The 72,089-nt window shown below is 39.6% G+C and overlaps 1 protein-coding gene and 1 pseudogene across 2 annotated transcripts; both read left to right on the forward strand.

Annotated features, from left to right (window-relative positions):
- Positions 1-21,522: 21,522 nt before the first annotated feature.
- LOC150064228 (large ribosomal subunit protein uL22 pseudogene) lies at positions 21,523-22,087 on the forward strand (annotated as a pseudogene).
- A 6,047-nt stretch (positions 22,088-28,134) lies between these two features.
- On the forward strand, positions 28,135-41,983 carry Arrdc3 (arrestin domain containing 3). 2 transcript variants are annotated; one of them, XM_090331645.1, is made up of 8 exons: positions 28,135-28,701; positions 32,853-32,934; positions 34,742-34,889; positions 35,860-35,962; positions 36,338-36,594; positions 36,870-37,032; positions 37,520-37,674; positions 40,547-41,983. In XM_090331645.1, the coding sequence occupies exons 1-8, from the start codon at positions 28,422-28,424 to the stop codon at positions 40,601-40,603; spliced, it is 1,245 nt and encodes a 414-aa protein (XP_090187771.1). In that variant the 5' UTR covers positions 28,135-28,421; the 3' UTR covers positions 40,604-41,983. The 2 variants fall into 2 exon arrangements, with proteins under 2 accessions (XP_090187771.1, XP_090187772.1); XM_090331646.1 differs by lacking the exons at positions 28,135-28,701; positions 34,742-34,889 and having other exon boundaries at positions 32,851-32,934.
- The last annotated feature ends 30,106 nt before the right edge of the window (positions 41,984-72,089 follow it).

A 72,089-nucleotide genomic window follows, 5' to 3' on the forward strand; every position in this document is an offset into this window, starting at 1 on the left:
TATCTGGCAAATATCATGTAACCCTTTTATTAATTACAATAAAAATATATTAAAAAATAGTTTCAGAGCCCATTTTTATGTCCTTGCCAAATCTAGGATTTCTAGTCATTGTAGGGTAAAACACTCGAGGAAACACAAAGCATTCTTCCTTTTACAAGCATTCAAGATGGTTGAAGAAAAGAATATATGTGTATATAAATTTGAAAGAAAAAAGCAAAATCATTGTGACAAGCAATATAAGAGGTTTTGAGAAATATTCTAACAAGTGCTGAGAAGAATAAAGGAAGAAGCACAAGTATCAAATTGATTTACTGAAGAGGAAATTTGATTGGTGTAACAGGAAGTACGGAATTTATATGGAAGTTACAAAATGTTAGAGACAGTAGAAATGACTGTGAAAAAGCAGAGTTGGAAAGAAGATTGTTAAATACAAATTATGTGAAACACTTTACAGACATCTTTAAGTATCTCTGATGTGCAAAGGTGTATGTGCGTGCACAGGTGCTGAAAATCAACAGAAGTAAGCAAAAAGCTATTACCATCACATAAGAAAAGACACTTTTTCCAAGAAATATCTTTTATTTATTTTTCAAATTCTTCCATTAAATAGCAATATTTTTCTGAAGAAGGAACATTTAATCACAAAAGTCAAGAAAACTATCTCAAAATTTAAGACTTGATTAATTTGAGCTTATATCCATAATATTTATTACTTTGGGCCAGCAAAAACTTTCTATAAATAAGCTTTGAGAAGATCTAAACTTCAAAATTTAAGTTTTTAATAGCAAGAAAATTAGAAAAGGCTTCAACGGAAATCAATATAATTTCATACAGTTAGCACCCAATAACTACTGTACATGTCTAAGTAGAAAGTTGACAAGAACTGGGTAGGTGGGAGTGGATGGAGAAAGCTAGAAAAAGAGTACTTTCAAGATGACCCCATGCTAACCTAGCCAGATACAGGAATCTGGATTAAGGGAAAAGGAGTGATTTTTATAAGGAAAAACAAAAGGAGACATTAAAATATAAGCCTATTTTTCCATTAAGAGGATAATTCTTTTCTTTTCATTATTTGTATAACAAACAAAGTTCTTAAATATCTAACACATGAAAATGTCCCCTAGGTCTTGAAAAAGAAATTCTGGATAAACAAAGTCATAATTTGGCAATGGACGGAGTATTTTGACATTCTACCCAGTTGACTGCGATCACTTAACCCTTCATCTGGTAGACTTGTCCCCTGGGAAAATCAAAACTGGTCTTGTTGGTTTTACTTTTGTTAGGACTCAATCATCCACATAGTTATATGAAAATGATATAGCTGAAATGCTAAATGATTGGTTATTTGTATTTGTTTGGCTCTGGAATAGAAGAGCATGTTAGACTAGAAGTATTTAGCAAGAGTTAGTGAACTATAGGCTGTATTTTAGTTTTCATTAGTTTTAAGTAATGTAATAATGTATTTTTCTGGTGGGAAAAATTTATTGTTAATTTGTTATTTTTTGGCTTGAACACAGGGTGTGAGCACTATCCCTGCAATTTTGTCCTGAAGGCTAGTGCTCAATATTTGAGCTACAGCTCCACTTCTGGTGTTTAACTGGAGCTAAGAGTCTCACAGACTTTTCTGCCGAGGCTGACTTCAAATCCTCATCCTCAGATCTCAGCTCCTGTGTAACTAGGATTACAGGCAGGAGCCACTACTATTCACCTGTATTAATAAAAAGTTTAAAACCTGTGTCTTTATACATGCTTGTTTCTTTACTACAAATAAATCAAAAGATTACTTGATATGGCTCCTCTCCAATATTAAGGATTGAACTCAAACTCAGGGCTAAGAACTTGGCAGAGGGCCAGGAGTGTGGCCTAGTGGTAGAGTGCTTGCCTAGCATGCACGAAGACCCGAGTTCGATTCCTTGGTACCACATACTTAGAAAAAGCGAGAAGTGGTGCTGAGGCTCAAGTGGTAGAGTTTAGCCTTGAGAAAAATCCAAGGACAGTGCTCAGGCCCTGAGCTTAAGTCCAGGACTGGCAAAAAAAAAAAAAAACCTTGGCATACAAGCCTTTTACCTTTCCAGTAATGAATCCAGCTGTTTTGTTTTTGTTGTTATTGTTATTTTGATTTTAGTTTGTTTTTCTTATTGGGTCCTGGGGTAACTTTTAACCTGGCCCTGGACTTGACTCATCCTTTCTCCACCTAGTGAGTAACCCAGCTTACAAGCATGTATTACTATACTTGTTAGTATAACTTTTGTGTCTTTTTTTTTTTCTGAAGCTTCAGCAAGGACTTATCTTGGGATAACAGGATAGTGGAGGGAGTGATAAGGAGAAATATACTGCTATCCAAGCTTGGGAATAAAGGATTCACAGTTGTAGCTCTTATCTGTATGTAACCTTTTTTTTGCTTTTGGAACTGAGAGAATATACCCTCTCCATCAAAACAATGGTTTCAGATGGGTCACTTACAGGTGTAAAGCAGGGAGATGGGATTTAGATAACCCTAGACTCAGGAACAGTAGGTGATTTTATGACTTCTCTTTGCAAGACATTTCTTCCAGTTGCCTGACAATGTGCCCGTAGTAGAGAATTTACATCTGTTTAATATCTCAAAGAAGAAAGAAGAAATAGACCACTCCAATAAAGATAATGCTTTCTTTTGGTCTTTTAACATCTAAAAATAGGTGTGGTTGGAGGAGAGTTTTTCCAGTATTTGTTTCCTGGTTTTAATTTCTGGTCTGGCTCTTTTAATATTAATGTTAATTTCTCTTCTCAACATCTGTTCTGCCTCATTCTTCTCCCACCCTTCCCCCCCCCCAATAACTTTAGCTCCCTTTAATCATAAAGGAGATGAAAAAATGTCTATGGCCCATTTTCTGTCATTACTTCTGAGTTAAAATTGAGTGTTAATCCTATCTTGCCAAGAGAACCAAATAGTGATAGCATAGCTTTTTTTTTTTAATGTATAGAGGGGTTACAGTTATATTTGCCAGATAGAAGGTACATTATTTCTCACACATTGATATCCCTTCTCATATTTTTGTCCCCATTTCCTTCCCCCTAACCCCTCCCCTCATTTTCCCCTCCTATTTCAAATAAGCAATTAAGCATATATATAGTACACCAGGTAACAAAGTCAGATACTGTAACAATATGAGATTAACCAAAGGGCAACACAAGAGAAGGGAGAAAAACATAATACATAAAAAGTAACAGTCACTTATAATTAAGCTCTTGTTTCCATGTCCTGAAGGTCCATTAATTTGGCCTCATCCTATATGGCCTTATGTATCTAGGGTTTCAGCTGTTGTAATCCTCTAGCGTAGCTTTTTTTTTTTTGCCAGTCTTGGGCCTTGAACTCAGGGCCTGGGCACTGTCCTTGGGTTTTCTCAAGGCTAGAGCTCTACCACTTGAGCCACAGCACCATTTCTGGCTTTTTTTCTATGTATGTGGCCCCGAGGAATCGAACCCAGGTCCTCGTGCATGCTAGTCAATCACTCTACCACTAGGCTAAACTCCCAGCCCTCTAGCGTAGCTTTTTAAGACTGAAAAAAAATCCAATATTTAGCCAAGTTCACTATAATTTTAGATGTAATTTTAGAAAATGTCTATTGTTCTACCTGGATGTGGTGGCTCACCCCTGTAATCCTAGCTACTCAGGAGGCTGCAATATGAGGATTGCGGATCAAAGCCAGCCCAGACATTGAAGTCTGTTAGACTCTTATCTCCAATTAATGACCAGAAAACCAGAAGTGAAACTGTGGCTCAGGGGTAGGGCCTCGAGCAGAAGAGCTCAGGGACAATGCCCAGGCCTAGAGTTCAAGGTTCACACTCGGAAAAAAAAAAAAAAGCCGATTGTTTCTATTTTAGAAAATAATACTGAGGGCTGGGAATGTGGCTTAGCGGTAGAGTGCTTCCCGAGCATGCACAAAGCCCTAGGATGGATTCCTCAGTTCGATTCCGCATAAACAGAAAAATATAGAAGTTGTGCTATGGCTCAAGTGTAGAATCCTATCCTTGAGCAAAAGAAATAATGCCCAGGGATAATGCCCAGGCCATGAATTCAAGTTCCAGGACTGACCAAAAACATAGTGAATTCTCTCCTCCCCCTACCAGCAACTACTAAGATTATGCCCTCAACTGTATCCCAAATCATTCTGTTCCTCCAAGTCATATTCTCTTTACATTATATATAAATGATTTAAGTGTTTGTTCATATTACCTCTCCATTTTTTTCACGTTATTTTTAATAAGATAGGAATGTTTTCAAGAGGCTGAAAGTGGGTCTTTCTAGAGTGAGAATGACTTGACTTTAATTTTGATGAGTATAATATTATTAGTTTAAGGGAAGGAAGTTTGGCCTACTGGTAGAGTGCTTGCCTAGCATTCACAAAGACCAGGTTTCGATTCCTCGGTACCACATACATAGAAAAAAGTGGTGCTGAGGCTCAAGTGGTAGAGCTCTAGCCTTGTTAAAGTCCAAGAACATATATATAGATATATATATCTATATAGATATATAGATATATATATCTATATATATATATGTAAAATATAATCTTAACCACCAATACAGTTTAGTCACTGAGGTCTCATATCTAATATGAATAAGTCTATATTGAAAGAGCTTGGTTGTGTTGATTGATTAAATTGGTTAAGTTCATATGTAATATCATTGGTGAGATAGTTCATAGATGTACAATTACAATAATATCAGGAGACAGCCTCAATGCTGTAAAATAATTTCATACACATGTTATATCTTAAAAGGACATGATCATTTTTTTTTTGCCAGTCCTGGGCTTGAGCTCAGGGCCTGAGCACTGTCCTTGGACTTTCTCAAGGCTAGAGCTCTACCACTTGAGCCTCAGCACCAGTTTCAGCGTTTTTGTATGTATGTGGTACCAAGGAATCAAACCTGGGTCTTCGCGCATTCTAGGCAAGCACTTTAACCACTCGGCCAAACTCCCGGCCCTACATGATCATTTTTTATTTCTTGCATGTATACAGCTAATGTATATTGGATTCTGGACAATAGAAGATAATTTCTCAATCTAAAAGTATGGCTTAAGAAGTGGTGCTGTGGGGGCTGGGAGTGTGGCCTAGAGATAGACTGCTGACCTAGCATGCACGAAGCCCCAGGTTTGAGTCCTGGTACCACAAACACAAAAAAAGCCAGAGGTAGAGTGCTAGTCTTGAGAAAGCCCAAGGACAGTGGCCAGGCTCTGAGTTCAGGACTGGCAAGAAGAAAGAGGAAGAGGAGAGAGGAGGAGGAGGAGGAGGAGGAGGAGGAGGAGGAGGAGGAGGAGGAGGAATAGGAGGAGAGAGGAGGAGGAGGAGAGAGGAGGAGGAAGAGAGAGGAGGAGGAGGAGGGAGGAGGAGAGAGGAGGAGGGAAGAGGAGAGAGGAGGAGAGAGGAAGAGGAGGAGGAGGAGGAAGAGAAGGAGGAGGTAGAGGAGGAGGAGGAGGAGGAGGAGGAGGAGGAGAAAGGGGGGAGGCAGAGGGGGAAGAGGAAGAAGGAGAAGAAGAAGAAGAAGAAGAAGAAGAAGAAGAAGAAGAAGAAGAAGAAGAAGAAGAAGAAGAAGAAGAAGAAGAAGAAGAAGAGGAAGGGGAGGAGGAAGAGGAAGAGGAGGAGGAGGAGGAGAAGGGAGGAGGAGAGAGGAGGAGGAGAGAGGAGGAGGAGGAGGAGGAGGAGGAGGAGGAGGAGGAGGAGGAGGAGGAGGAGGAGGAAATAATATAATTGTGGCTTAAAGCTGAGTGCTGGTGGACTCATGCCTGTAATCCTAGCTACTCAGGATGCTGAGATCTGAGGATCACATTTCCCTCTGTAACCCAGGCATCCACTGAGATGAATCTGTGACTCTAGCACCTGTAACTCACATTCTCAATGCTCTTTGTGCATGCTAAGTAAGTACTCTAATACTAGGCCAAACTCCCAGCCCTTTCCGGCTTTTTTCTATGTATGTGGAACCCGGGTCTTCATGCATGCTAGGCAAGCACTCTACCACTAGGCCACACTCCTGGTGTTTGGAAAGGTTTTTAACTACCTGGAATTATAATATAAACTTACATAAATTTCTTACCTCATTATTTGACTCCACTTTTAAAAGCATAACTTTTGTCTCTTTTTCACCACAGACTCCTCAGGGCCTGGAATAGTGGTGGCCAGACCATACCATAATATATTTAATGAATAAACAAATCATCCTAATATTGTACTAAGTCTCTGCAGCTGAATATAAAATTCCAGATCTTGTTTGAGAATTAAGACATTTGCCTAAAAATGTTATTGCTCAAGGTTGTTGTTTTTGGTTTTTTTTCTCCCCTGAGGATTTTGTATTGTAAGTGAAGAAAAGATTTATATTGGCTGCTTTCATTAGTCACTTTACCTAGCATGTGTGACACCCTCAATCCACAACATTAAGATTAATGCTAAAATAAAAGTTGAAAAACTGCTTAATTTTACAAATACTAAAAAGAATGCAAATCCTAAGTGTATCAGTCTCTCTAAGAGATGGAGAATGAAAAGGCTTAGCTGGCACAAAGTCTGAGTAAGAACAGTATTTATGAGGTGACAGTAATGTGAAGACTGTTACAGGCAGAGGATGCTATGTTTGGCTACACATGGCTTATCTTCTATGTACGGGAAGTGTGGTCCCCATGGTGGCAGTAGTTGTGTGGTAAAAACTTGATGAGGTAGAATGTATGGAAGGTAATTAGATGATAGGCCCTCTGACCTCCTGAACAGACTAATGACATCTCATGGGAGGGGATTCTTCCTCATGGGACTGTGATATGAGCCTGACTTCTCCCCAGTCACTTGCTTCCTGGCCTGCCTAGGGACCTCTCTCTTTCCATGCATTCCTGCTCTGATAAGATCCACCACGTTGAGTCTGAACATATAGGACCACCTGACCTTGGACTTTGAACCTCCAAAACTAAATAAACTAAATAAACCCCTATTCTATATACATTACCCAGTGGTAGGAGTTTTGTTGTAGTAACATAAAACAGACCTAGAAAAGCACGTTGAGCAAATAAGCAAATATAGAAAAGATACTGGGGTGCTAGGACCCTTTAATGTCAGAGAGAAAGAAGAAAATTGAAATGGATTTAGTGGTGCTAAATAACCAAAAAGTTACTCCACTCTTCTCTTCCAAAACAAAGTCTCCTGGGGATAAAGGGAGTGGGTAATAGAAATGGAGGGATAAAGGGTGAACAAATGCAGAACCGATACTCACTAGATGCTATGTTCAAAATGAACTAAACAACTTGTGGGTGGGGATGGAAGGGAAAAATTGGGAGAAAGCAAAAGAAGGGGCAACACTGACCAAAAAGAAAAGTAATCTTAACCTGACTTATGTCTTATGTAACTGTAACCCCTCAATACATCACCTGTATAAGAACAATAAAATAAATAATCCTCGGCTGGGCATAGTAATGTTACACCTGAATCACAAGAAACAGAAGCCACATCTTGAGAGCTCAAATTGGGAGTCTATTAGAAAGCCGCTGACTGAAAGTAGACTCCTGTCACAAAGATCTATGGCCTGTTGTATCACTTGTACAAAAAAACAAAAAGAAAAACACAAGTCTGGGATGGAGACCCAGGCCAAACAAAAGCCAATCATATAGGGAAATACTCAGAGGTTGACCAAAGCAGACCATGTAGAGAAATGATGAAGAGCAAGCATTCCCTGTAGCAAAGTTTTCCTGGGGCTAAACAGTATGACATCTTTAAATCAAAGAAAGGCTGGTCTCACTTGTAGGCTTTTCAGAGCTGGGTGAAAAGTCCCCACCACCCAGCAAGGCGCCAGGATGGCTTTGAGGACATGGCATGTTACTTAGGCCAGGTATCTTTATTTTAGTGGCACTAGTAATTCCAGCACATGAGTCAGTTTGAAGTCTCCCTGAGCTACATAGTGGATTTGTGTATAAAAATAGTCAAGCAAACTACACTGTTGGTGGGAATGTAAACTTGTTCAACCACTATGGAAAGCAGTATGGCAGTTCCTCAAAAGACTAAACATAGAGCTCCCCTAGGACCCAGCAATTCCACTACTTGGCATTTACCCAATCCTCCAGAAACAAGGACATACTAAATCCATTACCACAACAATGTTCATTGCAGCACTATTTACCAACCCAGATGCCCCTCAGTTGATGAGTGGATCATGAAGATATAGTATTTATACACAATGGAATTCTATGCTGCCATCAGAAAGAATGACATTGCCCCATTTGTAAGAAAATGGAAAGACTTAGAAAAAAATCATATTAAGTGAAGTAAGCTATACTTAAAGGAACATAGTCTCAATGGTTTCCCTCATTTGTCATAATTAGTATAAATCTTGGACTCTCCTAGCAGAGGTTTACAATAGGGCAAAACCTAGATACATAAGGCCAGTTAGGATGAGGCTAAATGAAAGGACCTCCAGGATATAGAAACAAGAGCCATGTAATGTGGGATTGTTGTTCTTAATGTACTATATTATTTCTCATCTCTTTTGTTGTCCCTTGGTTATCTCATATTGTTACAATATCTTACCTTGTTATCTGATATATTGTATATTTGTTTATTTGAAATAGAATAGGGAAGGGAGGAAACAAGATGAAAGGAGGGGGTGAGGGAAGGGAAATGGGGTCAAAAACATGAGAAGGGATACAATGTGTGTGAAGTAATGTACCTTCTATCTGGCAAATATAATGTTACCCTACTATTAATTACAATAAAAATATATCGAAGAAAAAAATAGTCAAGCAAATAGAGGGCCCAGTAAGATGACCCCTCACCCATCATCCCAGAATTTGCCAGTATCTCAGCTTTCATTCTCCTCATAAACACCCAGGAACTTAGCCTTGTCCACAAGTCTACCTCCAAGTCTACTTTACTCTTGAAGGAAGTGAATAATAAAACAAGGGTCCCTATTGGGAAGGTAATTGTCCTTATTGATCATTGGAGAAGAGGGCAAGAAACTACTGGAAAGCAATTAATCAAAGATTTTCTTTTTTTTTTTGCGAGTCCTTGGCCTTGAACTCAGGGCCTGAGTACTGTCCTTGGGCTTTCTCAAGGCTGAAGCTCTACCACTTGAGCCATAGCACCACTTGTGGCTTTTTTTTTTTTTTTTTTTTTGTCTATGTATGTGGTACCAAGAAATCAAACCCAGGTCTTAGTGCATGCTAGGCAAGCACTCTACCACTAGGCCAAACTCCCAGCTCAAGAATTTTTTTTTTTTTAATACACATAATCTTTGTCTGAGAGAGACTCCACAGATCACATTTTCCTTCAGCTTGATGAGGTTCTCATTTACCCTTGGTACATTCCAGAGACACAAATAGGCCAACTCTCCCCCACATAGGCTTACTCTTCCCTGCCCCCCTCCCTCCTTTTCCTTTCTTCATTTTGGTGAAAGCCAATACACAACTACCACCGTTCCTCTTATTTAATGCTGAATTTAGCTGTATCTATCTCTAAATAGGCCAAATGCTCCCAAATTTGGAGAAACATTTAAGAATTAGTCAAAACTGAAGATTTTTGGCTCAAATCCAAGATGACAAAGATAAACAAACTCTGCCCAAGTAGAATCAAGCTTGGATATATCTTCTTGCCTTTCTAATTAAAGCCAAATGTTTGAATAATCCCCAAATTACCTCTGATGAAATCCACTGTATTATTTTGCCGTATGCAAGCAAATGAGCTAAGATTTATTCTACTAATAAACTTGTGTCACTGCATGCTAGTTACTTGCCAGGGGCATCACTTTATGGAATGGCCCAGTGAGCTGCATTTTTTAATAGGCTAATCTGCTCCCTGGGTCACACTGGGACCAATCTAAAAGTGGTCAGAACCCCATCTCATGCAAGTTTTTGACATTTTTTTTCCTGTATAATAATACATAGGAGCCAGGACAAAGAATTCCAAGATTTTAGGGATCTAGTAATAATAATAGAAATCTTCCTGTGAATACTATTTCAAAAACATACCAATCCCCATGATACTAAACATTCCAACAGTGCATTTTGAAACCTACTGTAGACTTTATCCCCTTTGATTTTCAAAAGTTTAAGTTGATATCATTATCCTATTTCCACAAAAACACTGAAATATGCATACAAGATCTAAGTAATGTCATCGCCATTTTGGCATCTTAATAAATAATGGGGAATTTTCACTCAGTTCTAAGAACTCTAGAAGTCATTATAGGACTTTCTTTGATTTGCAGCTGTGTTGTAAGCTGTGATATTCATTAGATCAAAGGTATATCATGAGTTGTTTAGCTCCAATACTGTTACGTTCTGGAAAATACTTGCCCTTGATTGTCCTTGAATGTTCCCCCTGGAAGAGTACAACAAGCTTTCATAGCCTCCATACCATATGACATCTGCCTTGATGTGGCTTTTTTTTTTTTTTTTTTTGGTGGTCGGGGTGCTTGAACTCAGCCTGGGCACTGTCCCAGAGCTCTTCAGCTCAAGGCTACTGCCCTACCCTTGAGCCAAGCCCCAATTCCCGTTTTCTTGAGGTTAATTGGAGATAAGAGTCTCAGGTCCTTTGTGCCTGGGTTGGCTTTGAACCTTGATCCTCAGATCTCAGCCTCCTGAGTAGCTAGGATTACAGATGTGAGCCACCACGCCCAGGGGCTTCTGCTTTTATAAGCTTTGTAATAACTGCACTTGGGGCTGCAGGTTCTTTGAGATACTAGTCTGCCTGTGGTTTTCAACTTTCTAATAAAGATTCCCAATTCTTCCTCTCAAAATGTGGCATCTTTGCCCTCATTGGGTGTGTTCCCCTATAACAACATGAAAAGTTGGAATGGAATTTGGAATTTCTTCATAATGGAATTTCTTTAATTCACACAACAAGAAAGATGCAAGCTCGTGAGGTGCCCCAATTAAGTAGATCTCCCATGATCTGAACAAATCTCTATGAATATTAAATTGAATAGTTCTTGAAATAATGAGTTATTTCCAATTTTAAATGAGTTTTAAATTCTATGAGGCTATTGAATGTTTCAAGAACAGTAATGACAGAAGCTGAGAATTCCAGAAAATAAGAGCCAAAAAGGTTAATTTGTTCTGACAAAAAAAAAGATGATTAACACAAGGTAAAATTGCTTATCTCTAATTAACCTACGCCATTACTGAGTTCTGAACAAGAATATATGGATATCTAAAATGTCATTCAGAAATAAATCAGCTGAGAAAAACTGAAGACAGTATTCCTCTGGGAATGACTCATATTTGTTACCCACTGGGAATGCATACTTTTTCAGTTTTTAGCCAGAACCTAATTTTTTTTTCTTTAGTCAAATCTTGGTTAAAGGAACTATGAGATTTGAGATTAACAAGTACATTTTAACATCAACCTAAGTTTAAAATGTCTTCCCAAAATCTTAAAAGGAAATCTGTGCCCAGTGTAGTGGCTCAGGCCTGTAAGCCTAGCTACTCGGGAGGCTGAGATCTGAGGATCAAGGTTCAAAGCCAGCCGGGGCACTAAAATCCATGAGACTCTTATCTACAGTTAACCTCTAGAAAACTGGAAGTGGCACCAAGGCTCAAGGGGTAGGGCAGTAGCCTTGAGCTGCAGAGCTCAGGGACACACTCAGACCCAGAGTTCAAGCCCCATAACCGGCATTTTTTTAAAAAAAGGAAATCTACCAAATCGTTTATATGATTCTCATCTTGCTTATGTATAAAAGACTTCTAAGAAAAATGGTTAAATATTGCTCTTGAGCTACAGTTGTGTTTTGTTTCAATTCATTTCATTTTGTTTAGTTTCAAACACCATCTCACTATGTAGCCCAGGTTAGATTCACTGCTTTGTCTATTTAAGCTACATTTTTGACAGTCACTTCACACAAAAAAACTTAAATTACTTTCTCTCACTGTATCACATTCTTTTTTTTTTTTTTTGGTGGGTCATGGGGCTTGACCTCAGCTTAGGCTCTGTCCCTGAGCTCTTCAGCTCAAGGCTACCACCCTACCCCTGGGCTTGGGTGTTCATATCCTTGAACTCTTCAGCTCAAAGCCGAGCCCCACCTCCCATTTTTCTAGAGGTTAATCGGAGACAAGAGTCTCAGGTCCTTTTGTGCCTGGGCTGGCTTTGAGCCTTGATCCTCAGATCTCTACTTCCTGAGTGGCTAGGATTACAGGCCTGAGACACCACTGCCTGGGATGTATTACATTCTTCTATACCATCAAGACCTGCCAACTTCTAAGAAGTCAAACAAAACAGTAATAATAACCATAAAAATATACTACTGATTACCTTGGAAAGTTAATACTACTTCAATGAGATTTTAAAGGAAATTGGCTTGGCACAGCTGAGGGAAGTGGATTAAAAGGAGATCATATGGTTATGGTTGATGGTGGTGCTGTTATTGGTTTGTTTGTGGGTATTTATGGTCTTTTTAGAGGAGCATTAGGGGGAGCCAGAGATGGAAGGAGGAAGAGTAAACAAAGGTAATCATGAAACTCAGTGTATACCATGTGGAAAATGAATGTAACTTGTGGGCCGAGATGTGTGGGGAAAGCTGTAGGAAAGTGAAGGAAAGGGTAACACTCCAAAAAAAAAAAAAACAAATTTACTAATTTATCTGATTTATGAAATGATAACCCCTGTGTATAGTGCCTCAATAATAACAGTAAAATTATATTCTAAAAAGGGATCAGACTGTAGGACCTTTAGAGGGAAGTATAAAAAAACCTCCAACTCATTTCATATTTGCCTATTGTTATGGAACTCATTTATAACCCAGCCTCTAATGTGATGACAGTAGACCATGATGCTTTGCAGGAGTAAACAGGCTATGAGAGCTCATGGGCGAGACTAATGTTCTAAGAAAAGACACAGCTAGATCTCTGCTTTCTAACATCTGAGAATACAACAAGAATATAATCTGAAAACCACAAGGTAGGAGGCATGGTGGTACACATTTGTAACCCAGCAACTTGGGAGCTCTCCAGAGTCTGAGGCAGGAGGATGACAAGTTCCAGGCCAGCCTAGATACATAGTACAACCCTGTCTCAAAAAAAATAATAATTAATTAAATTAAATTAAATTAAAAAATGTGCTTGGGAGTAGACTGACAAGAGAAGAGCACTATCTCAACCTGTATTTTAATCTTGGAATTCCCAAGGTCTAAAACTAAGAAATAAACATGTTGTTGTTATTACTGTTGTTTAAGCTACCCAGTTTACATTTTTTTAAACATGTTCAACTAAGCTCTTATTTATCATCGGTTGCTGCAGAGGACTTCCATAATAGATTCAAAATGAAGAAATACAGAAAAGAAAGAAGAACTAAGGCCTTAGAATTACCAGAGTTGGACTTCTTAAGGTGGTTTACTGAAGAAGGAAATGGGTGTCAGATTCCACAGGTATCCTCACTGATGAAACAGATTTATATCAATCCAAGAAGTACTAAAATTTGTACAAAGTTGTGAGGAGTCCATGGGAACAATCAAATCATGAAAGACTTGAGGAGAAATACTACCTCACCTCTAATAAGCAATCCTCTCCTCTCCAAAATTCTTCTTCCTAACAAATATGCCAGATTCCCCTAAACAAAACATAAGAGATAATATTTGCCCCAGATTTGAAATTGAATTTTTATACTGAAATGAAATTAGTTTGATTTGCTTTATTGGTTTATTGGTGTTGGTATTTGGTTGCTGATGTTCTACTTTTCTGTTTTTTTTTTAATCTTTCTAGCTTATTTCACATACGTGCTTATTTTTACTTCTATCCATTTCATCCATCTTCTTGAAAATGACAGAAATGCATTCTTCTTTATGACTAAAAAATAATCCACTGTGTATACACACTGCCACCTTGGCTGATTCCATAGTTGGATTATTGTAAATTGTTCTATTATAAACATGAGTGGATAAGTACCCAGTTTTATTCTGACTTGCATTCCTTTGGCCCTTTGTTCCTTCCAGAGTCATACAGTAGCTCTTTTTACTTTTTGAGACCCCTCAGTACTGATTTCCATAGTGGCTGCACTAATTTATATTCTCACCAACATTGTAGTCTGCTACAGAGAATTCTTTTTCTCAAGCATTTTTGCCAGTATCTGTTATTGCTTGGTTTTTTTTTCTTTTCTTTGGAACTTATTTCACTTAACAAGCAACATTGAGATTTCATTACTTCTGAATCAGAGCGGTCATTACCAAGAAGACAAACAAGAGCCTGCAAGGAAGGCTCTTAGACACTGTTGGTTGACCATCTAGTAAAACCACTACAGAAATCAGAAATTAGTATGGAAATCTCTCAAAAACTAAAAGTAGAACAATCATACAATCTACTGGTATATCTGAAGGAGTATAAGTCAAGATACAATGAATTTTTATATTCATTGCAACACTATCACAAGGCCAAGCTATGAAAACACCCAGATGTCCTACAACTGATGAGTGAATCAAGAAAATGTAGTATATGTAAAATGGGGTCTTGTTCAAACATGAAGAAAAATGTTTTGCATATATGTACACAAACACACACACCCCACATGTATATATATAATGTGTGTATGGGTTGAAACAAAAGTCATCTTCAGAGATTCTACTAAGCATGGTGATAAATCATGATTAGAGAAGAAAAAACATGATTGTGGGTCCAGGAGTGTGGCCTAATAGTAGAGTGCTTACCTAGCATGCATGACGACCCAGGTTCAATTCCTCCATACCAAACACACAGAAAAAGCCAGAAGTAGTACTGTGGCTTAAGTGGTAGAGCTGTAGCTTTGAGAAAGGCCATGGACATTGCTCATTCCCTGAGTTCAAGACACAATGCTGGCAAAAAAAATAAAAGTATAGAAAAACATGACTGCATTAATATCCACCAAGTAGAGTCTACTCAATGAAACTGGCTACACTAAAATTTTGGATTTCAGACAGGAAAAACTGGGAGAAAAAAGGGAAAAGTGACACTTCAGAAAGAAAGGTACTCACTACTTCAGTTCTGTAACTGTAACCCCTCTGCAAATCATCCTCACAAAAAATAAAAAAATAAAATAAAATGTTGGATTTCCAAAGCAAACCAGCAGAACAACTTTGGATAATGGGAGAAATTATACTGGTATTAGTAAACAATGAACAGGACAAAAAAAATCCTAAATGTAGAATCTTTTTTAAAGAAAAAAGTCATTAGTTTTTATTAATATTTTATTACACATGTTAATATACAAGCTTCATATTTATCTTTCTAGAAAACAGGAAGTGGGGCTGTGACTCAAGGGTAGGGGGTTAGTCTTGAGCTGAAGAGCTCAGGGACAGCACCCAGGCTGAGTCCAAGTCCCATTACCCACAAAAAAAAAAAAAAAAAAGAAAGAAAGAAAGAAAGGAAAAGAAAGGAGAAAAGTAGGGCTGGGAGTATGGCCTAGTGGTAGAGTGCTTATGTAGCATACAGGAAAACCTGGGTTTGATCCCTTGATACCACATATATAGAAAAGCTAGAAGTGGTTCTGTGGCTCCAGTGTTAGAGCTCTAGCCTTGAGGAAAACCCAAGGACAGTGCTCAAGCCCTGAGTTAAAGCCCCAGGACTGGCAAAAAAAAAAAAAGGAAAAAAGTTAGCCAGGTGCTGGTGACTCACAGCTGTAATATCAGCTACTCAGGAGGCTGAGATCTGAAGATTGAGGTTCAAAGCCAGCCTGGGCACTAAAGTCCATGAGACTCATCTTTGACTGACGACCAGAGGGGGGGGAAGATTCACAGCTTATTTAAATCTTAATGATGTGAAACTTCAATATGAATGGTTCTGTTTTGACTTTTATCTTTGGAGTGGAAGGTTATATAAATAGAAACTCCTAAATGAATAGAGATATTATTTAAAACTGTTAAAGAGTTAAATTCCTATTAAACTTGAAAAAGAATGTCAGGACTACTTCAGCCAGAAAAGATAAAGGAGACAAAAATAAATCAAGTGGAAATGTCCGAAAAAACAGGAATCAGATAAACAATATATATATTTGGTGTCTCTGGGGACAATGTTATTTTCCAGTAGTTCCAAGTCATTTCAGGTAACTTAGTCAAGGAAGAAAGTGGGCAAAGTTCAGATTCCTCCCCAGCAAGTTGAGATGTGTTGAAGTTTTGTTCCCTCAACAAGTTCATTTAGAAACAGTTTCTCAACATTGCTTTCATCATACCTTCCATTTTCACAGTAACTTAATCCAAAACAATGACTTCCAATTTTTTAAAAATTTAACAGAAGAATGAGTTGACTGTAATTTGCTTGGGGAGGCTCTGGCCAAAATGAGTGAATTCTACAGTTTTTACCTTTCCGGAAGTAGGTTCCTTGGAGTAAGTGAAATGAGCAAAAATCGAAAAAAACTGAGGATCAGCATGGAAGGCTGAATTCAGACACCAACATTATTTTCTTCAAGTAGCTTTCAAGGCTAGGAGCAAAGAAGGCAATTTTTTAAAAATATTTTTTATTGTAATTAATAAAAGGGTTACATGATATTTGCCAGATAGAGGGTGCATTCATTCACATACATTGATACCCTTTCACATGTCTTGGTCCCCATTACCCTCCCCCCACCTTGGTTTTCACCCCAAGAAGGCAATTTTTATCAAGTAAACTGTTAAAACAGAAGACCTGGGTTAAGTGGGAGTATAGAATATAGATTAGAGATTTAGGTTAAAGTGAACAACATGATTAAGAAGCTAAATGGAGGGCCAGGAGTTTGGCCTAGTGGTTAAAGTGCTTGCCTAGCATGCATGAAGACCCGGGTTCAATTCCTCGGTACCACATATAGAAAAAAGCTGGAAGTGGTGCTGAGGCTCAGGTGGTAGAGCTCTAGCCTTGAGAAAGTCCAAGGACAGTGCTTAGGCCTTGAGCTCAAGCCCAGGACTGGCAAAAAAAAAAAAAAAAAAGAAGCTAAATGGAGAAGAGATCTGGAAGAAAGATAGATGAACATAAACCTATATGAAGGTTCTAGTGTGGCTTCATTTTCCAAAACAGAAACCAACTCTTTCTAACTGAAAGGTGAAGGATATGGGAATCAATGATAAACATATTTGTTTCCTCATAGAATTAAAAACCAGACTTAATAGTCATTTCACCTTTGATGTTCAAGGTATTAGAAAACAATAGCCAGTTTTATAGTTTTTTTCCATATATTTTATTGTAATTGTAATTGATAGAAGGGTTACATTATTCACCAGATAAAAGGTGCATTACTTCACAAACGTTGATACCCTTTCTCATGTCTTGGTCCCTATTTCCCTCCCCCAACCCCCACCCCTCATCTTGTTTTCCTCCCTTCCCTATCGGATTTCAAATAACCAAATACACATATATACAATATACCAGATAACAAGGTGAAATACTGTAACAACATGAGATAACCAAGGGACAGCAAAAGAGATGAGAGATAACATAGTACATTAAGGACAACAATCACTGGTTATATGGCTTTTGTTTCTATATCCTGGAGGTCCTTTCATTTAGCATCACACTATATGGCATTATGTATCTAGGTTTTGTTCTATTGTAAAGCTCTGCTAGAAGAACCCAAGGTTTCTACTGATTATGACAAATGAGGGAAACCATTGAGCCTATGTTCCTTTGAGTCTGGCTTACTTCACTTAATATGGTTTTTTTCTAGGTCTTTCCATTTCCTTACAAATGGGGAGATGTGTCCATTCTTGTGTTTCAGCTCAGGATTCAGATAATGAGAAGAAAAGTTAAAGTTCAAAAATTGGCTTGTTTGGGCCTGGTGCCCAGACTGTGAAATAAAGTTTAAGTAGATCCTCAAAGGATATTCTTCTTACAGAAGGAGAATGGGATATTCAGTATTGTACGTGAATGTGTGCACATATGTACCAGTATGTGTAGGAGCACTCATCAGTCTTGAAATCAGGGCCTTCTCCACAAAATATTCATTATCAAAGGAGAAAAAATAATTGGAAATTGTGGTAAACACATCCTTAAGCAAATAACCATAACTAATAGGACAGATAAAAACTTGTACTAATCTGACAGGATTCAGTGATCATTATGTTCTGTCAAAAATCTTGTGATTCAGCTGGCAAGGTTGTTCATACCTTTAATCCTAGCTACTTAGGAGGCTGATATCTGAGGATGAAGGTTCAAAGCCAACCAGGGCACAAAAGGACCTAAGATTCTTATCTCCAATTAGTCTCTAGAAAATGGGAGGTGGGGCTAGGCTCAAGGGTAGGGAGGTAGCCTTGAGCTGTAGAGCTCAAGGACATCAACGCCCAAGCCCAGGGGTAGGGCAATAGCCTTGAGCTGAAGAGCTCAGGGACATTGCCCAGATGGAGGTCAAGCTCCATGACCCCCCCCACACACAAATATCTTATGATTCAGACTGGAAATTGGGCAGTTCACAATTGAAATAATAGTCACTCAGGAGGCTAACATTTGAAGGCTGTGGTTCAAAACCAGCCTGGGCAAAAAACATCCCCAAGCCTCCAGCAGTAAAAAGTACCAGGCTGGAGTTGTTCAAATGGTCGAGTACCAGCTATAAGAAGCAAGAAAACCAAAGGAGAGCAAGAGACCACCAATTAAAATAAGACAAAACAAACCCCTAATCATTTAGCCTTTCTCAACTGCACCACAGAATGTAGGAACCATTTGCTCAACTTTCTCCAGAAATAATCACTGGTCTTATTCCAGGTGTATTGAAAGAAGTTACTTTTCCCCTAGATCCTTGATATTAGATGCTGTGATGTGATTATTTTTCAGGTTTTAGAGGCTCAAACAATGGGCCTAGGCAATGCTCAAAACTAGTTCTATAAAACTTGAACCACAACTCCACTTCTTATTTACTTTTTTTGTGGTTAATTGGAGATAGGAGTCTCACAGATCTTCCTGCCTGGACTGGTACTAAAGGCAATCCTTAGATCTCAGCCTCCTGAGAAGCTAGGATTTCAAGTTTATACATCATCTGCCTGACCCACAAGTTGTTCTACTTGAATGTTATTTTTTACTGTGTATACAAAGGTATTTCTAGAAAAAGTGAGGCCTTGGATCAATGGACTAAGTAACAGAGATGGCTTTCTCCAGTGTGTATAAACATTAATGCCCTCTGCTAAAGTCCTAAACAGAACAAAAGGACAGAGGGAGGGTAATTTACTCTGTCTGACTGAGATGACACTTAGATCCTCTCCTCCCCTCAGAGCTGGTTCTCTATTCCTCCTTCTACAATTTTTTGAGTCAATACTGCATAATAAATATCTTTCTAGACAAATATATGGATTCTGCTTTTTGGACAACCCTTATTAATAACAATTTCTTAAAGAGTTAAGAGTTTAATTCTCAATTGTTTACACCTTGGTTTTTAAAAAAAACAAAAACAAACCTAAGGGCAACCATGCACTAGTGGCTTACTCCTGTAATTGTAGCTACTCAGGAGGTTGAGTTCAAGGACCACAGTTCAAAGCCAGTCTAAGCAAGAAAGTTGATGAGTAAATAGTCTGTATTTGTTTTAATGTCAAACACATTGAAGACTAGAAAAAATAACTCTGATGTTTCTGATTGAAAGAAATTTAAATAGACATTAAAACATAAGCAATAGTTTCTTCTGAAATGACTTATTTTTCTCTTAAAAAGAACTGGACAATACTTATTGGGATATGATATGTCAATGACATGACTTATACAACTTAATAAGACTGTGAAGTCAACAATAGACAATAAAAAATTGTCTCAGCTAGACAAAATTTACTTCTGCAGAATAATGCACCTTTAGCCAAATATCTGACAAGCAAAAACACACAGAGTAGGCAGGCTGCCTCCCCACTTGCCTATTATCCCTAACAGCTTATTCTGCCCCTTTGCTCAGGTTGGTTGAGCTGAGGTTCATGATTGGTCAGTTTGAATGGAGTGTATTTACATAAGGTAAATATGAAATAAGATTAACAGGACAAAAGTAATCTCAAAATTTACTCACAAGTAGGGCGTGGTGACTCACACCTGAAATCTTAGCTACTCAGGAGGCTGAGATCTGAGGATCAAGGTTTCAAGCCAGCCAGGGCACAAAAGGACCTGAGACTCTTATCTCCAATTATCCTTTAGAAAACAGGAAGTGTGGCTTGGCTCAAAGGTAGGGAGGTAGTCTTGAGCTGAAGAGCTCAAAGAAAGTGCCCAGGCTGGAGTCAAGCTCCATATATATATATATATATATATATATATATATATATATATATATACACCCCTCTGTCATTTCTTGAACAATGTGAGAGGTGTCTTAAATCCATCTTGAAAAGAAAAAAAAATTAAGACAAAAATTTACATTTGAAAATACTATTCCTTATCCCAAAGGTGTTCAATTTTCTTCTCTTTCATTCTTTCTTTTTGTGTATGTGGGGAGGGTCATGGGGCTTGAACTCCGCCTGGGTGCTGTTCCTGAGCTCTATAGCTCAAGGCTACCACCCTACCCGTGAGCCAAGCTCCACATCCCGTTTTTCTAGAGGTTAATTGGAAATAAGAGTCCCAGGTTGTTTTATGCCTGGGCTGTCTTTGAACATGAATCCTCAGGTCTCAGCTACCTGAGTAGATAGAATTACAGTCAAGAGCCATTGTGCCTGGCTGTTCCTCTTTTCTTTATGAAGAGTCAAGCTACCAGGCCAAATCAGGTACTTTAAGACAACACATATTGATAAAAAAGATAATTTTTTACATAAAATGAACATGTATGTTTATTCATATATATGTATATATACTCATATACACACAAAAACCTCCCTTTCTAATATAATATCTGAAACCCCCATCTTTGATTGCAACTTTAAACATTCCCAATTTTCAGCAATTGAAATTGAGTTCAAATGTTTATACATCAAGGAAGGATTTCAGTTCAAATTCCAAGAAATAACTAGCAAAGAAAGACATCCCCCATTCACCTCAGGAAAAGCTGTAAAAGGGAGCCTGGCAGCCAGTCAGATTTTTTTTTTATAGGATTTTATTCACCTGTGCCAACTGGTTCGACTTGGATGTGTTCAAAGAAGGAAAAAAGAGATGGCCCAGTAGTGGAAAGCTGTGGGCACAGAAGGCAGCAGCTAGGCAAGCTAAGAAAGGGGTAGAAGATGTACTTGACAGGAGGACAGAAACATGGTAGATGAGTGGGAGAAAGTGACAGATGAAATGTGGGCTGAGGTACAGTAGGAAAGGGGCTGCGTGGTAAAGATGAATAGCTTAAATCTACTGCACAATACAATACTGGCCCAGCAAAGCAAGCTGAAAAGGCCACAGCCATGGCTATGGTACAACATTCTGTGCTGTGTTACAGTGAGATAACTAGACAGTATCTGAAAAGGAGAAGTTACTAAAAAAATCGCTATATATATGTATATATATCCATATATATATATATATATATCACTTAACATTCCGCCCAAGCATATGTTTTTCTTTTAGAAATGAAGAGATGAACAGACACTTAGGGGTGCCAGAATTGTTTCTGGTATCTTCATTGTCTGAATAAATAGAAACACAACATTGAAGTTTAGACTCCTGAGAAACAGTCATGCGATTACATTAAAAAAAAAAAAAAAAGGTGGAGGGCCAGACCGACCACCGATGCACACTGCCCTGCGGTGACCTGTGAAATGGTTCGCTACTCTCTAGACCCAGAAAACCCCACAAAATCATGCAAGTCAAGAGGCTCAAATTTTCGCATTCACTTTAAGAACACCAGAGAAACAGCCCAGGCCATCAAGGATATGCATATCCAGAAAGCTACAAAGTATTTGAAAGACTTAACACTAAAGAAGCAATGTGTGCCATTTGGGAGTTACAATGGTGGAGTTGGCAGGTGTGCCCAGGCCAAACAGTGGGGTTGGACACAGGGTCGGTGGCCCAAAAAGAGTGCTGAGTTTCTGCTGCACATGCTTAGAAATGCAGAGAGCAATGCTGAACTGAAGGGTTTAGATGTAGACTCCCTGGTCATTGAACACATCCAGGTGAACAAAGCACCCAAGATGCGCCGCCGAACTTACAGAGCCCATGGTAGGATTAACCCATACATGAGCTCCCCGTGCCACATTGAGATGATCCTTACTGAGAAGGAGCAAATTGTTCCTAAACCAGAAGAGGAAGTTGCACAGAAGAAAAAGGTATCCTAAAAGAAACTGAAGAAACAAAAACTTCTGGCATGAGAATAAATTTAGCATAAAATAAATGCAAATAAATGAATGTTGGTTTCATTATTAAAAAAAAAAAAGGTGGGGTGCAGGGAGTTTAGCCTAATGGTAGAGAGCTTGCCTAGCATGCATGAAGACCAGGGTTCAATTCCTCGGTACCACATACATAGAAAAAAGCCGGAAGTGGTGATGAGGCTCAAGTGGTAGAGCTCTGTCCAAGGACAGTGCTTAGTCCCTGAGCTCAAGCCCAGGTCAGGCAAAGCCCAGGACTCAACATCTCTGGCAATAAAATAAATGCAAATCAAAACAATTCTGACCCATGCTCATGGCTAGGGAGAACCAACATAGTGAAAACGGCTATACTGCCAAAATTGATATACAAATTCAATGCAATCCACATCAAAATCCCAAAGACATTCTTTACTGAAATAGAAGATATAATCCAAAGATTCATATGGAACAAGAAAAGACCTAGAATAGCCAAAACAATTCTAGACAAAAAGAGCAATGCTGGTGGTATTACAATACCAGACTTCAAACTCTACTATAGAGCCATAATAACAAAAACTGCCTGGTATTGGCACAAAAACAGACCAGAAGATCAGTGGAACAGAATAGAAGACCCAGAAATAGAACCACATACCTATAGGCAACTTGTATTTGACAAAGGAGCCAAAGATATACAGTGGAACAAACACAATCTATTCAATTATTGGTGCTGGCAAAACTGGGCAGCCACGTGCAGAAAACTAAAAATTGACCCTAGCCTTTAGCCATGCACAAGCATTAACTCAAAGTGGATCAAAGACCTCAACGTCAGACCAGAAACCATGAACTGCTACATGATAAAGTAGGAGAGACATTGGAACTCATAGGCACAGGCAAAAGACTCCTTAACAGAATCCCAGGGTCACAACAGATTGGAGAGAGACTCAATAAATGGGACTACCTAAAAATAAAAAGTTTATGTACAGATAAAAACATAGTCACAAAAGTACAGAGACAGCCAACCAACTGGGAAAAGATATTCACCAGTAATACATCTGACAAATGCTTAATATCCAGTATATATAGGGAACTCAAGAAACTAATCCCCCCCCCGCCCCGAACCCAATAAACCATTCACTAAATGGGCAAGGGAACTAAAGAGAGACTTATCAGAAGAAGAGATTAAAATGGCAGAAAAGCATATGAGAAAATGTTCATCATCTATGGTCATAAAGGAAATGCAAATAAAAACAACCCTAAGATACCACCTTACCCCAACAAGAATGGCCAAGATTTTGAACTCAGACAATGACAGTTGCTGGCAGGGTTGTGGAGAAAAAGGAACCCTACTGCACTGCTGGTGGGAATGTAAACTAGTTCAGCCACTCTGGAAAGCAGTGTGGAGGTTTCTTAAAGAACTGAAAATAGACCTTCCCTACAATCCCGCCATACCACTTCTGGGCATCTACCCTGAACATCATAACCTGATAAGGACACCTGCTCAGCTATGTTCATCTCTTCAGTATTCACAATAGCCAGGCGATGGAAACAATCCAGATGCCCTACTGAAGATGAATGGATACAGAAAATGTGGTATATATACATAATGGAATTCTACATAGCCAACAGACAAGATAAAATAACGGCATTCTCAGGGAAGTGGATGAATCTAGAGCGAATCATATTGAGTGAGACAAGTCAAGACCTAAGGAACAAAAGGCTCATGGTAGCCTTAATATGTGGCTATTAAATCCAAAGAGTACAAGCGTGAGGACTCAATATCTGCATACCCAAAGCTATGGACATGGTAATGGAAATATAAACCTAACTATATAGACATAAAAACCTATGACTCTATAGACATAATGTTTTATTTCATAAATTAATATATTTCTATGACATACAAACCCTTAGCCTAATTTTGATTAAGTTCTAAATACTAAGTCCCAGTGATTGTAAATAGATTCCCTTCTTGAACACTTATTTGTTAAAATATGATGTAAAAATCAACGTAAATAAATTCTTTAATAAAAAATTAATCACAACTATCATGTAAAAAAAAACACAATTCTGAGATTCCACCTCACTCCAGTTAGAATGGCCATTATAAAGAAATCTAATAACAACAGATGCTGGAGGGGATGTGGCCAGGAGGGATCACTACTACACTGTTGGTGGGAGTGTAAACTCGTTCAACCACTATGGAAAGCAGTAAAGTAGTTCCTCAAATGATTAAACACAGAACTCCCCTAGGACCCAGCAATTCTACTACTTGGCATTTACCCAATCCTCCAGAAACAAGGACATATTAAATCTATTACCACAACGATGTTCATTGTAGCACTATTACCATAGCAAAGATATGGAACCAACCCATTGCCCCTCAGTTGATGAGTGGATCAACAAGATGTGGTATTTATACACAATGGAATTCTATGCTGCTGTCAGAGAGAATGACATTGCCCCATTTGTAAGGAAATGGAAAGACTTAGAAAAAAATCATATTAAGTGAAGTAAGCCAGACTCAAAGGAACATAGTCTCAATGGTTTCCCTCATTTGTCATAATTCGTATAAACCTTGGACTCTCCTAGCAGAGGTTTCCAAGAGGGCAAAACCTTGATACACAAGGCCATTTAAGATGAGGCTAAATGAAAGACCTCCAGGATATAGAAACAAGAGCCATATAATGTCGGATTGTTGTTCTATATGATTTCTCATCTCTTTTGTTATCCCTTGGTTATCTCATATTGTTATAGTATCTTACCTTGTTATCTGATATACTATATATATGTTTATTTTAAATAGAATAGGGAAGGGGAAAACAAGATGAGGGGGGTGGGAGAGGGAAATGGGGACAATGTGTGTAAAGTAATGCACCTTCTATCTGGCTAATATAATATAACCCTACTATTTATTACAATAAAATATATTTTAAAAAGCTGAAAATAAAAAAGTGGATGATAAGTAAATAAATGGTTCTTTTTTATTTTAGTAATTTATAACCACTTGTAATTCGGTAAAGAAAATGTTTTATTTTAATATCTCTCTCAGAGGGACCATATTCAAAGTGTTTCATCACAAATAATAAATTACCCATACATATCTTTGCAAGCTAAATTTAACACAGGTGATGCTTCACTTAATAAGAGTTAAGAAAAATAAAATTAAAGAATTTTCTAATTATAACATCATAAAGAATTCAATGTTATTACTTCTTCCTCAAAATTTGTAAATGCAAATTTATTTTCATTTATGTGACAAATAAATGGTTGATAATGTTAGCAACAGTGCATAATGAAAGCTCAAGAAATAAATGATCAATTTTTCCTAATTTCCCAAAATGATAATATCAGAGCATTCGCTTAGATGGTAATATTTTATATTCCAGGTCAAATTATTACATTTTGTTAGTAGATAATGTTATCAGGTATTTTTTCTTCTTCCTTTTTTTTTTTTGTGCAGTCCTGGGGCTTTGAATTCAGGTTCCGTGCACTATCCTTGGACACTTTTTGCTCAAGGCTTGCACGCTGCCCTTTGAACCATAGAAACACTTCTGGCTTTTTCTGAGTATGTGGTATCAAGGAATCGAACCCAAGGCTTCATGTATGCTAGGCAAGCACTTTACTACTAGGCTCTGCTTCTGGCCCCAAGCAGGTCTTTTACTGTAATTCATAACAATCAGATCAAGACAAAATACTAACCATAAGCATTTTGCAATATTACTAACAGCAATCCTAAATAACTTGCCTTTGGGGGATGTACTGATTGTAAAAATTCCATGATTTTCTCTGTCTCAATGGCATTTTAAACAAAAGTGATAGAAGCAAAGAATTTCTTAGCAACTTGCTAGTAAGTACAGTGTTTAAGAAGACACAATAACAAGAAACAAAAATAGAAAAATAAATAATACAATGACTTGAAAGGTCTTAAAAGCGTCTAACACCTGAAATGGCAAGCCACAAAATGATAAGATTAATTAAAACTTTCCAACCTACAAATGAATTTAATTCAAAGTGATTTTATTATGATTCAAGTGACTTTTTTCAGATGCCAAGTTATAATTGGAGAACCCTTACTAAAATCCAGCTGTTGTCCACTAGCTTTTAATCATTTCTAACACAGAGTTAGAAAAGGTCTCATGCAGTCATTCATTGTGCCCTGATCTTTTAACTCTACTTCTGGATCAAGTTGAGTACCATCAACTTTATGCTGAATCCTACAAATTTGCACCTTTCACCACTAGAGGGAGAGAAAACACCAAATTGCATCTACTCTCAAAGTCAACACAGGGTCCAGGTACTGTACTTGTATTTTCCACCAGGTGTCAACAGAGAGGGGGGAAAAGATGATTATTATTTCACTTCAATTCAGGAATTCATAATTTTAAGTATGAGCATCTAAACTCTGAGATAAATGGTTTTCCCATAATTATATACTTGTACTCTATATACATTGAGTCCAAGAGACTGAGGAATGTCTTGTCAACTAAATTCCATCTACAAATTTTCAGTTTCTTTTGAACTAAATAGTAAGATTAATGAGTTTAGTTTAGACTCATAGACTCAGTCTATCCAAATACGCTTTGAAAAACAACTCTAAAAGGTTCAAACATGGACAAGTAAAAAGTTTTCCAAGTATTTTCGGTCATGTATATACAGTTCCAGATGTGTATTCTTAGTTTCTAGATTTCTTATTTTCTACATCTTACACGAAATTCTGTTACTTGACAGTAATCAAAGTGAGTTTAGGTCACTGCGTTCTGAATTTCAGGTTACTCTTTGTTAAACAGGATCATTCAAAAAGAAAAAAAAACGACACAGAAATTCAGAATAAAACTTGACAAAATGAAGCCACATTTATATAGCAAACCATCCTTCTTAAAATCCATCCCGTGTGCAACACTAATTTCTAACAAAGACTTTTTCCATCAGTAATAGATATTATGTCAGCTAAACTACCATGTCCTATGGTCCCTTACAAGGTAGCCCTTTGGGGGAGGGGAGACGTTTATCCTTAACTTCTGTGGTTGGACACAGGAGCTGTCACCGTCCCTTGGCTCTGCAAATCTAGTGTAGGTGGTGTCTTGAAAAAGGCCTTTTCCTTCCGTGGAGGAAGTGGTCACACATTTCCCCCTGGGGTCATCATTCAAATTGTGTGTGTGTGTGTGTTGTTTTTGGTGATAAAGAGATGACAGTGGAGGAGGAACCCGTGATCATTCAATAACACAGGATTCTCATCCTGGGCTCCTTGGGCCTGGATTGAGATCGTTTCCACCCAGTCTCCAAAGCATTTATTAGTATTTTGTTTTTGTTTTCTCATCCAAGCCAAGAATGCTCTTGAGTGTGGACAAGACTCCTGGTCTTTTGCTTGGTTACATTATCTTTTCTTAAATTCTTCAGATTAGGCTGCTGGGCCAACCAGATGCCGGCCCAACCGGTTTCTCCCAACACCCCCCACCCCCCACCCCCCTCCCAGCACCACCATCACCACCACCATGACCATCAACTCGGTTCACACAGCACTTTTTCCTCCACCCATCCAAGGCAGTTGAGCAAAAAATAAAACAAAACTAGAAAAGAAGAGCCTGCAGACCGGAGAGGGCGTGCGTGCAAGGCGTGCGTGCTGGCACGCTCGCAGCCGGTTCCTCCGCAGTTAGCCTGGTCTCTCCGTCCTCCCTCCCTCCCCTCGGCCCCCGTCCTGGCTCATTCATTCGGACTATCCCAGGGTGCTCGGTCAAGGGTCTCCCGACAGCACGACGAGGCTTTACGGTAGCCGGCCCTGCCAATCGCAGCCCACAATAAAGAGAAGTCGAGCCTCCCGACAGCCCCGTTGCCTTCTCCACGGCCGAGCTCCACACCTACTGTACCCGGGAGCGAGCGAGCGAGCAAGGCGTCGAGCGCGACCCGGGGGAGCGAGCCCCGGGGGCGCGGGCGGGCACGCGCAGGGAGGAGGGCGGAGAGCCGCCGCGGCGCTGCGCATGCGCGCTGGGGTTGTTTTTCACAAAGCTGCTCTTAAAGTGAGCTGGCAGGCTCCAGCCGCCCGTCTTTGTAAGGAGACCACTGAGACGAGCGGGAACGCGGAGCTGCAGCCGCCCTGCTGCTCTGGCTCACTTTTTAAGAAATCTCAATGAACTATTTGTAGAGAATCACTGATCCTGCCTGCGAGATTTTTTTTTAATTTTGTTTGTCTTTTAAGGGACACAGTCAAGGCACCGATCAGTGTTAGGTGAAGATCACATTTTATATGCGATCTTGACTTTTATTTCCTCCACCATTTTTTGTTTTGGGGTCTTACATTCTGTTTTTATAGATTTTTGTTGTTGTTGTTATAATCATGGTGCTGGGAAAGGTGAAGAGTTTGACAATAAGCTTCGACTGTCTTAATGACAGCAATGTCCCTGTATATTCTAGCGGGGATACTGTCTCAGGAAGGGTGAATTTAGAAGTTACTGGGGAAATCAGAGTAAAATCGCTGAAGATCCATGCAAGAGGACATGCGAAAGTACGCTGGACGGAATCTAGAAACGCCGGCTCCAATACTGCCTACACCCAGAATTACACTGAAGAAGTGGAGTATTTCAACCATAAAGACATCCTCATTGGGCACGAAAGAGGTGAGTTCTTGCAGCAGTCGTTAGGCACGTTTTCTTTAGGAAAAGACGTTTTCACCTTTTCCTCCCCCTTGAACGTGGCTCACTTCTACCTTAGCCCGGCACTTGGGTGAAGGTTAGTAAAGTTGGGAGACGGGGGTTTCTCTTGACGTTCCTCGTGTGTGTGAAAGCCGTAGTGCCAGCAGGCATCTGCAGAGCGACTGTACCCCTGTACCCGGCTTGGTCTGTGTCATAAGTAATGGATTTGCACCTCACTTGAAATTTCAACTTCAGTACCACCCGATCGTTTCACCAATAGGCTGTTGAATGAAATGCTTAAAAAAAAAAAAAAACTGCAGTCTTACAGTCTTAACAGCAGCTTTTCTTTTCTTTTTTTTCTTTTTCTTCTTTTTTTTTTTTTTTTACAACTCTGGGTTTAAAAATTTATCTCCAGTGCTGAAATGGAGCAACATTTTTTTTAAAGGGGGAAAAAAAAGGTCAATAGATGTGCTTGATTTTCTTTTTTTACACGTGCAAGACTTGATCATTGTTCTTTGATAAAGGATTGCTGTGGCTTATTTTGACATATGGTATCCAACACCCCACGTGTGTTTTCCCTTATTCTTTCCAATTCCTTCGAAAATGTACATGAAGCCTTCTTTATTTTAAAGGCTGGTAATCTGTCATTATGGTTAAGTATTAAGACAGTTTTAGAAGCCATGCAGGGTCAGTAATTTTCTTCCCGAGCATCATGTCTAACTTTGGAACGTGCATTCAATGAAACCCACGCCAGTCAGATGGAATTGAAAAGTCTAAAGGCACTACACAGGCTTTGGGGTTTTTTTGCTTACGAGACGAAAGATAAAGCATTGTCAAAAGGCAAAGGGGTCCAGAGGTTTCCAATCTATTGTTTAAATGGCTACATTGTGAAAATATAGGAGACTCTAAGCTTGTTTTTCTAAGTTTCCACCCTTTGTTAGAAGCGGTTCAATCCTGTTTCGGACCAGTTCTGGGGGGTGATGAGGAGGGGCGCTAGTTCTGCTCTCTGCAGATTGGTTACACGCGTCAGGTGGTGGAGATGACTTAATTCCTAGCCCAAGAAGAATATAATGTTAAAACTGGTTATGTAATTCATGCTTCTCCTTTTTTAATGCAGTATTTAGTGCAAATGTCGACAGTTTTTCAGAAAGAATAGAGATCTCTTTGCCTTTATTCTGTTTGAAATGTTACATCCCGGAGAAGTACTAATTCACTAAGTGAGAAATGAAGGATGCTTGGAGCTCCAGCATTACTGCATCATTGTGTGTGTGTGTGTGTGTGTGTGTGTGTGTGTGTGTGTGTGTGTGTGTGTGTAATATCAGGGAGGAAAATAAAATACTTAGGTGGGATTTTTGTCAGTTACACTGGGCTACTTTGCATTTTGAAGTAATTTCCAGTTCTCCCCGAGCGTTAGCACAGATAGGAAACGCAAGGGCCTATTGGCAATGCTGGGTTTTTGTTTGTTGGAAAACATACAGATGAGTTGATGTTTAAGCTTCCAAAACATTACACCCTTTTGGTTGGTATGAAATAAAAAGGGTGGGAAGAAACAAAGGTGCCCCTGTAAGAGTTCAGACTTGTAATGGTGGAAAAGTAGAACAATGAGTTAAGGCCTAAACACAGTCTCCTTCGTTGCACCATGATTTCCTGATGAAAGAACCTAAGTGCCCTGCACCCCACACGAGATCAGCCTCCCACCCCCCTCAAAAAACTAACGCTGCCACGCGAGGACGGGCTCCTTCCCCTAAGCTTGGAATAGTTTCAATGACTTAAAACTGGGAGCTCTCAAACTAGCCTGGTAGCCCAGGCCCCGCCCCGGGCGCCCGGCGACGGGCGGAGCTGGATTTGTTAGCCTGTTGCTAAGGCGATGCCAGGCCGCTGATTGGACTGGACCGCGGGTGGGTGGGGCGGGCCGGCGGGCTGGAACTGGTCCGGGCCGGGCTGGGAACCGGCGTGCGCCGGTAAAAGTCCCTCCAGAGCCGCCGCCCCGCCCCTGCCCATCTGCGGGCGCCGGTCCCGGGGCGCGCTCGGGGTCCTTGGTCACGTCGCACCCCGGTGGTCCCAGGGACCCCCCCCCCAGTTTCGGGTCTCAGACGGGGGACAGGCAGGGCCGCCTGCCGGCCTGGCCAGGTGCCCAGGGGCGCTGGGCGCAAGTTCCGTGAACTTGGATGGGGAGGGTGGGCGACACCTCTCCGTTTTTTGGGGGGGTCGGGTCTTCCCGTCGACCCCCAGATCCCTTTCCGCTGGAACAATGCTTACGTGCCAACCTGTCCAGTCCCCCCCGCATAGTTAGGCTACCTGAATGTGACCCGAGGATGGATGGCCCTGGCTGGCCCCCGGACAAGGGGAGCGACCTGGACATCTTGGGAGCGAGGGAGGTGGGCTCCGCAAAACCACCTCGCCCTTTCCTTCCTGCATACCCGTACCTCCCTCTCCGCGCCCCCCCCCCACTTCGAACACCCCTTTTTCTCCCTCGCGGCGACTGTGTGAAGGTGTCAGGGTGGCCCGAGCCAGATCGAACCGGTCCCCGGCTGGGGCGTGGAGAGCGGAAGCGCGGCGGCCCCGCCCCGCCCCGCCTCCCGGCCCCAGTAGGCTAGGTTGCGCGGGCGCGAGCGCGAGCGCCCTCCGCGCGACGTATGCCGAATGTATAGCGCGCGGGCGGAGGCGGCGGCGGCGGCGGAGGCAGCGGGAGCCGCGGCGGCGCGCGGGCGGGCCGGCTGGGATCTGCTCGCGCCGGTTTAGGCCGGTCCTCTCCTGCTCCAGTCTAGTTCTTGATTGACAGCCAGGCACTTGTTTACCACGGCGCGGCCGCGGCGGCTCGCCTCAATGAGACTGCTGAGCTGGCACAAAAAAAAAAAAAAGGAGCTAGACAGGAAGAAAGGGGAGAGGAGAGGAAGGCAAACTTTGGGCGCCCTCGAGGGGCGCGGGTGGGTGAGGCCCCAACTTGCCTCCTAGTTGTTGGGGGCGGGGGGAGGAGGTCCCTGGGAATGAAAAAGACTGCACAGTATCCCATGATTTTTTTTTTTATGGATAAAGCTGCGGACCCGGAGGTTGCCCCCCACCCCTTTGATGAAGGGGCGCACCCTGGGGTGCGTGCGTATTCAGGACCTCGGGTTGTGGAGAGCCCAATGGCAGCATGGGGTGTTCGCCCCAGGAGCCTAATTATGAGGGTACCTGCACCTGGAAAACCTCAGTGCCTGTGTCTTACCTAGCCAGAAAGCTGCCTTGCAAGAGCCATTTTAATGATCCACAGCCCCTCCACACCATTCTGGTCAAAAAGAAATTGGTTTTAAAATGAAAGGTCAAGCTTTCCCTCCCCCCCGCCCAACACCCCCACCACTTTCTCTCACCACCCCCCTCTCCAGCAACTGGAAGCTACTTTAATTAGATTTCATTATTGCAAGGGTGTTGGAGGCAACATACTGTTTCCTTCCAAGCGGGCACATTTTTAAATGCTATTCCTTGTCATTAAAGTCTACTTTGTATCAATGTGAAGTCTAGCTATTGCTAGGATGGACTATATTCTAGATCAGCCATTATTTTTAGATGTGAAACTCAAGCTGGAAAAAAAAAAATCACTGTTCCTGTTTTGTTTTGAAGTACCAACCTTTTTGACAAGGTTTCCTGGTGGTTTTTCGAATTGTGATCTGTAGATTCTATCCAATAACGTTAGTTCTTATTCCCCAGCACACACAACCCCCCCCCACCATGGCCTTATTTGTTCCTGAAAGGCTTTCTTTTGTACACATTACAGTCTTGATATGATTTTCAAGTGAATAATTGCAGGTAGAAAGATGACTTATGATCAGAGACTTAAGTGTTTCCGGGGGAAAATAAATTACACATGGTTAGCTATTGTTTGGGTTATTTTCCATTTTAAAAACCAGCCTGGAGCCCGGAGTTTGGCCTACTGGTAGAACGCTTGCCTAGTATGCAAGCACGAAGACCAGGGTTCGATTCTTCCTTACCACATACATAGAAAAAAAGCTGGAAGTGGTTCTGTGGCTCAAGTGGTAGACCACTAGTCTTGAGGGAAAAAGCCCAAGGACAGTATTCGGGCCCTGAATTCAGTTTGCCATCCTGAGGTGTGTAGACATTTTATAACAACTTTTGATTTTCTTTTTATGTTTTTCTAGATGATGATAATTCTGAAGAAGGCTTCAACACTATTCATTCAGGAAGACATGAGTACGCATTCAGCTTCGAGCTTCCACAGACGTAAGTATATGAAGTAGCTAGGCATTTTTCATAGATACCCCTAGGCAAAAGCAGCCTTTTAAAAGTAAATTTAAGTATCTTAGATATTTTTTTAAAGAAAAAAACCCTTTTCATTACATAAACTTGCTAGAGGAAAACAATATATTAAACATAAGAAGCTACCTTTAATATAGAGTGGCAAAAAATTATAGAAGGCCAATTCAATGACTAGTGCTGTCCTAAAGTCTATGTTTGAAAAACAACAGTATCTCATTACTGTTGGTAGGAAGTGCAAGCCAAATAATATAAATTATATATTATCATTTTTCTTCAGAAAGGAGTACTTGGCAAGTCTCAGTGGTGGCCATTTGTGAAAATTCAGTTTTCTGCCTTTTCTGCTAGTGGAAATCATTATTAGTAAATGTAGAAAGTAGGTTGTCTGGCATGACCTTGCAGTCCTGTTCTTTAGATAGGAATTCAGAAGCATTTGTATACTGGGAAAGCCCCTCAAAGTGCTATTTCCTGCATTGTAAAGCAGATGACCCTCAGAAATGCCATCGCATAATCCTGGGGCTCTCCTACATTTTTAATAATAAACAATTGGGAGACACAATTCAAATTGTTTTAAATGATGACTATTAACAAATATTAAAACCTGAAAACTGGCACGTGTACTAATTGCTCAGGAGGATAAACTTTAAGCTATAGAAGAATTTTTTGTTTGTGCCATATATATATAACTATATTTGTTGTATTCTAGACTTCAGTTGGTATATGTGCATTGATTTCGTAAGTCATTTTATTGGATTATCTTTTTTTTTATCTGAGGTAAAGTCACTTAACATAAATCAGAAAAACTAACATGTAGTAGACAATGTAGAAGTACATTTTATTTCTTTGTACTATATCAATGAATGGGGAAGCCTACAAAGGACATGGTAGTGCTTCTACCAATTTAAGCTACTACTCCGTTTTGTAAATAACTGAAGCTTGGAAATTACTGTAATGCAGTTATATAAAACAGACTACTTATTAAAACGAGTTTCTGCAAGTAATCTGGAAATCTGGACAACTTCGGAAACAATTCTAATTTCTTTTGAGATAGGTCAACAGTAATATTTCTTTTCCTTGCATAGAAAGTAAACTTTGAAAACACAGCCCAAAGATAATTAAAAATATGAGTAAACTGGGAAATATAAAGTCAATTTCAGTAGACTTATGTAATGGGACATTTTTGAAATTGATGCTATTTTGAATGTTTCTGAACTTTAATTAGTTGCTATGAAAAGAGGTAATGATTCCTAGCTAATAAGAATTAGACTACAATAGGGAATTTGGTCTGTGTTTCCTAAAAAGTAGTATTAAAGCCATCCTGTTTTCTTATTTCCGTTTTGAGGCTTGAACCCAGAGCTTCACATTTGATACATGGGGTATACCACTGAGCTATATGACCAACCCTTTTAACTTTCTGTTTAAAATTCAGATCTTAACAAGAATTGTTCATTATGCTTCCATAATTTTGCCACCACCATTAAAAGTAGCCTCTTTTTAGTTTAAGAAATTGTGCTCTTCTAGCTTTTTAAAACAAAAATTCCCATAACATTGGACTGTTACCTGTTATCAACTATTATTTGGAAATAAGAGTTTTTTGTTTTTTTGTTTTTTTTCCCCACTGACTTATCCCTTTGGAAAACTTGTAAAGTCTGACGTTTTGATACCTGATTGGTGCATATACAGTACAATCTGTTAGTATTTTTCTTCTGAACTACTGTATGGATTTTTGGAAAGAGGTATAAGATTAATATATTAACCTTTATATTCTACACAGACCACTTGCTACCTCATTCGAAGGCCGACATGGCAGTGTGCGCTATTGGGTGAAAGCCGAATTGCACAGGCCTTGGCTTCTACCAGTAAAATTAAAGAAGGAATTTACAGTCTTTGAGCATATAGATATCAACACTCCTTCATTACTGGTAAGAATTGACTGAGTCTTCATCCTTTGGTTTTGGAATATAAAGAATAAATTATGCAATCTTCGTACCTTTAAAATAATATTTTTTAATTCCATAAAAAATGATACAGTAAAGAGCACACAAATTAATGAAAAACATGCTCATAATTTTTTTATATAAAGATAACTTGAAAAGTAAGACCAGTATGTAGTTTGCAATAGCAGCTTCCTCAGAATAGATCAATAACAGTAACAAGAACAAAAAAATCTGTTCTTTGAACGTTTATTGTGAAAGAGGAACAGTAGTATCACCGTGATATTATCACGTAATTGAAAATGTCAGTCTAAAATTTGTACTACATTGCATTATTCCAACTAGGGATAGTTGTCAAATGATGGGGAATCATCACTTTCCTGAAAAATTTTAATCCCTCTGTAAAATCGGCCTTTGTAAATTACTTTCTGAGATTAATTGACTTTTTGTTTTATTTCGTTTAAACAAATGGTGACATCTTTAAAGTAAATGAGAATTCTAACTTTATAATGTTTTATATATAGATAGATACAGGTATCTATATCTATCTATATGAGTTATTATATTCTCAAAGATGTTAACATTTGGGATTCTGACCAAGTTATTTCCTTTACTGCCTTTCCTTAATGCAGTTTAAATGGAACGTGGAAAGGGTTTTTTTGTTTGTTTGTTTGTTTTGATTTTTAATTACTGTATATGTAAATACTGGGTTCAAACTGTGTATGTAGATTTAGGGTATCAAGACTTTGCTTTTCTTCTAATGAATGGAAATGTATATGAAGGTAAAAATGGTAAAATTCAGAAATCATTGGTTAAGAAAAAAGTTTATTTAGGTACAAGAGGGGGAAACAATTCTCTTAATCATAAAGTCTCTTAATTTTAAGATTGCCTTTTAGAATGTTCGGTAAGTTTACCAGTTCACATATTGATCTTTTCCTCTTAATTTTATTTCTTACAGTCACCCCAAGCAGGCACAAAAGAAAAGACTCTCTGTTGCTGGTTCTGTACCTCAGGCCCAATATCCTTAAGTGCCAAAATTGAAAGGAAGGGCTATACCCCAGGTACGTTTGAGATCAGTCCCCACAGAAAATCCTCTTGCTTCATTGAGCACCACATGATATAATGATAAACATACAATCATAAACATGATTCAATATTCGTTGATAAAATAACATGAATTGTGCTTACCTATTTTCCTAAATTGGAATGTGATATTCATTTTCATATAGTTACTATAAATTACTTGGTCATTTTTATGACTCTTAAGTTACTTGCTTTCTCATAGGATCTGTGTAACTAATTGAACTTTGTAACATTAAGAATCTATCGTCTGATTTGGTGGCAGGACAGTCTGGGGGGGGGTATGTTGTTCTTGTTGTTATGTTTCAATTTAATATTTTAAATACTAAATACAACTTTTCTTTCCCTCCCTCTAGGTGAATCAATTCAGATATTTGCTGAGATTGAGAATTGCTCTTCCCGAATGGTGGTGCCAAAGGCAGCCATTTACCAAACACAGGCCTTCTATGCCAAAGGGAAAATGAAGGAAGTAAAACAGCTTGTGGCTAACTTGCGTGGAGAATCCTTATCATCTGGAAAGACAGACACATGGAATGGCAAATTGCTGAAAATTCCACCAGTTTCACCCTCTATTCTTGATTGTAGTATAATCCGTGTGGAGTATTCACTAATGGTATGTGTTGATTTTAACAGTCTTTTGTTCTTGTCCTAAATGCATGAGAGTGTAATTTAGTCTTACATCTAGAGTTTGAATTTTGTATTCCACATGTACCGGTAGATACGAATATGTATGAATGGTTAATTTCATGAACAGGATTGTACATGAGGCTTATCATATATATAAAACATTGAGTGAGTGGTGACCTCAGCCACATGAACATTCATTGGGTTGTTTTTTAAATATTTATACTTGAATTTCTAACCCAGTGTCTCTCTTCAACATTTCAGGTATATGTGGATATTCCTGGAGCTATGGATTTATTTCTTAATTTGCCTCTTGTCATTGGTACCATTCCTCTCCATCCATTCGGTAGCCGAACCTCAAGTGTAAGCAGTCAATGTAGCATGAACATGAACTGGCTTGGGTTATCCCTACCTGAAAGACCTGAAGGTAATTTGCTAATACGTATCATTTTATATATCTACATATCTACATATATATATATATATATTGGTTTATTTTATTTTACGTTTTTGCCAGTCCTGGGGCTTGAACACAGTCCTTAGGGCCTGGGTACAGTCCTTGGACACTGATTGTTCAAGGATAGCACTCTGACACTTGAGCAGCTCCTTTTCCAGCTTTTTCTGTATATGTGGTACTGAGGAATCTTCATGCATGCTAGGCAAGCACTCTCCCACAAGGCTATGTGCCCATCATTATATTAAGAACTTTGCTTGCTTTTGATGTTTTATGACCCTAGATTTGTCCTTCCTTAAAGAGAATCAATATGTCCCAGTTGTAATTTAAGATCATGTCTCCTTTGTTTAATCACCAATTACTGTTTTATGATGACATTCCTTTTTAATACCTATTATTCTGTGTATTTTGACATGCATAAGAACGTGCTGTTCGAATTGCGTGTATCTTTTTCCTTCAGCACCACCAAGTTATGCAGAAGTGGTAACAGAGGAACAAAGGCGAAATAATTTGGCACCAGTGAGTGCTTGTGCTGACTTTGAGAGAGCGCTTCAAGGACCACTGTTTGCATATATCCAGGAGTTCCGGTTTTTGCCGCCTCCTCTTTATTCAGAGGTAAGCACCAACTCAAGTGTGAAATATACTGGAACTTTTAGAAAATAGCATTTCAGACTTCTAGAACACACAATTACATAGTAAACCAGGAGGATTGGTACACACATATAATTCCAGCAGTTGGACAGCCTAAACTGTGTAACAATACTCTACCTCAAGAACCAAAAGAAAAACATAGTTACAACTGGATTGTCATGCTAATAAAGCAATTTAGAACATCAGATTAAAAGTTAGGGTTGTCAGATCTACTTAGTTTGACATGAAAGTATTTATTGAGAATATAAGATAATGTTCTGACCTCAGGTTAAATAAATCATTTATATCTTTAAAGAAACAATTATTTCCAACCATCAGTAGAAAAAGCTGGCTTTTGCAAACATTTGATTAAATAGCTAAAATTATCTTACTCATGATCCTTTTCCAATTTTTAGTATTCTTAGTCAAAGGGGGAAAAAAGTTTCCACATAACTTCATACACAACAAGAACAAATGCTGAGACTATTCTTTTTCATCTCAGCTAAACATATAACGTGAATAACCTGGGTACTTATTTGGGAACAATGAACCTAGAAGCAACATACTACATAAATAATGGCAGCACATATCTTGAGAGGCAGCTTGCATATTGTACTTTGGGAATGAAGGAGGCTTCTGTGAGAAGCTGATCAGGAACCCTGAGTCTTAAAGAATAACTGGTGTGTCAAAGGTGGAATCACCCAGACAGGTAGAACAGCATAGGTAAAGGCAAAAAGGGAGGAAGAGGATTAACAGTTTCACAGTTTTCACAATTACTGGAGCATAGTAGGCCATGGAAGTAAACCTCCATAACATCTCTTTATAAATCATGAGAATTAGCTTGTTCTTTTGGTTACTGTAGTTTCTACCATTTTTTTTTACAGTATTTCATTTCATGCGCTCTCAAGTTAAACATAAAGACAGTTATTTCTCTTCAACAAACTGCTCTTTTGTGGTACGAGGGTTGGAAAATAGGGCTTGACCCACTTCCTTGGCACTTTTTGCTTTAGTTATTTTTTCAGATAGAATCTTGCGTTTTTGCCCAGGATTGGCCTCAGAAGTGATCTTCCAACCTTTGCCTCCTTAGGAGTCAACATTAAAAATGTGCTCCACGAAGCCTTACTTTTACTTGTTCTTTGAGATACACGTCTTGATGACTTTTTAGTTAGAGCATGCCTTCATCTTCACCTCCTAAATGACAGAGGTTACAGGCATTCACCAGCACTTCTGGCTACGCATCTTTTTTTTTTTTTTTTTTTTTTTTTGCTCTGTCATGGGACCTGAACTCTGGGCCTGGGCATTGTCCCAAGCTCTTCAGCTTAAGGCTACCACCCTACACCTGGAGCCATAGCGCCACTTCTGGTTTTGTGGTGGTTAATTGGAAATAAGAGTCTCAGGAACTTTGGTGCCCAGGCTATCCTTAGATCGCAGCCTCCTGAGTAGCTAGAATTATAGGCATGAGCCACTGAGGCCGGCTCACATTTTTTTAGCTATATACCTGGAACATGAAAATACTTTTCATTGCTCTTCATTTCAGAATCTGTTCTTGAAATTTTTTGACTAGACATTTTCCCTATCCAGTTTAGAAAAATGCTAGTATGTGCAGGTGTTCTGCCACTTGTTAAAGATTTTGTTACTATATAAAGGCCCTCATTTCTGACATGACAATTCCTGGCTGACTAGGAGTCAATTAAAAGACAACAGTTTAGGCATATGTATCCTTCTTTTTGACATCTTTGTCAGAACAAAAGGAACTTATCCCTAGAATAGGTTTAAGGTGTTATTATAAGTAGGGGTTTTTGTTTTGGCCACTTTTTCCTTCAGAAATATCTTTTACCTAAAGCTGCTGAGGCACTTTTAAGGTATTCCATATTTTAATGAAAGTGGGCAGATCTTAACCAAAAAATGTTCTGGTAAAATACATTTAACCCACCTATGTGCTCCTCTATACCCATTCTCCTTGAGAATCAATTGAAATATTAAGGAAGCAAATGAAGTTACTGCAGCCTGATGGAAACTCCAGGCTCTTAATCATTGTCACACACACACTATATCTTTTGGGCCCCGCCCCTACTTTTTTTTTTTTTGTTGTTGTTGTTATTCAATTGTTATTACAAAGGTGATATACAGAGGTGTTACAGTCACATAAGTCTGGTAATAAAGTACATTTCCGGGCCAGGGGTTTGGCCTAGTGGTAGAGCGCTTGCCTAGCATGTGCGAAGACACGGGTTCGATTCCTCAATACCACATACATAGGAAAATGCCGGAAGTGGTGCTGAGGCTCAGGTGGTAGAGCTCTAGCCTCGAAAGTCCAAGGACAGTGCTCAGGCCTCGAGCTCAAGCCCAGGTTGGCAAATAAATAAATTAATTAATTAATAAATTAATTTAAAAAATAGTGTTTCCTTTTGGACAATATCACCCCTTTCCTTATGCCTAAAACATTTTTTGCACAATTTCATTATTTCCAAAGCTTTTGGGAAGAGATGAATTGGCTTTTTGTATACAAGACAATAAAAGGGGTACTGTTGCTTTGAAAATACCCCTATTTGGTATTTGAGTTTTAAGTGCTACTAAAGGCTGAGAAAATATATTTCCAGTGAGGACTTCATTAATTTTTATAAAAGTGAACTATTCAGGAATACCTTTGTAAAGTTCTTAACCTAGTATTTGAATACCAAGCACCTTATATAGCATTTGAGACAGAAAAGGAATAATAAGGTACTAATTTGCCAACATTTAGTGTGTGATTTCTGATTACATATTTTGTTACCTTTCTTGACTAGATCTCACAGTTGCTGGTTTGCTGTGTTGTCCCGTGGTCTCATCAAATAATCTCAACAATTTTTCTTTGTTCTAGATTGATCCAAATCCTGATCAGTCTTCTGAGGACAGACCATCCTGCCCCTCTCGTTGAAGAAACACTTGGCTGAATCAAGTTGATGTGGGTTCCGAACTGTGTCTCTTCCGGCTGAGGACAGAGGAGTATCATGGAGACACGTTTTCAGAGGAAGTGGAATTGCTTTTGCCCAGAGAAATGGCGAATACATGAAACAACCAGTGGTCTTGCTTTAGAAGCCTCTAGCAACCTTCTGGGACTGCTCCAACTAGCTTGAAGATCTAAGTGTTTTTCCTTTAAAACTGGCACATACTAAGAGCAGTCTTAACCTATGGTCATACGTGTCACGTGTCAAGACACATTGTAAAGAAGGATAATTTCCTTCTTTTGATTTGAAAATTTGCACATGCTCAATGCTTACATTGTGCAGTTCAATGTCACTACAGCTTTTTTTTTTTTCCATTGATGCCAGACTCTTGATACTCTTTTAAAACTTGTTTGTGATCAGCACAACAAGGAACAAAAAGAAAGCTTTGAAAAAACTCTTATATGAAAAAGACGCACTGACATTTTTTTTTAATTTAATATAGCCTGGACTTTACCTGCGTATGCACATGCTCAGAATTGTCCTGCTAGGCTGACCATATATCACCTCTTCAGCTTGGATCCTATTGTGGATTTTATTTACAAACATCAAATGCCTTCAAGCCAATCCTTTTTGCTGTATGTTTTGCAGCCTACTGTAGTAGATCCGCAACAGATAAGTAGGGGGATAAAGAAAAAAAGATAGAAGAGGAAGCTGATATAAGACTGTCAAGATTGTATACCTTCTTGGTTTCTTGGGAGAATTTGTTGCCTTTCTACTATTACAGCAAAGCAGCATTTGTTACTGACTGCCTAAAATCACTTAATCTCAGGTGAATGCATCACTTGCCAAACTGTTGGAATGCTATTTGTGTTTTGTTGCACTGTTATTTTCTGTTATTGTTGTTGTTGTTTATTTGGTTGGCTTTTTGGAGAGGGAAATTTGGAAACGGGACATACACAAAAGTGATAATCCACCCACATCCCCTTTTTATCATTGCATACAAGATGAAAGTAGCAGAACTAAGAATGAAGTAGAGAAAGACAGTAGGGCAGGCACCAGCAAAGAGTTCAGGGCTTTTGCTCTTAAGAATTATTTTTATTATTTTAAAATGATGGAAGCTTTCCAGTCACTGGGGAAAAAAGGGAGAAGTTCATTTATTTTTATACAGAGTTACTTAATTACCTCCAAAACACACATGTTGAAAATCATTTTTGCTGATGCTGAGTATTTTTATGAACAGTAATATGGTGATGAGTCTGATTTACATATGTTATTCTCCTCAAGCTTGACAGTATGAAAACCCAAATTTATTGCAAAAGCACTAACTTCACTAGTATGGTTGCTCTATAGAATAAAGCTTGTACGTGTGCGTGTGCACACTGTGTGCATGTGTGTGTGTGTGTGTGTGTGTGTGTGTGTATACATGTACATGTGTATAGTGTAAGAGAGAGAGGGAGATGGCTTTTCTTACTGAATTTTTTCCAGTAAACAATTTGCTAAACATGAGTAGTCACTCAGAGTATCTATAGGTAAATTATTTTTAAGATAATTTATAGTTCAGTCATAACTATACCAGCATTCATGATAACATCTCAAACTGTATCTTCCAAAGTACTGAGTATGCTGATATGTTTTTAGAAGGACCTCAGCTTCAAACTATCAGCTCTTCATGACAATCAGCATTTTTGATGCAACATATGTGTGAAATGGATGTCATGTCTATCTTTCCCTTTGACCCCATAGTTAATAAGGTGGCTGAAAATAATAACTCTGGCTTGGTGCTGACCCGGTTAATTTCTGTCTTAAAGCTTCAAACAAAATAGGCTTTTCCATAAGTGGCCTTTAAGAAAACATGGAAGACAATTCATGTTTGAAATAATGCTGACAGGGTGAAGAAAGCCCGGTGTAAAAAATGAATCGCGTTTTAAGTGATTCAGTTAAAGGGTTTGGGCTCCCGTAGCAAACTAATACTAGATAACAAGGAAATGGGGGTGAAGTATTTTTTTATTGTTGTTACATCATTTTGTGAATGTCCCCCTCAAAAGAAGCTGATGGAATATTTGGCATAAAGGGCATTTGGTGGTTTTATTTTTGTTGGGGGGGGGATTGTCAGAAAGACCCCTTTTCTTTTCTCTTATGTCTGACTAGGGAACAATTGTTGATATGCATAGCATTGGAATACTTATTACCATATTCTCTTAAAAATAACATGAAACAAGAATGACCAATATTCAACTGATTGGCACTGGGTCACAAAATGTGATAAAAATTTTAAATTTGTAAAACCTTATTAAAGTTTTGTTTTCCATTCAAGTATTTCTTTACTCTTATTTAGAGGCATTAATTCTTTCTAAATATTGGTCAATTCTTGATGTAAGATGTGAGGTTCACAGTTGTATTCCAGTATTCAAGATAAGATTCCTGATTATTCAATTAGGAAAAGTAAAATCCAAAATGTTAGCAAAACAAAGTGCAATATTAAGTGTTTGCTTTATAGATTATATTCTATGGCTGTTTGTAATTTCTCCCTTTTTTTTTTTATTTGGTGCTGAATATGTCCTTGTAGGCTCTGTTTTAAGAAAACTATGTGGGAAATGATTTAATTTTTCCTATTGCTCTTCCTTGTGGAAAATAAAGTGTTTTTTTTCCTTTTTTGTATAATTGTTGGAAGAATTATTTGAATCCCAGTATTAATATCTCATCAAAATACTACAAGTAAACAAGTCATTCAGAATAATGGTTTTAAATTTATTACTAAAGAAAATTACTGAAGTATTGAAGGAAGTTTTAGTTGTACTTATTATTTTACTTAGTAATTCCTAAAGTTATGGGAAATTTTTTGACTTGTAAGGGTATATAAATCTAAGACTTAAAACACGAACTGATTTAACTGGGCAATTTGACATACCAATTTCTCAGCACTATCATGAGTCTAGGTTGCAAAATGTCAAGATGGCATACTTTTTTCTCTCTTCTTTTTTTGCTTCTCAACACTGGTGTTCTGCAGTTGGAAAAACCTCCAATTCGGAAAACACTTGCATATTGTTAGGTTGAAAGACAACTTTTAACAAAAGATTATCTAACCAGGTGCACTGGCTCATGCCTTTAATCCTACCTACTCAGGAGGCTAAGATCTGACAACTGAGGTTCAAAGCAGCATGGGCAGAAAACTGGAAGTGACACTATGGCTCAAGGGGTAGGGTGGTAGCCCTGAGTTGAAGAGCTCAGGGACAGTGCCCGGCTCTGAGTTCAAATCCTACAACTAAAAAAATCCAAAACAAACAAGTTTTACAGTGATCATTTGAAATTCTCTATTCTCTTTCAATCAGCTTTAGAAAATTGAGTATGCATATGTGATTGTCCAGTACTTTATGGGCCTTAACCAGGATTCGCTAATAACTTCTTCCGGAATGTATATTAACATATAATGTACACTGCAGAGAAACATGGCACATGTTTTATCTACCTAGTTAGTTTTAGGGAAGTGCTGTGAACCTTGTTCACCAAGTGATACAAGGCTAATATAAGGAATAGAGGTGACAGGATAAAGGAATTAGGGGATAGGAAAGAAACATCTCTTGATTGGATTAACTAGATAGGGCACTGAAAAAACCATGGAAGATGATAATCCTCATGGGCAAAGTAGAAAAGAAACTCTTCAAGATCTGTTTTCACTAATGATGTGGGAGTCTGTATGTCAATATAAGGACTGACTTCACTATCAACACTGGCGATCAGAAGACTATTGGGTTAGCTATTGATCAAACATGCTAAGCAAGCACTACCTCTGAACTAAACTGTTGGCATGCTTTTATTCCCATATAGGATCATACTGTATAGATCAGGCTGATCTTACAACTGACAATCCTGCCTTAGCCTCTCCAGTGCTGAGATTCCACGTGTTTGTCACCAATCTTGGTTTTCCAATCTGTTTTTCTTTATATGTTTGTGTGCTGGTTCTGGGGCTTGAACTAGGATCTCGCTGCTATCCCTGAACATTTTTGCTCAAAGCTAGCACTCTACCACTTGAACTATCCCTCCATTTAGCTTTCTGAAGGTTAAAAGGAGATACATGTCTCACAGACTTATGTGTGAGTCGTGGGTGACTTCAAATGTTGATTCTCAGATCTCAGCAGACTGAATAGCTAGGATTGCAGGCATGAGTCATCAGCGCTCAGTATGCAATACTTTCAGCCTTTCTACTCATGTCTTCTAGACAAACCAAACTAATCTTATCAGATTAGCTTCAAAAATAGTTATATACTAATATATTCCAGGGATGAAATAAATGGAACATATCTGAATCTAGGAATCCAAATAATGGCCTGGAGACATACCCTTTATCTTCCATCTTTTAAAATTATCTTCTTTATATAGACTTTATAATCTCACATTGACTTATGTTTTCCTGTCAGATGGACTAGGAAAATAAAGTTTTTATACTGTACGTTACACACACACACACACAGTTTCACTGTGTAGCCTAATATGGCCTTGAACTCAGAATCCTTCTGCATCAGTCTCTCAAATGCGTCCTCAGTTTTCCAAGTGCTAGGATTTCAGGTGTGTGCTGTCGTGCCCAGTTAATGAGAGATACTGACTAGCTGATACCTGAGTCATGAATCATACAACATGTAACAGACTGGGCAATAGAAAAACTCGATTTACAAAAAGAGATCAATATATGGTTGCTATTTCAAAAGATACTGAAACCAGCAACAGCAATATCCCTTTGAATTCATCTGAAAAGGAATATATGGGCTAAAGGTGTGTCTCAAGGGGTAAAATACCAGTCTAGTGGCACTGAATTCAAGGCCATTTGCCCAGAGTTTTCCCAATACTGCAAAAGTACCTCAAAAGAAAAACAGAAAGTGAGACTTAGTTGAAGGTACTAGGTCTTGGGCACCATCTTGTCCTCGCCAATGTATCCTCCCCTCTTCCCCCTCTGTTTCTCTCTTCTCCCTCCCTCCCTCCTTCGCTGCAGTGAATTGGTATAACCACAGACTGGAACTGCAAATCAAAATAAATCATTCCTCTTGTATGTTGTTTTTTTCAAGGACTATGTCACACTGATAGGATGCAACATGGAGGGGTAACTTCAAATCCAAGACAATTCATGGTTTAAAATCGAAAGGTATTCCAGCCTGGGAATGGGCCCAGTGTCACTGTCTTTGACTGATGGTCAGCATGCAGTTAAACATAAAAGGGAGGAAAAAAGACCATTTTCACATATGCCAACTTAGACAAATGATATCAAGACAATATGCAAAGCAAAAAACAATAAAGCTGCTTTCAAGCTGTGGATAAGAAGTGCCTCCAAACAAAGGCATATGGGTTCAGGGTTTGGTTTCTAGCAAGTAGTATTGTTAGGGAGAAGTTCAAAAACTTTAGGATGGGGGGTGACCTAGATGGAGGAAATTGATCATGGGAACTAGTGTTTGGAGGTATTTTGTCCCTCTCCCTTTCCTGTCTCTCCATTTTCTGCTTCCTGCACACATGGGTGAAGCTCCTCATCACAGACTTCTTTCTCCATAAAGTTCTGCCCATGAGTATGGAGACAAAGCAACCGTGAGCTGAACCTTCTCTTTCCTCCTTAGGTGCTTTTTGGTCAAGTATACTTAGATTTTCAATTGTAAATTCAACTACTGCCTTATGTCTATGGGCTAGCTGGCTGAATTTTGCAAAGCCCTAGATTCAATCAGTCCCTACCATGACAGAAAAAATAAAATGAAGTTGTCTTGGTCTCATAAATATAACAACGATGCCCAACTAATGAGTCAGATTTTTATCCTGTGTTTATTTTAAAAGATACGAATTTTTTCCAAAGGGGAAAATTGTCCCTGATTCTTATTAAATGTGGAAAATATGTTCTTTCTATCCTATGTAATCTCTGTCAAATGAATTAGCTTAAATTACAGATATATAAATTGTTAGACTAAGCTACCTTTTTATAATTTTATATTTTTCCTTTCTAAACATATTCAAGGAAACCTTCTTTTATTATTTATTTACTTGTTTATTTACTTATTTTTTTCTGGCCCTGGGCACTGTGTCCCTGAGCTCTTCAGCTCAAGGCTACTCCCCTACCCCTTGAGCCACAAGGGCCACTTCCAGTTTTCTAGTGTTTAATTGGAGATAAGAGTCTCTGGGTCTTTAGTGCCTGGGACTGGCTTTGAACTGCAGTCCTCAGATCTCAGCCTCCTGAGTAGCTAGGATTACAGGCTTGAGCCACCACACAGGGCTGAAGGAAACCCTCATTTTCACCTTCTATTACAAGGCACATGATTATATTTTAGATAGCTTCACAACTCAGAATCCCAATATTGGTAATCAAAAGGATTTAGGATTTGGAGGCATGGCTCAATTGATAGAGCACTAGCCCATGAGCAGAAGGTACCAAGTACAAGTCCCAGATTCAGACCAAAAAGAAGAAAAAGAAGTCTATGTTAGCAAAATACAAAGGGAGCTAAGATAAACCATACACCTTACAAGCTTATTAGTGTTCTGGCACCCAATGAAAGAATGCCTCCAGCTGGGCTTGAAGCTTGGCACTTGCTTAGTATGCATGAGGCCCTGGGTTCCATCTCCAGTGCCACAAGAAAACAAGACTTTCTCTAATTAAAGCATATATGGATCCAAAGAGAACAAAGGCACAAGAGCTTTCATTTTCCTCTTGTTTATTCATTTGAAATTTACAAAGATAGGTGGGGGGGAGAGGTTTCCTCTCTTTCCTTAATTTTTCTTCCCACTGGTAGAGTCAAGTCTAGGAAATCTTTATGAGGAAATCCCCTCTAGTATTCCTTCAGGGGAGCAGGGCTGGTGAGCTCTGGTGTTGTCAGTGGACTGATCAAGAAAACCCCAGTGAATTCCTGCATTTTACCATCCCTGTGTTAGACTCCGAGTGCTGCTGAAGGGAAGAGTCACAAGCCCGTTGGTTTAAAACAGTAGAAGTTGATTCTCAGAGATCTGAAGTCCAGAGGAAAGATATCAGATATGGTCAGGAGTAGGGAGAAAGCCTTCTTTGCATCCTCTAGTATTGGTTGGAAGCTGGCTACTATTCCTTGACTTACAGGCCCTTCATTCCAATCTCTGCCTCACTGTCTGTTTTATCTGTTTCTTCCGATGGCAACCTGCTCTCTGTGTCTTCTTTCCTGAGGATATCAGTCCTAAGGGATTAAAGGCCCACCCTAATCCAGTATGACTTCATATTGGAAAATGATGACTGGAGCAACTTTGCCTCCATTCTGGGATGTGTTAGAGCTTCAACATGTTAACATGGTAATAGTAACATGCCCTATAAGGAAAAGTTACCTATTTCCTGCTAATAAAGTTTGAAGAGTAGATTCCTCACTCTTCTTCAACTATAAAATCAATACATTTCAAAGGAAACTCATATCACTCTTTCCACTTGCTTTAAACAAAACAAAACAAAAAACAGTGTCTCAAATGAGGACCAAGAAACCCAAGTTCTGAACTTCAAAAAAAATGGCACAAAGTAATCTCAGCATTTGGGAGACTGAGGCATAAGAACCGTAAGTTCAAGATCAGTCTGAGTTACATAGCAAGATCCTACATCAAAACAAGCAAAACTGGGCTGGGAGTGTGGCCTAGTACCACATACACAGAAAAAGCCAGACATGGTGCCATGACTTAAGTGGCAAAGCGCAAGCTTTGAGCAAAAAGTATCCAAGGATAGTGCCCAGGCCCTGAGTTCAAGTCCCAGGATTAGAAAAAAAAACAACAACAAAAACTCCAAAACAAACAAACAAACAAAGCAAGCAAATCAGACTGGGTTGATTGGCTCCTGATTGTAATCCTAGTTACTCAGAAGACTGATGTCAGCAGGATCACAGTTCCAAGCCATCTTAGGCAAAAGGTTGGGAACACCTCATCTCAACCAATAGCTGGGCTATGTAGGAATGCCTGTCATCCTAACTGCATGTGAGGTTGAGCTCCAGAAGACTGATGTTTCATGCCAGCCAATGCAAGAAACAGTTTGTAAGACCCCATCTGTTCTCCAGGGATGGGCACCTGTCATTTTAGTTACAGCAGGAAGCATGAACTAGGAGAATCACAGTTGGGGCCCAAATCTGGGCAAAAATTGAGACCCCCACCCCACTACTACAAAAAAGGACTGAGAATGTGGCTCAGCATTAGAGCATATGCCTAGCAAGCTCTAGACCCTGTGGATCACCTAAAGAGACAGACAGAAAGAGAGACAAAATAAGAAAGAGACAGAGGCACAGACAGAGGCAGAGTTTTAACCTATATACATTAAGTGGCTTAATGAACTTGAAAAGACCATTTGAATTCTCTGAGACTAAATTTCACATCTATGTATTTATAAATACACAAGAAAATATGTGCACACACACAGATATGTCTTTTGAGACCTTCTGGTAATACCTTTCCATGTAGAGTGGTTAATAAATTCTTGCTCCTATACCACATGAGTCACACCTCCAACCTGCTTTTTTGGGGGGAGGGGGGTGGTTAAGTGGAGATGGAGATTTGAAGACTTTTTTTTGAAAACCTTTATCCTTCAGGTTTGTCTCCTGAGTAGTTAGAATAAGTGTGACTACTAGAGCCCAGCATTAATACGTATTTTTCGGGCCATTATATGGATATTGGAAGGTTCCTTTGGAAAAGAAAGATTGAATATGTATCTGTTCTCCTTAGTATTGTGTACTTACATTATAGACTTCAAGTTAGTATAAACATTAGGTTCTTTCAAGATGAAATAGGGAGTCTGGGATACTTCCATTTGGGATAATGCTACTTAAGTACAAGGTAGGAAAGGTACAGAGAAACAGCATAACGTCTCTGCTACCAATCTGCCTTTATTTCACAGTGAGAATTCCTTCCAAAATACTCTTGGCTCAGTTCTAATGGAATATAACATAATAGAATTTTGTTACCTTAGGGTATTATCTGCACCATTCCCATTCCCTTTGACAGTTAGCTTTCTTGATTCAATAAAGGAGTAGAAAATTGCTTCAATTTAAGGAAAATCTATTAACTCATTCAGTTCTCCAAGGTACTATTCTTTAGCACACTGAAGGGCTAGCTTACAAAAATAGCATCATAGAAATCAAAATGCTCTGATCAGGTGGTAGATGGAGTGCGTATTCCTAGATTAGGGAAAAGATTGAATGCCTCTCTTCCTTGATTACCTTATTTCTAAACTCATGTAGAGTAATTTGTAGAGAGATTTCGTATACACTTATTTTTGTTTGACCTATTATATAAATACTATTCTCTCAAGTTCCTAAAGTATTCAGTCTCTTTATGTACTTTATACTTGCAACAACTTTCAAAGACTGGCATCAGCTCTACATTTTTTAAATGGGAAAACCATGTTCAAGAAAGATTGATGTGGGACTGGTGGCCTATGCCTGTAATCCCACCTGAGATGAAAGGATTAAGGTTCAAATCCAGCTAAAATAGACAAATCTGAGAATCTTTGATCTCCAATTAACTAGCCACGAAGGAATAGCTCAAGTGGTATAGCACTAACCCTGAGCAAAATCACTAAGCAAGATTGCAAGGTCCTGAATTCAAGCCCAAGTATCAGAAAAAGGAAGAAAGGTTGAGAAACATCCCCAAAGCACATACTCATCAAAACAAAGTCACTCTCATCCATAATTGTCTGAATCTGAAATTTTTGTGATTTTTTTTTACTCTAACAGTATATGTTATTGGTCTTTTTGTTGTTATTATAAAGGTGATGCACAGGAGGTTGCAGTTATGTAAGAGAAAAATGCCACTATACTGGAAATTTATTTCAAGATCATGGACCTAGAAGCCCCAGGTCTCTTCTGTATAGGCTATCTACACACTGCATTGTAAAAGTATACATTTTCTAGTTCCTTTGCTGCAAATTCCATCACTGTTCAAAACATCTTTTCAGGGAATTACTATTAAGGAAAAAAAAAAGACTACATTTCTTTTTGGACAATGTCATTACTTCCTTAAAACATAACTCTGTGTGTGTGTGTGTGTGTGTGTGTGTGTGTGTGTGTGTGTGTGTGTGTGTATGTGTGTGTGTGCCAGTCCTAGGGCTTAAACTCAGGGCCTTAACACTGTCCCTGAGCTTTCTTGTTCCAGGTTAGCTCTTGACTACTGGAGCAACAGCTCTACTTTTGACTTTTTGGTAGTTAATTAGACATAAGAGTCTTACAGACTTTCTCTCCAGGCTGGTTTTGAACTTTGATCCTCAGACTACAGACTCGTGGGAAGGTAGGATTACAGGTGTGAGCCACCAATGCCTGACTTATTAGTTGACTTTTTATCTGACGTTGGTTTATCTTCAGAAGTGCAAAAATTCATGGGTCTCTACTAAGCACACCACAAGAACAAGACACTAGAATGATAAATATTGAGAGTGAGTGAACACATGAAGTTGGACAATCTGAGATTGAAGGTTTTATTGTGAATTGCCCTGAGTTCCTAAGGAAGGCCCAAGTGGACATGGGAAATGTGAAGGCAGACCACCTAATATTGTCTTTCCAGAAGTAATGAAAGGCTGGCTGGTGTCAGCAGCAGCTGCTGGTACCGAGAGAGAAAGGTCAGTGAGACCTGGCTTGCCAAGGAGAGGAGAGGCCAAGGTAAGCCCAAGAGAGGGACCTGAGTCCAAGAAGAAAACTAGGTCACAGCACAGTGCTCGCTGGGCTCCTTGCCCGCTGGGAATGCCTTAGTGAATACACCTGGACAGCCTGACAGTCAGATGACACCTCTAAAAGCCGAACTAATTAACCCCTTCTTGAGATGGGACAATCACTCCAGCTCCTCATTTCTTCAAGTGTGTGAAAATTTAATGATGCTCAAAAAAGTCAGTTAAATGGAAGAGCTAGCTTTGCTTTGAAACAGCCCTGATGTACACTTGAAACTTCTAATATTCATTCATCCAATAGTGAAATAGACCACAACAAACCTTTACTCTAAAGAACACTAATTGTGTGTGTGTGTGTGTGTGTGTGTGTGTGTGTGTGTGTGTGTGTACATGGAAAAAAATCAGGACTCCAGTCCATTTTTATGTATTCAGCAGTCCTATTACACTACTCTGTTGCTAGGCCTTTCAGCATGAGTGTGAGAGCTGCTTAGCTCTTTTCTTTAACATATATCTCACTTCATGCTTTTTCATAAAGGTAATTCATTTCCTCTTCTTCAATTATCAACCCTCCGATGATTGAAATGTACATTGTTTTCCCCAGCCCAACTTTTCTCATCTCTTCTATTTTTTTTCACATTTTTTAAATTGTAATTAGTAAAAGGGTTACATGATATTTGCCAGATAGAAGGTGCATTAATTCACATACATTGATACCCTTTCACATGTCTTGGTACCCATTACCCTCCCCCACTCATCTCTTCTCTTATTCTCAACAATACTGTAGATAGATACTTTAGTTGATCTATTCTCTGGTTTTTTTAAACCCTTATTTCTAAAATGAAGTTCTCGTTTTTCACACATAGCTAACCACAGCCCTACATCTGCCTCTGCTAATTCTACCCCAACTCCCACCATGCATGATCCCAGCAGTACAGATGGACTGCTTGAGTGACAGTGTATATTCAGGCACTGACTTAGGACTAAATTAGTCCCCCTCCTCACTTCATATGTTGATGCCTTTCTCAGACATTTTGGTACCTGAAGATGGAGTCTTTGTGAAGTGACATTGGTTAAACTGATCACAAAGATGAAAATCTAATCCAATAAGATTCTAGACCTACAGAAAGAGCAAGAGGGGTAAATAAATCTCTCTTCATTCTGCCCTGTGGAAGTAACTGTTTACAAACCAGAGGAGACCTTGTGGGGAAACTGGATCTTGATCTAGGACTTCCCATGACCCAGAACTGCAAGAAAGGAATTTTTTATTCTTGAAACTACCTGGTCTATGCCATTGTGCTGTGGCATTCCTAGCAGATTAAGACACTGAGTGACATTAACTTTACTAATAATGCTTTTCTTCTTCTTCTTCTTCTTCTTCTTCTTCTTCTTCTTCTTCTTCTTCTTCTTCTTCTTCTTCTTCTTCTTCTTCTTCTCCTCCTTCTTTTTCTTCTTCTTCCTCTTCCTCTTCCTCTTCCCCTTCTTCTTCTTCCTCCTCCTCCTTGTCGTCGTCGTCTTCTATCCTTCTCCTTCTCCCCCTCCCCCTCCCCCTCTTCTTCCTCCTCCTCCTCCTCCTCCTCCTCCTCCTCCTCCTCCTCCTCCTCCTCCTCCTCCTCCTCCTCTCCCTCTCCTCCTCCTCCTTCTTCTTCTTCTTCTTCTTCTTCTTCTTCTTCTTCTTCTTCTTCTTCTTCTTCTTCTTCTTCTTCTTCTTCTGTCCTGGGGTTGAATTCAAGGCCTGAGCACTGTCCTTGGACTTTCTCAAGGCTAGAGAGCCACAGCACCACTTCCGGCTTTTTTCTATGTATGTGGTATGGAGGAATCAAACCAGGTCTTTGTGCATGCTAGGCAAGTACTCTACCACTAGGCCAAACTCTTGGCCCACTTTTCTTATTTTTTATGTTTCAGACTTATGAAAAAGAAAAATCTACCTTACAAAAAGGTTGTTTTTCTCCATGTGGAAGAATATCTGCAAAGATCATCATGATTGGCCAAGCACGGTGATACATGCCAATATTTCCATGTATTAGGGGAGTCAAGAAGATTGTGAGTTGAGGCCAGCCAAGAAATAGTGAGACCCAATATTAAAAAAAAAAAAAAGTAAAATAGAGTTTGAGTGGTTGGGTCCTTTCTTAGCAAGCATAAAGCTGAGGGTTTGATCCCTGGACTGCCACACATACAAACACACACACACACACACACACACACACACACACTCACAGAGTTAATGAAAAATATTTCTGATTGTGTAAGTAAGGAAGGTGACTCTGCCCACCTTTTGTACTTTTCCTCCATGATAATCATCTTCCTTCTCCCACAACTTACAGTGACCGGTTATGCATGAGATAATAAAAAGCCCTGGTCACAATGAATCATTCAAAACAGGCAAGTGACCAACATTGTCCAAAGGCAAAGAAGAAGAATATTTTAGGATTTCTAGGAAATTTTCTCACATCAAAGGGGTTATCAGGACAGATATTCTTTTTCTGCAAGTGGACCCACTCCAATGACTGTGAACTGTGACAGAAGCAAAGCTAAAACTGAAGTTGACTAGTTGGGTTTGAATGTGCCCTCTGGATTTCCCACAGTAGAAATAAAATCCCCACATGGGTAGTTAATGGTATTTGGAGGTTGAGTACTTTGGAGCTAATAAGGTGCAATGACTGGATTCTTTGATGCATTGACTCCTTTTACAGATTACTGTGTGGGTTCTTGAGGAAGAGGCTTCCGTAAAGGAGCAAGCTGACTCTGGCCCAGCACACTGCCTCTTCATATGATTGATGGTCTTCACGAGGTACATGAACCCAAAACTCATCACCAGTTACTGAACGTAGGTGCCAGCACCATGTTCCTGGACTTTCTGTCCTCTAGAATCACCAACTAAATATAGTCTATCCTCGTCACCCTTTATTGATACTAACATTTGAAACTCAAGACTATATGTGCTAGGTAAATAGTTCTACTTTTGAGCTACACTTACAGCGGTTTTTGTTCTCTTTCTTTCTTTTCTTTCTTTCCTTCCTCTCTCTCTCTCTCTCTCTCTCTCTCTCTCTCTCTCTCCTCTCTCTCTCTCTCTTCTCTTTCTTCTTTCTCTTCTTCTTTCTTTCTTCTTTCTTTCTTTCTTTCTTTCTTTCTTTCTTTCTTTCTTTCTTTCTTCTTTCTTTCTTTCTTTCTTTCTTTCTTTCTTTCTTTACTTTTGGTCCATAGTGGGGCTTGGACTCTGGGTCTGGGGGTTAACACTGAGCTCTTCAGCTCAAGGATACCACCCTATCCCTTGAGCCACAGTACCACTTCCGGTTTTCTAGTGGTTAATTGGAGATAAGACTCTCAAGGTCTTTATTGCCAGGTCTGGCTTTGAACCATGATTCTAGATTTTAGCCTCCTGAGTAGCTAGGATTATAGGTGTGAGCCACCACTCCTGGCTTTCTTTTCTTTTTCTTTTTTTTTAACCCTCTTTTGTTATTTTTGTTGTTTTTCAGATAGGGTCTCTTTTCTTGCCCAAGGACATAGCTGAGGTTTGAACTGCCTAGTTTAGAGATCCCATCATAGATAGGATTTCAAGTAGTCCACTACGTCCAGCTTAGTAGATGATTATAGTATCATCAACTCTGTCTCCAACACAGGATGACAGGCCCTCGCCACTATCCCTACTTATTGATTAAGAAGAGGGTCATATTTATATGCTCAGCCATCTTCTTAAATTCAGATTCTCTGGATGTGACCTTTGATTATAAGTAAGAGCCCCAGTACCTGGCTTAAAATCTGTTCTTTACCCAGATTTCAGTATTCAGTAATAGCTACAGAGAATGAACTACAGTCTGAAATCCGAACAGGGCTGAGAAACTTGAAAGGTCAGTAGAGCTGGAGCCCAGACCTGATGAATTCTGAAACAGCACCTCCCCTTTCAGTTTTCAGCACTGTGACCTAGTAAATTTCCTTCCTCACCTAAAGCCAGTGAGTCTAGGATTATGTACAGCCAGAAACATCCCTGTAGAAGGGAAGGCTAAGCCTATTACATGAAGAAGCTCACTACGGAAAATCCAGCCCTTCTCCAATGCCCCTCAGATGCCCGCAACATGTTTTTGTTATAGTTGAAATAATTTACTTTAGCTAAACTCTTGCTGATTTAGGGGTCATACATTCATTTCATTTTTTAAAAAAATTTTTATTTGTGTTCCGGGAGTTTGGCCTAGTGGATGAGTGCTTGCCTAGCATGCACGAAGACTCGGGTTCGATTCCTCGGTACCACATACATAGAAAAAAGCCAGAAGTGGTGCTGAGGCTCAAGTGGTAGAGCTCTAGCCTTGAGAAAGTCCAAGGACAGTGCTCAGGCCTTGAGCTCAAACCCAGGACTGGCAAAAAAAAAAATTATGTGTTTGGAATCAGGTTTTGAGTGGCAAAGTCCAGAGACCCTAACGACTGAAGACTGAGAGGGCTCAGGAAGGCTGAGGCACAGTAGTGTGGTCCACTGTGTTCTCTGCTTTCACTAAAAATGAAAAAAAGGAGTGGGGGGAGGAGAAAAGAAAACAGATCAATGTGTGGAGGTGAAAATCTAAAACTAGGATGATCTAGCCCACTGCTTCAGTGACCAGGTGGGGTCTGTGTGCAGTGAGGAATGGACAGGGCACAGGATCTGGGCTTAATCCAAAGTCCAGAGGCCACTCAGATCCACTGGTAGGTGCCTTCTAGAAACATCAACTCTGTGGTGTCAGAATTCCTAAGCATTCTTTAAGAGAAGCTCTGTACCTGCAAGAGTTAGGAGATGAACCAAAGTTATCTTATTCTTTACAACAATGCAAACCTTGAAAAAGAAGTTAATAAGCCATGTTCTGAGTTGTCCTTAGAGAAATCACTTGCCTGAGTACTCTCCTTTCTCCTCTATTTCTCTCCCCTTCCCTCCTCTCCTCTCTCCCTCTCTTCATTTCTCTTTCTTGGTTCTCTTTCATAAGATAGGGTTTCACTGTGAAGTTCACACTGGCCTGGAACTAGCTGCATAGTCCAGAATGGCTTCAAACTCTTTCCTCCCCTTCCTTCTCCTCCCCAGATAGGGTATGAAGTTCAAGCTAGCTTGGAATTAGCTATGTTAGTCCAAGATGGACTCACAGTCTCTTCATCCTCTGTTGTTTTGTTTTGTTTCGTTTTCCTTCTGGTTGAACTTGGGGCCTAGGCTCTGTCACTGAGCTCTTTTGCTCAAGGCTAGCATTCTACAGTTTGGAGCTGCAGCTCCACTTCTGTTTCCAAGTGGTTAATTGGAAATAAGAGTCTTATGGTAAATTTTCTGTCCATGCTAGCTTGGAATCATGATCCTTAGATCTCCGCCTTCTGCTTAGGTAGGATTAAATGTGTGACCCAGTGGCACCTGGTGTAGTCTCCTCTCCAGTGCTGGGATTACAAGCAGCACTGCCATACTCAGTTCTGAGCATCACATTCCACTTCTTGTTGCACTAAGGCTCTGGTCTTGTTCAAATGCACACCATATATATATATATATATAGTCATGGGGCTTGAACTCTGGCCTGGGCACTGCCCCTGCCTGAGATCTTCAGCTCAAGGCTACTGCCCTACCCTTGAGCCATAGCTCCACTTCCCATTTTCTAGTGATTAGTTGGAGATAAGAGTCTCACAGGCTTTGTATTGCCCTGGCCTGGCTTTGAACCTTGATCCTCAGGCTTCAGCCTCTTGAGTAGCTGGGATTACAAGCATTCACATACACAATGGTGGTCCCATGAGATTGTGTTGGAGCTGAAAACATTCCCAGTGCCTGGTGACATCATAGCAGGATGCATTACTCATGTGTTTGTACTGTTTTGTATAAACACACCTACTGCACAATCTTACAAAAGTACAGTGCATGCATTTATTATAGTACAGAATACTTCATTATGATAATAAATGGCAAGTGATGACTTATGTATCTACCAGACCATAGTGTTGGTTTACAGTACTTATTAAAATGGCTGGAAACAGTATTGCACATTGTGTCTACATCAGCCTCATGTCTAGAGCTTACCACACCTCTGGGTTGCACTGTTCTCTCTGGTGGTTGATTTGGTGTCAGGTTTTTTGCCTCAACATGGCCCCAGGAGCCCCACTGACCAAATCATCTATGTACATGTATGACCTGCTTTAGGTGTGTAAAGAGTTCCCTCCCAGGTTTGTTAGAATGCCTGCCACCATGTGCTGATAACACATTGCTAAGGACACATTGTCTAGAACATATCCCAATCCATAAGTGACACATGGCTGTGTCCAACTTGTGTCATATTGTCACTTATACATGCTTTTTTGTAATTATTACCTTTGATTCCATGAGGATGGATTAATTTCTAACTGAAATGTCAATATCCTAATTATTCTGACAAACAATTTAACGAGAGACATCACAGGCCACTCATAGGTTAGTAAGTTCCTATTTCCAGATGATGTTTCTTCAGGCACAGTTCTCTCCATGCCAACTTATAATTCCAGTGAACACGGAAATACCTAAACACAAAGCGATCCATATATCTGGCATTTATAATTTACTTAGTTATTAAAAAAACTGATAACAATTTCCTTTGGTTTCTTCAATAAATATTTTAACTCTAAGAAGTACATATTTTTTTGCATGCCAGCATCTGTAGAATTGGATAGTGTCTTAATGTCTTTGTTGGCCAAGTAGTAGTCACAAGTCTTTTCTTACTTCTGGTGACAAGAGTGGAAAATGATTCCTCCTTGCAATTTTAGGGTGGCAGGTGTTGTAGTTGTCGCCTAAAATCATTTTGTTGGTATCTTATGATCAAATGAGGAAAACAATAGCATCTACACTCATCTGCATGCTTTTTTTCTTTTGCAGTTTATAAGATGGCAATATGGAAGAAAACTGTCTAATTGTTAAAACAAAAACTCCTGCAACGAGTAAAAATAGGGAAGGAAGGAAAATAAGGAGGAGGAAAGGAAGGAGGAAGGGAAGAAAAAAGGAAGGGAACATTTTTCAAAGTTTTTTGTTAAACACTCATTGTACATGGAGGATTTTCATGTGACATTTTCATGATTACCTTTTATCCTGATAACACTTGCTTCCTATACCAGTCTCTCTATCATCCTTCTCTCCTTGACTTCTTAGAATAAGTTCAACAAGTTTTTTTGTTTTTTTTGTTTTTTGCCAGTCCTGGGCTTGGGCTCAGTGAGCACTGTCCTTGGACTTTCTCAAGGCTAGAGCTCTAACACTTGAGCCTTAGCACCACTTCTGGCTTTTTGCTATGTATGTAGTACTGAGGAATCGAACCCGGGTCTTCGTGCATGCTAGGCAAGCACTCTACCACTAGGCCAAACTCCCGGCCCCTTCAACAAGTTTTTATTTTTACTCATGCATATAAAAGTATTTGGACCATTTTCACCCTTACTCACCCTCCCCTTTCACTCTCCCCTCTCTTGCTGGTGTCTGGGATGCACCAGTACTCTCCCGGTACTCAAAAGCTGGGGGAAGAGAATTATGAATTTGAGATTAGGCTGCGACTCTGTCTCAAAAAAAACCAAAACCCCCTAGCACTGTGATATACTTTTATTGCCATCATTTTTTAATTACCTAAAACAATGGTAGATGCAATCACTTGAGATCTAGTGATATATATTTAGGCATCAAAGGCTGAAATGACTTTCCACTCTCCTACTTCCCATAGCATGCAAAGACGGAACTTTTCTCCAATTACAAGATGTTGTTTCTTTTTTTGGTGGGTGTCTATATATAAACCAGTGTTCCAGGGGTCCTTCTAGTTAAGGATTCAGTTTTGGTGAGTGTATTTCCTACTCATGGAAAATAAGACTTTTTCTCCCCCTTCCAAAACACAGTGCATATGAAATGCAAACTGACGTGACAAGGTTAAGGTTTTCTGTCAGCACACCAGTTGTCTAGATTTTAAGCAAGATGGCAAGGGGTGGCAGGCATAAATGGTACACGTTAGAGGCAGGTGCTCTGTCTGCCTAGAACAAGTATGTTCCATCAGACCCTGTAGCCTCTGGATACTCTGGCATGCTTTTGTTAGCCTGAAGTGCAAAACACACAGTACACACTATTCTGCTCTCTAAATTTCAGTGTTTACTTCAGTGCTGAACTAGGAGGGAAGTAACCATTCCCACACAGTGAGACCACAGGAGGACACTCTTAGGAGAGAAACAGAAAGGTACACTACCTAGGTGCATCTGATCATGAAAAGTAAGATATTTATTGAAATGAACTCTAGGAAATGGAAATAAATGGCTTTTTCTCCTCTGCTGACAAACAAACTTAGTAATGTAAACATGTCCTTTAAAAATAAATCTGTAAGGACTGGGAGACGACTTAAGAGGTAGCAGGTACAAAGCCCTAAGTTTGAACACCATTATCTCTGAAATAACAAGCGAAACAAAAAGCTCAGGAAAGATAAAATATTCTGGACCATGTGACTACATTGAATTGCTTAGAAATTAAGATGGAAGGACACAGGTTTGGTGTCCCTGGTCTAGAAGCCCGATACTGGAGGGTTAAAGAGGAATGTCAAGAGTTTAGGGGTAAGCCGGGTGGGGTGGCTCACCCCTGTAATCCTAGCTACTCAGGAGGCTGAGATCTGAGGATCATGGTTCAAAGTCAGCCTGGGCACTAAAAACCATGAGACTCTAATCTCCAATTAATCACTAGATAATGGGAAGTGGAGCTGTGGCTCAAGGGGTAGAGCAGTAGCCTTGAGCTGAAGAGCTCAGGGACAGTGCCTAGACCCAGAGTTCAAGCCCCATAACCTACACAAAAAACAAACCAAACCAAATCAAAACAAAAAGAGTTTAGGGGTGCCCAGAGTTTGGCCTAGTGGTAGAGTGCTTGCCTAGCATTCACGAAGCCCTGGGTTTAATTTCTGGGAACCAAATACACAGAAAAAGCCAGAAGTGGCACTATGGCTCAAGTGGCAGAGCACTATCCTTGAGCAAAAAGTGTCCAAGGACAGTGCCCCAGGCCCTGAGTTCAAGCCCTAGAACTGGAAAACAAAACAAAACAAAACAACGCTTTTGAGGTCTGCTTGGCTTATAGATTATAAGACTAAACAAACAAACAAAAAGAAAAAGAAAAAGAAAACAGGGCTGGGAGTTTGGCCTAGTGGTAGAGTGCTTGCCTAGCATGCATGAAGCCCTGGGTTTGATTGCCCTGTACCACATTAACAGAAAAAGCTGGAAGTGGTGCTGTGACTCAAGTGGAAAAGTACTAAAGGATATTTCCCAGGCCCTGAGTTCAAGCCCCATGACTGGCAAAAAAAAAAAAAATTCTATCTTCAGGTCTACATTTAAAATACAATGCTGGGCCAGGAGTTTGGCCAAGTGGTAGAGTGCTTTCTTAGCATGCACGAAGACCCGGGTTCAATTCCTCAGTACCACATACATAGAAAAAAGCCAGAAGTGGTGCTGAGGCTCCAGTAGTAGAGCTCTAACCTTGAGAAAATCCAAGGACAGGGCTCAGGCCCTGAGCTCAAGCCCAGGACTGGCAAAAAAAAAATACAGTGCTTTACAATGAAAAGCTACAAATGTGGGAGACGACAGTAGTTCATACCTATAACCCTATCTACTCAGGAGGAGGCTGAGATTTCACAATCAGCATGCAGACCCAGCATGTAAGACAACTCCAAGAGACTTTTATCTCCAATTAATGTGAAACAAAATAACAACAACCAAAAGAGCCAGAAGTAGAGACTTGTTCAAGTGCTAGAGTACTAGCCATGCTAGAAGAAACCAAATAAGAGCAGGAGGCCTAGAATTCAAGCCTTAGTACTAGGTGGCATACACACACACACACACACACACACACACACACACACACACACACACACACACACACTTAAACTCTGCCTGTAATGCTATAGGAACTGAATCATAGATCATTCAGATCAACAGATCTATAGAAAGAAAAGAACAAAACATAAGGAAAAGTCTGCTCTGTCCTCAGTTCTTTGACAACAATCTGCTTGACAGCTTCTGAATTTTATTAGGAGGGATTGGGAAGAGGGCTTGGGTGAGGGGCAGGGACAAGAAAATCCAAAGAAGCTACGAAAATATTAACTGCTCCCAGTCAGACCACCAAAGATATTAAAATCCCCATACTCCATAATTCTCCTCCCTTTAAATCAAGTTGTTAATGTGTGTGTGTGTGTGTGTGTGTGTGTGTGAGCGCGTGCGTGTGTGTGTCCTGGGGCTTGAACTCAGAGACTAGGTGTTGAGCCTGAGTTTTTGGTCAATGCTAGTGCTCTACCACTTGAGACAAAGCTCCATTTCATATTTCTTGGTGGTTAATTAGAGATCTGAGTCTCACAGACTTTCCTGCCTGGGCTAGTTTTGAACTTTGATCTTCAGATCTCAGCCTCTGAGTAGCTACAATTACAGGTATCAGCCATTTTCATTTTTTTAAAACTAATTTAGGGTCCCCAGTTTTTTTTTTTCCATTGCAGTGTCAAGTGCTATTTCAATTTGTAGATTTTGTAAGAAAGTCATGCATTCAATCCAAATTTTTGCAAGTCCTAAATAATAAAGCAAAGAGTGGAATCTAATATTCTTAATGCCAAATTATTTTTCATACAAATCTAAACGATCCAATCCTGCCTTCAAGAAGAGGAAAAGACAGTCAACCATAAGTCTCAGTTCACATCCAGCTCAGGATGTGCATTTGCCAGGCATCTGCTTCCTCACAAGGAAGTGTTGTATAAATGATTAGGAGTGCGCTGCAGACATTTTGGAAGATTACGTCAAAGTGAGGAGGAAATCCTTGAGAACCATCTTCTTATAAACATTAGGCCAGAAAAAAAAGGATTTATATATCTATATCTATACATACATCTATATGTATGTGTGTGTATATATATATATCTGTGTATAATTTTTTCTTATGACAACAAGGATTGTAGATGGGTGAGTTTGAAATAAATAAACTTAATAGTTTCTAAGTGGACAGTTTATCAAAGCAGTCAATCGATTTCCTTTTTCCTCAGGAGCCATACATATTGACATACAATGATTCCAACAACATCATTTCCTAACAGTTCCCCTCTCACTAATTTTCAAAGAAGCCAGTCTGGAGGTTTGAAATATTTTCCTGGATAGTGTTTATGTAGCTACCTATGTTCACTCCATAGAGACCCTTCTGGTCTCGACCTGGAGGAGTATTTGACTAGTGTCTCCCAGGAGGAGGGAGGCAGAGATCTGGTAAGCGAAGGTCTGGGATGCTGTGAAGCATGGACAATGCACACATCCGCATCGCATCTACAATGAAAAGTCAAAAGGTCAGTAATGCCAATAAGAGAAATTCTGAGGTAGAAATACCCTTGTTTCTCTTTATTTGAAACGTGCTAAGTGTCACATGCCTGTAATCCTAGGTACTCTGGAGGCTAATATCTGAAGACCAAAGTTCAAAGCCAGCCTGGAAAGAAGTTTCTGGAAGACTTTTTTATTTTCTTTTTCTTTTTGGTGGGTCATGGAGCTTAAACTCGGCTTGGGCGCTGTCCCTGAGCTCTTCAACTCAAGGTTACTGCCCTACCCCCACCTTACTGCCCCACTTCCCTTTTCTAGAGGTTAATTGGAAATAAGTCTCAGGTCCTTTTGTTCCCTGGGCTGGCTTTGAATCTTGATCCTCAGATCTCAGCCTCCTGAGTAGCTAGGATTACAGGCATTAGCCACCGCACCTGCACCTGGCCTCTGGGAGACTGTTACCTTTAATAAATTATGCAGAGCTTTGGCTCAAGTGGTGGAGCACTACCTTTGATCAAAAGATGCTCGGGGGCAGTGCCCAAGCCCTGAGTTCAAATTGCAGCAAAGCATATACAGAATAACAAATAATCATAATAATAGCTTTTGCTGTTAGTTCACCATAAATTTTGCCATGGCAGCCTTAATTTGCAACTTAATGACTTCTCCAAATCCATACCTAGTGCAGAAGCTTAATCAATATTATTGAGTGTGTGTGCACACCCACACTTGCTTATCACGCTTCCATAAGTAAGCTGTCTTAGAAGCCATCTTTGAAAACTTTTGTTAAAGGTTAGTGCCAATCTCCACTTTTTGGTGCTTTATTGGAGCTAAGAGTCTCACAGAGTTTCCTGCTCATGGATAGCTTTGAACCAAGCTCCTCATATGGCAGCTTCCTGAGGAGCTAGGATTAAAGGTGTGGGCCTGTTGTCTGGAATGGAAATGAATTTGAAGCTCTTTTCTCCGCTGGCCAACTCTATAACTTCTATTATTAATATAAATTTTAGGGGCAATTTTGCCCTTTCATTTTTGTATTAATGGGGTTTTGCAACAAAGGGTAACCTAGGTCAAGGTCAATGTTGGATACAGGAAGAATAGCAAGACGTGGAAGATTTCCTGTGTAGTTTATGCCTGTATTCCTAGCTACCAAGGAGGCTGAGATCTGAGGATCATGGTTCAAAGCCAGCTTGTGGAGGTTGGGGGCGGGGGGGGGGTGAGAAGAAAGTCTATGGCATTTTTATTTCCAATTAACTTCCAAAAGAGTTGTGGTAGAGCATCCATTAGCCTTGAGCACAGAAGCTCAGAGACAGAGCTCCAGGCCCTGAATTCAAGCTCTAGAACTGTCACAAAAAAAAAAAAAAATCACAGGGGAGGCAAGATATAGTGTCTGAGATCTCAACAGATAACAGTGATCTGTAATAGATCAGAAATGGAAGAACCTCACAGATAACTCTGGAGCAGAGGCTGGGTTGAATTTCAACAAGGATTTGAGTCAATATGCTAGAAATATTATAGGTGTCTTTGTTTCTTTTCTTTTCCTTGTCTTGCTTTTTTTTTTTTTTTTTTTTGTCGTTCTGGGCCTGGGCACTGTCCCTGAGCTCTTCAGTTCAAGGCTAGTGTTTTACCACCTGAGCCACAGCTACTTCTGGTTGTCTAGAAGTTTATTGGAGATAAGAGTCCAATGGACTTTTGTGTCCAGGCTGGCTTTGAACCTCCATCCTCGGATCTCAGCCTTCTAAATAGCTAGAATTACAGGTGTGAGTCACTGACACTAAGTAGGGGACAGGAACTGGGTGCTGATGACAGAACAATGTGAATGAATAAAGGAATCATCCAGGTTTCTATTATCACCAATCTCATGCTCAGACTTTCCCCTCTCTTCTCCTAGTGTAATTAAATGCTTAAGTGTGAATTTGTGAATAACCACTTTTGATGTTTTGTTATTTGAATGTATACCTTCTCCAGTATGTTCAGGTCTGCTTTTGTAGTTAAGTGGAAATCCTATTTATACTTTCTTCTGAAGTTCCCAGAAAAGCTTATAAACTTCCTAACTTAAAGTTACCAAGTGACTCATTATGGAAAGAAAAGGGGGGGGGGGCAGGAGGGAGGGATTCACTCCAATGGGATATGAAGAAAGTGCTACAACCTCTTCAGCTCTACTAACAAAGTATTTACTATCAACTAACATATAGATATTATATGCTAAGTAAGGGGTTAATTGTTGTTCTTTTTGTATGTTTATTAGTCCTGGTGTCTGAACTCAGGATCTGGGGGCTTGTTTCTGGGAATTTTGCTTAAGACTGGTTCTCTGCCTTTTGAGTTAGAAGTTCCCTTCTGGCTTTTTGGTAGATAGTTGGAGATAAGAATTTCATGGACTTTCCTCACTGAGTTGTCTTCAAATTTTGAGTTTTAGATCTCAGCCTCCAAAGTAGCTAGGATTACAGGTACTATGTATTGTTTTGTTCTGTTTGTTTTAAATTGTATAGGGGTTGGGAGTTTGACCTAGTGGTAGAGTGCTTGCCTAGCATTCATGAAGAGTGGGGTTCAATTCTTCAATACCACATACCTAGAAAAAGCTGGAAATGGTGCTGTGGCTCTAGTGGTAGAGCTCTAGCCTCAAGAAAGCCCAAGGACAGTGCTCAGGCCTTGAGTGAAAGCCCCAGGATTGGCAAAAAGAAATTGTGTCCATTTGTGTATGAATTCCCTGAGTCTTACTGACTCCAGGGGGAAGGTACTGTCTTTATCTTCATTTCTCAGCAAAGGAATTTAAGTCACAGAGAAATCCTGAACTTGTTCAAGGTTAGTAAGTATTAAGGTTAGCCAGGTAGGACTGGAATCCAATCAGCCTTTTCCCATCCTGATGGATTGATTGCTTTGGGACTACTGTACAGTGCTAGGTGAAACACTGAAAGATAATCCTGTCAATGCCATCTTCATCCTACGTTTGCTGGTACAGGGAAACATCCTTGAATTCTGTCTTTCTCTTAGATTTCACATCACTCTGCTTTCAAACAAATCCCTAACTAGGCCACCTATGGTGGCACATGCCTATAAACCAATCCATGGGGTAACAACACAGTTCAAGATCATCAGGGCAAAAAAAGGAGCAAGAATCCATCTTAGTTGCTCAGGCCTGGTCAGTTAAGTGGCTTATACGGGTAGGAGGACTGTAGACTTAGGCATTCCTGGACAAAAGAAAAGAAAAGAAACAAACAGCACCTTAGCTGGCTGGTGGCTCAAGCCTGTAATCCTAGCTACTCAGGAGGCTGAGATCTGAGGATCAAGGTTCAAAGCCAGCCCAGGCACAGAAAGACCTGATTTTTTTTTAAATTTATTTTTATATCGCTATAGTTCTTATTTTCCATAGTCTATTACCTGATCATTTTAGTTTTATTTTTGCTCTCTTATAGTTTCCCCTTCTATCCCCACCCACATGTTGCATAGTTCATTCAGTATATTATCTACTGAGTACCACTACTGCATTCTTCACCCTTTATCTCTCCATATCTCCTTACTTCCCCAAGAAACAAGAAAAAAAAACCCAGAAGGCAAGATAATGAGAAGGACCTGATTCTTATCTCCAATTAACCTCTAATAAATGGAAAGTGGAGCTTGGCTCAAGGGTAGGGTGGTAGCCTTGAGCTGAAGAGCTCTGGGACAGTGCCCGGGCCAAAGTTCAAGCCCATGACCCACAAAAAAAAAAAAAACAAAACACAACACCCCTCCCCCCCCAAAAATAGCAACTCTTAAAATACTTCCTGAAAAATTACTAAAAAAATCCTTCCCTTCCCTTCCCTTCCCTCCCCTCCCCTTCCTACTCCTTTCCTCTCCTTTTCTTTTTCCTTTCCTTCTTGTGTGTTGGTCCTGGGGCTGGAACTCAGAGCCTGCAGCATTTTTGCTGAAGGCTAGTGATCTACCACTTGAACCACAGCTCCACTTCCAGCTTTTTGGTGGGTTAATTGGAAATAAGAGTTACATGTTCTTTACTATCTGGGCTAGCTTTACACCTCAATCCTCAGATCTCAGACTTGTGAGTAGCTACGATTACAGATGTGAGCTATTTGCACTGGGCTAATTTCTGCGTCATATTTGCACAACCTTCTTTATGAACATGACATTCTCCCTGTCCTTTGGATAACAGGTACTTGATAATCTTTCCATATACCAAGCAAACTACAACATGTGCAGAAAATAATATTTACAAAATATTTTCATTTTAGGTCATTTATTTGAAATCCTGTATGTGTGTGTGTGTGTGTGTGTGTGTGTGTGTGTGTGTTACTTCACCACCTACTGAATAATTTATACATGAGCCTGTAGTGCACATGTCTGGTTTCCTTTCTACTCCAATGTCATATTTAGTCACAACGGGGGGGGGGGAGGGTGTCTCTGAAGAATGTCAATACCATGCCATTTGGATCCTTCAGCTGCTGGAATCATTAGTCAGATAAATCTCTTTTCTTTATAAAGGAACTTACCATGAGTGTTGTCATATCAACACCAAACAAACTCACCATCCCACTCCAATCTGAGCAACTAAAGGTCTAGAACTCTATTTTGTGTATTTTTTTGAATCATCTTGTATAATGCCTGATTCAATAGTTTCTTATAAAAATTGAATTTTTGAATAGGTAAATGGATAATTGGACAGATTAATGAATGTCTAGGTATCCTGTGTAGTATATTCTTTTTTTTTTTTTGACAGTCCTGGCCTTGAGCCCAGGGCCTGAGCACTGTCCTTGGGCTTTCTCAAGGCTAGAGCTCTACCACTTGAGCCTCAGCACCATTTCTGGCTTTTTTCTATGTATGTGGTACCGAGGAATCGAACCTGGGTCTTTGTGCATGCTTGGCAAGCACTCTACACTTAGGCCAAACTCCCAGCCCTGTGTAGTATATTCTTATATGAGACCTTCTAGAGTGAGGGTATATGGAAGTTTCTAATTTTCTCTCATCCATATGTTCAACACAGTTTCTGAAATACCTACAATGTCCTAAAAACTGCTCCAGTCACACAGAAAAAACAGAGCAAAAGTTTTTTAAGAGTCCTTGCTGTAAACCTAGATACATAAGGCCGTATAGGATAATGCTAACTGAAAGGACATCCAGGATATAGAAACAAAAGCCATATAATGAGTGATTGTTGTCCTTAATGTATTATGTTATCTCTCATCTCTTTTGCTGTCCCTTATCTCATATCGTTACAGTATTGTTATCTGATATATTGTATATATGTGTATTTGTTTATTTGAAATTAGATAGGGAAGGGGGGAAAACAAGATAAGGGGCAGGAGTGGGGGGAGAGAAATGGGGACCAAGGCATGAGACAGGGAATCAATGTATGTGAAGTAATGCACCTTCTATCTGGTGAATATAATGTAACTCTTCTATTAATTACAATAAAAATATATTAAAAAGAGTCCTTGTTGTACAAAACTTAGTATTTTTAGCAGACTGTGACACACTAAAAAACAAATAAGCAAACACAAAAATGACTTCAAGCAATGGAAAATACAGTGGGGGACAGGGAGAATCACTGGGCCAGAGGCTTCCTGAGTGTGTGACATTTGGACAAAGACCTGAGTGATGATGAGGTATGAGTCACACCAAGATCAGAGGCCACTGCCTCAGCCCATAAGTGACACAACTTACTTACACTTGCATATCATTGGCTGGCACTGGTCCCATGGCCTTGACTGACGACAAAGGAGTAAGGAAGTAGGCTCACTCACTCGTATACTCAAGAAAAGGAAAAGACATCATGGTAAACCTCAATATCCACTCAAGGAATCCAAGAAAATGAAATGATAGAAACAATCATGTTGTGGTTTAAATCTTGCTATCTGTATTTCAATATTAATTAATTTTTATGTAAATTTCATATAAAAATAGAAGAAACAATAGTTTTAGGCAGAGAAAAAGTAAGTGTTGGGCCAGGAGTTTGGCCTAATGGTAGAGGGCTTCCCTAGTATGCCCTGGATTTGATTCCTTGGTTCCACATATTCAGAAAAAGCCAGAAATGGTGCTGTGACTCAAGTGGTACAGCACTAGCCTTGGGCTGAAGAGCTCAGGGACAGTGCTCAGGTCCAGGGTCCAAGCCTCATTACCATCAGAAACAACAACAGCAAAAAAAAAAAAACGGGTGGGAGGGAAATGGGGACCATGTCATGAAAAAGGGTATCAATGTTTGTGAAGTTATGAAGCTATGCACCTTCTGTCTGGTGAATAGAATGTAACCCTTCTATTAATCACAATAAAAAATTTTAAAAAGAAAAAAACAAAACAACAACAGCAACAATAAAAACCAACAGAAAACCCCTAAGTGTTTAACATCTGCATGAACTGGAAAAAGACTGGGACACTGAAGTTAAACCAATGTGATCAGAAAGAATGACCTAGAGGACTCAATACTGTGTGGTGTTGCCCAAATATAAATTGTACTCCCAATGCAATGGAATACCTTTGTGAGGTGTGAAGAAGGGAAGTAAGGGCAAAAACCATTAGCTACTCAGCTACTTATGAGGCAGAGATCACGAGGCTCTCAGTTCAAGGCCAGCATGGGCAAAATGTTCACTAGGTCCTCGTCTCCATCAATAAGAGCTAGGCGAGGTGGTCCATATCTGTGAGCCCAGCTACATTGTGAGAATAAGAATAAAAGAATCAATGCCCAGGTCTCCTTGAGGATAAATTCAAGACCCTATTTGAAAAATAACTACAGGTAAAAGTAACGGTGATATGCTTCATGTTTTAACAACACCTGCCTAGCAAGTATAAAGCACTCGAGAACTCACCTTGGAAAAACAAGAAAGTCAGTCTGATAATTGGGTTTGAATTATAAAGTGCCTCTTGTTTTGTGGGTAGATAATGGAAAGTAAGAGAACATACTAAAAGGTATCTAAATTAAAAGAGAAGTAACTGGATCTGGAAGAGTGGCAAAAGGGATGAAAGCAGAAAACCCGCAGTGCAGAATAGATATCATGTAGACTGGATGTGTGAGAGGGGTGGAAACATAGAGAAATCCTTCACTCATAAACTGTACTAGACAGTCTCCTCTGTTATGTATGGTTTTGTTTTGTTTTATTTTGTTTTGAGACTGTCTCAGTTATGTAGTCCAGGCTAGCTTCCAGTTCCCAATCCTCCTTCCTCAGTGGTGGGATAATATTCTCTTCATGCCCAGCTTTGTAATTTTCAATTCCCTTACCAATTAGGTGTTCCTTACCTTATTTTTAGACTTAGAAATATTAACTCTACCTTTTATTAACTGTCCGTTCTACAAAGGACAAAGGAACAAAGGAACATAAGACATAGGAACAAATACGTGATTTTTTTCACACCTTAAAAACATTTAGCTTATATTGGGAAGGTAGGTAAAAACAAAATTTTAGCATTAACCCCTTAGACATAATGAGGTTTATACTAGGGTGATGTTCTAAGCTGCTATAGTTAGGATCTGGAATGCTCTCCAAGGACCCATGTTTAAAACACGTGGTCCTCATCTGCAATGCTCTTGGAAAGTGATGGAGCCTTTAGCTGGTAGAGACTAATGGAAGGAAGTTATGTCATTGGGGGCGTGCCTCAGGAAAGATGTTGGGATTCCATCCCCTTCAGGTTTGTTTGCTGTCCAATGCCATGACAGGTACAGACTTCTCCCTTTTGTTTCCTGTTCTACTGCCTGTGTGCTACCACAGGCCCAGAGCAGCAGGGACAAATGACCATGAGTCTCTAAGGAGTGACTTTCCCAGACCAGCGTTTTCTCTCATTGTATGGATTAGATCAGGTGTTTTGTCACTGTGAAGGAGGACGACTTACACATAGGCCAATTTGTGGTGTTAATAAAACAGGCTGTGTGAATGACTCTCAAATATATAAGACTAAAATAGAGATGGGGAAATAGCTAGTTATTGTGTGTGGAGAGTAACCAGATGTGCTTGCAAGATCTCTCTCTCTCTCCCTCCCTCCCTCCCTCCCTCCCTCCCTCCCTCCCTCCCTCTCTCTCTCTCTCTCTCACAATCCTGGGGCTTGAACTCAGGGCCTGAGCACTCTCTTTGGGTTTTCCTCAAGGCCAGTACTCTACCACTTGAGACACAGCACCACTTCCAGCTTTTCTATGTATGTGGTACCGAGGAATCAAATCCGGGTCTTTGTACATGCTAGGCAAGCACTCTATCACGAGGCCAAACTCCTGGCCCACCAGATGTATTTAAAATGCCACAGATGCAGAGTCCTATCGTATGTCTGACTGGGCACAGAGGAAAGCACTTCTATCTTGTGATTGCAAAATGAAATTGCTTGCAGTATTTTGTCTAGTAATCCACAAGAATCCAACCACTTTAGCTCTAACTTCATGCATTTTTCTCATTTCTGTTCTGGGGATCAAAACCAGAACCTTGCACACAAACTCTACCACTGAGCTACACCCCCAGGCCCTGTAAGCATGCTATGCCTGACTTTCTTATCAGTTGTAAAAACTAGATAGCAAGAGCAGCTCCCAGTCTGATTCATGGACCTGATACCCCCTTCCTCTGCTTGCTTTCAACTGCCAGGCTGATTTTCCAGTCATCAGAACTGGTCTGATACAAGGTACTCTCAAAGCTGTTTGGCCACTAGGAGTGAGATTAGGCCGCTTTTAGTAACATAGCCTAAGAAGAAACTTTTTCTTTAATCTATGGGCATTTACAAAAATGAAAGAAGTGTAGAGAAGTATACTGGAATGCCAACATGGCAGAGAAAAGGAAGGCTGAGGGAACTAAGTCACCATAAGTTAACAGAGTTTGTGTATATTTCTTTATTTGTTTTGCTAAGAGATGATTTGGTAATTTCGGGGAGGTGATTTTATATCTTCCTCTTTTTTAAGATTGGGGTGTGTCTTTTTGTGAGGCAAGAAGGAGTTATTGTACGTGTAGAAGTCTGCTTCTCTTCTTTGTGCTGAGCATTGCCATTAAACAAGCAGCTGCTACTTCTTTATTTTGTACTAAGTGAATGTTTAAATATTTTAAATAAACATGTTCAGCTGACAAGCAGGATTCATTGCAGCCTGGAGGAACTCAGTGCAACCCTTGAAGGGTCTGGCTAATATCCCTTTGATGTACCTTTGGTGGAAGTATCCGTAGTATTTACACAAAGGGTGTGCTTTGGAGGCAAAGCCTAAGTAAAGTAGGAATTTGTAGACACTGCCCGCTAATGAAAATAGCTACCGTTCAGCACATGCTTCCCAAAAGTATAATTAAGGCCTCAGATGATATGTTATTATCACATTTTGCCTTTTAAGCTTTTTGTGCTACCTGGTAGCTGACTTGAGATTATCATGCTATTGCAACAAATATTAAGCAAGATGATAGTAGCTTCCTAGAAAATTAAAATTAAGTTATTTATTTATACATAATTTGGCTTTTCGTGTGTGTGTGTGTGTGTGTGTGTGTGTGTGTGTATCTTTGTCTCATGCCAGTACTAGGGCTTGAACTGAGGACCTCTTAGCTTTTTAACTCAAGACTGGTATTCTATCACTTGAATGGCAGCTTTACTTTTGTCTTGGACTTTTCTTCCTGGGCTGGCTTCGAATCATGATTTTCAGATTTCAGTCTCCTGAATAGCTAAGATTAGAGATATCAGCCACTGCTGCGGACTACTTTTTTTAAAAT

This window comes from Megascapheus bottae, chromosome 4 (assembly GCF_031878675.1).
Source record: "Megascapheus bottae isolate mThoBot1 chromosome 4, mThoBot2.hap1, whole genome shotgun sequence".
Taxonomy (NCBI): domain Eukaryota; kingdom Metazoa; phylum Chordata; class Mammalia; order Rodentia; family Geomyidae; genus Megascapheus; species Megascapheus bottae.

Coding starts and splice junctions, on each gene's coding strand:
- Arrdc3 (XM_090331645.1), top strand. CDS start 28,422: ATGGTGCTGGGAAAGGTGAAGAGTTTGACAATAAGCTTCGACTGTCTT. Junction 28,702..32,852: donor CCTCATTGGGCACGAAAGAG/GTGAGTTCTTGC, acceptor ATGTTTTTCTAG/ATGATGATAATTCTGAAGAA. Junction 35,963..36,337: donor AAGGAAGGGCTATACCCCAG/GTACGTTTGAGA, acceptor CCCTCCCTCTAG/GTGAATCAATTCAGATATTT.